Raw genomic sequence first — 72,089 nt, 5'->3', positions numbered from 1 at the left:
TAAATCCAGGCTTCTCCAAGAGCAATGTGCAAGACACCCAGGGTCTTTTTAAAGGGCAGGTTTTTCTTTGGTGGGTCGGGGTGGAGCCTAAGAGCCTGCATTTCTAACAAGCTCTCCGGGGATTCTGAGACTGCGGGTCTGAGGGCCACACTGTGAACAGCAAGGCATGAAACCCTAAGGCAACTTCCTATGCATCGTCCCATTGCAGCCCAAGGTTTGTCTAATACGAAAAGGTGGAAGGAAATTAGATCCTCCTTTCCAGGTGAGGAAACCAAGGCCCTGAGACTTTGCCATGTTAAGGCTTGCGCCCCAGGACTCAGAACCAGCCTCTGCCAGTTATCAAGAGATGCTGGCAGTGGGAACAAAGGCAAGGAGGCTCCCTGATTAACGGCTGCACTCATATCACAGAACCGCAGGGCTCTCCCTGCACTGGGCTTGATGTGCGGGAGACAGCTGCTGGTTCTCCCTCGTGTCCAGGACTTGGATAAGAAAACAGATGTGAATTTGCGATGCCTCCCAGTTAAAATGCATCCTTGGGCCAGCACTGAATGATAAGGAAGACACACTGCCCTGTCGCCGAGGGGAAAGAATAACACAGGATCCTCGCAGCCCCTCTCACTCCCCCACTTTTAAAAACAAAAGCCTCCCAATCTCCTTCCTACAGTGAAGGGAAAATGGGGCGCAGGCTTTTCTTGGCTTGCTCCCAGTCAGGGCAGCTGGAATCTATTGGATGCATTCAAACAGTCCCTCCTTCCTGAGACAGGCTTGCTGGGTAAATGCTACATTTCATTTAAGAACCTGTTTCCCCTCCTGGGGCCTCTCTCCTCTCTCCTCAGGGGAGAATGCCCCCACCAAGGGCCGCGCTTTATGTTTTTTTTTTTTTTTTGCCTCCACTGAGCTTTCCTAAGGTTTGGGAAGGTGGTAGGATTTTAAGGGATTTAAGGGATTCTTTCGTTTGGAGGCCCCACCCCCCACATCCCATCAAACCCTATTAGACGCCACATCTCATGGGGCCCACATTAGGCCAATTTGAACAAATTATTCTCTTGGCTATGAAAGGCATGATAGGACTTCATAATTTTCCTTTTGAAACCAGTAGCCTACAAGGAATATATCTAATTTACAACTGGTCATGACTTCTCAACAGTTATTATGCAATCTAGAAAATCTTTGCAAAGTCAGAAAAACAAGTCGTATGGTTTTTAAACATCATGGATTTTTTTTATGAATTCCAAATTAACTCTTCAAGAGGTTTAGCATGATGTTTTGGTAGGCATTTAACCAAACCTTCATTCATTTCAGTGATGCTACTTTCTTTTCCTACTTTGGAAGTCCCCTACGGTTTTACTTTTTATTTATTTATTTATTTTTTAGGGTCTCAAACCCTTGGCTCTTGAAAGTACTTAGTGGTTGAAATGGCCCAGGATGAGGAAGGGCAGACTGGTGGGAATTTGGGCACAGGGTGGATGCCGCCTCAGGGAACAATTTACCAGCCTGTGAATCTTCACAGTGGCTTGCTTAATTCCTGCATTTCCCTACCTCCAGGGATCCTGCTTCATCCAAGAATCTAGTTGCCATGGTGCCTGTTGTGGTGGGGACAAATCTCAAACTGTGTGAAGAAAACTAGAGAGATTCATCAGGTCCAGGGACTTGCTTCAAATTGACTAAATTTTAATTTTAGAAAGTGTGGAGAGCCATGGGCAGAGGGAGCATAGTCTGGAATGAAGAGGGGACCCAGAGAGAGGGGAGCAGTGGAATGGGGGCCTGGGGCCTGGGGCAGTCACTCAAGGCCCTCTGTGTGAGGTTTAGTCCTTTGGACTCAGGCATCAGATGGCTTTTCTGTAGTTCTGGTTCATCTTCCCCTTTGTTGTGTGACACTGAGCAAATCATTTCACTTCTGTGCCTTAGATTCATCTGTACAGAATAATCTGAGTTGTTGTTGGAAAGCTACTGTCCGTAGAGTGCTTGCTTTATCCTAGAATCTCGAATATTGTATGCATATATGTAAGTATTGGTGTGGAATTCTATAAAAATAGTGATTTATGTGATCTTAGTGTGGGTGTGGTCACACTCAGCGTCTCTGCCGTTAGATAGAACATGACTCTGGTCCTAAGGGAGAAGAAAAGACTTATTTTTCTGAAGGCTTCAGGGCATGCTGAGGTCCGTCAGACACCTCCGGCTCTTACTTGCTTGGGGGTAAATCCAACAGCAAACACTGGCTGAGGGAGAATTTTCTAAGAGAAACGTTAATGGAAGAAAATAACCGTTTGCCTTTGTAAGCAGCCCCTACCCACTTCCCTCCCACCCCCAAGAAACCTCAAGGGTAATGAGGTGGCGATGAAAACAAATGTGTTGGGCTAGTGATTCTCAAACCCTCAAACCCACAAGTACATTGGAATAGCCCCAGAGTCTGCCCCCAGATCCTGAGAGAGAGGAGGAAGGAGAGTTTTGAGGGAGGTTTTATGAGCCAGGCTAGGAGGTGACTGACGTTGTCCACCATTCCCTTGGCCAGACTCAGGCACACACCACCTCTGATCGTGAAGGGGACTGAAAATTGGGTCCCCCGCGTAGCCACGAGGAGAATTGGCCAGCTGCTGCCACAATGAGTGATTTTAATGCGCGGCTAAGTTCAAAAACTGCTTTCCTGCGGCAGAAGGCAAAACGGAAATATCAAAAATTGACGAGACCGAAGGAAACAATAATCCACAGTGGAAGAGAGGCTTATGGTTTAGAGCAATCTCACCTACACCCACTTCAGTGTTCCAGATAAGGTATCACAGGCTCCAACTCGCCCTTCAAAGTCCTACGGCCCCTCGTCCAGGCCTTCCCTTCCCGACTAGGCACACTGGTTAATTGTGTGCCTGTAGCTCTGTTATGCTGTCGGCAAGGATTTCTTCAACGTATTCATCCCCAAATCCAAGTGTCTGATGCAGTGCTTGGCACAGAGTAATAGATGGTGATTGGATGTAGTTGCACAGAAGATAGATGAGGGTTGGGGGCAGGGGAGGGGCGGGGCAGAATGAGGCCAAGAAGGAAAATCCCTGTGGTTAAGAACACAGGTTCTGTCTCTCACTCACTAGCTGGGTGACTGGGACAGGTTCCTTAACCTCTCAGTACCTCGGTTTCTTTGTTTGTAAAATAGGGTTCATGATTGTAAACACTGCAAATGCTTGTTGTGAGGCTTAAAAGAGCTAAGTATCCAAATGTGCTTAGGGTGTCTGACTCAGTAAGTCCTGGGTAAATATTGTCTCTATTTTTGTTAGTAAGACAATGAGAAACTCTACGCCTGAGAGAATGTGAGGGCAGAAACAGGCAATCACAAGAAGGGACTGTTTGCACACAGAACAGGGGGTAAGGAGGACTCTGGTGGAGAAAAGTTTCCCCACATACCCTGGCTAGGGAACTTCAAAGCAAGTAAACATCAGAGGGTGACATTTAACATTTCACAGAGCAAATGGAACATCACCATTCTCTCGCCCTGTTTAGGCTGGGGCAGGAAATGGGTCAGTCATTGCCGAGCACAGGTGACTTAAGAGTCCCACGGGTGCCGAGGCAAGGCTGATGTTTTGAAGAGGCAATGAGGGGGTGTGTGAGAGAAAGAGATACACGTGGGGTATCTGAGATCTACCAGATAGTACTTGACAGTCTTCAGGCTGCAGGTGGCTGCTTTATTGCATTAAAATTTCCATAATTCAGAAGCTATATTGCAGCAGCTGCATGATAAGAAGTCAAAGATTTGGAGGGATTTGAAGATCTATTGGGAAAAACCCTGCATGATAAGACTAAGAGGGAGATAATGCCATGAATTTCAGTTCAGCGACTCAAGGCTTATCTGTCATGAAAATGGAACACAGGTCACTTGTGAGGACACCAAGCCCAGATGTCTAGTTTGTGGATTACCTGGGCCCCACTGGCTCTTTCTCCATTCATTAGCCACTCCCCTCAGAAGGTGACAAAGAGACCGAAAGTATGAGAAGCCAATTACTCAAATCTGATTAAAATGAAGAAGGTGGTTTGTGCCTGCCCGGCAGAAGTGCCCAGGTGATGTGGGCTAAGTCTCAGAAGAACTTCAGGATCCCCTCCATGTTAAGACCCCAGGATTAGAATCCTGCCTTCTATGTACTGTGGTCCCTCCATCAGAAAAGGGAGCACCACATGCTTGCTTAACTTCCTTTAAGACTGGTCTGACCCTTTGTGAGGTGTGTGATCCCAGTTAGAAGAACAGTCCATGATCAAAGAATTTTTCACCAATTCTCTGCCTCCTGGCCAATGCCCACCATTTTGTAGTCTGATAATCTACCCTTCACTGAAAGCTTTGACTTCCGTTATAGTGCAAACTCCTGGGAACTTCTTCTGACATTTGCGTCTTGCTCCTGAAAGTTACGTTAGGAATTAAGGAATCTGAGGAGAGGGACTGAGACTCACGGGAGGTGGGTACAGGGAAATAAACACTTCGGAGAGGGGTGAGGGGAAGCCAGAGTTGCCAAAGCCCAACTTCATGTCTGGTTAAACTCTTTATACAGCATTCCGCCCAGAGCATGAAATCCACACTGTTTACCATGGCTTCAATTCCCTGTGAACTCCACCTCATTCTTTGCCACTTCCTGCTCCTTGCCCTGAAGCTTCATTGGTCTTCTTTCAGTTTCTTGAACATACTGAACTCCTTTCTACCTTTCCACATTCCTAGCTTCTACCTGGGAAACCCTTCTTGTACCTTATCAGAAAACAGACTCCTCAGAGATTTGCTCTTTTTTCTTGAGAAGAAGGGGCATTTCTGTCACCAGAAGGGATCTTACTATCTTGATTACTGTTGTACCCTTGGCACCTCGCTCATCTGTATAGTCTCAAGTCAAGTTAGTTGTTGAATGAATAAATCTGTTTCATGGTTTGGTTGGGCAAGCCCCAAAGCTTGGTTCCCGGTAGGATCAGGCTTGGTGAGTGGGCTGAGTTTCTATACTAGTCTTCCTACCAGGTTCCAGTTTTGGTGAAACCATCTTCGTGGGCACAGCTGAGTGTGCTTGACACTCCTGATGCATGCATGACCTGTGGATCATGGTGCTGGGTCCCCAGGAGGCCCCCTCATCCTCCAGTCACTTTTCATTGCCTTCAGCCATAGGAACGATGGAGTGCCACCGAGTTAGAAACCTTCAGAAAGAGAGCTCATAAAGATAGTCAGGATTTCAGGGTTACAGATGATTAAATATCCCGGCTCATGTCCTTGTTATACTGAGAGTTCTAAATTAAATTTTGAGCATCAGGACTGAAATGAGATTAAGAAGGCAAATAAACTTCTCACATAGAAAGCACTTCTCCTCTCCTGGGACCCAGAAACACTTTCTATCCTGTGTATCTCGAAGGTAGATAACAGGTGTGCCATCCCAGGGAAGAAAATGTGAGCAACACTCATGTAAGATGTGTTACATTCAGAGGAGTGAGCCTCATTAAGAGCATCTAGAAAGAGTATACAGCTCACCTGTTTTGGCCAACTCTGGTACCAGAATGTTTATAATTAAATTTTATTGAAAAAAATTCCATGTATATATGTGTATACATATATATATATATATATATATATGTGTGTGTGTGTGTAATCACTGTTAAATCCTCTTGTATATTCTTGTTCTTATACATAGTGTACATATGTGTATTATATATACATACATGTATTATATATACATACATTTAACAGTGGTTATTTCGAAGAGGTTGGGAGTATAGGTAGTTTAGGGTTTTTTTCAAATCTGGTTTCTAAAATGAACATGCTTTACTTTCAGAATAAGAAAATAATAAAAATAGCTTTTGACAAAACAATACATTCTCATTAAAGAGAAAATCGGAGGGCACCTGGGTGTCCCAGTCAGTTAAGTGGTGAACTTCGGCTCAGGTCATGCTCTCACAGCTCATGAGTTCTAGCCCCGCATTGGGCTCTGTGTTGACAGTTCAGAGGCTGGAACCTGCTTCAGATTCTGTGTCTCCATCTGTCTCTGCCTCAAGCTCTCTCTTCTTCTCTCAAAAATAAATAAACATTAAAAATTTTAAATAAAAAAATTGCAAACTATAGAAGAGTTACAAAGAAGGAAAAGTTAGTCAAATCAAATACTATTCACATGTTGGGTCTTAAAATTATCTTTTTTAAAAAGTAAGTTATTTTGTATAATTTAAATTATAATTCTACATATAAAAAATTTTTGCTTCTATTTTTAAACTCATTGTAAGCACTTTCCATGTTGTTACTTAGTCTGGGCAACATTATTTTAACTTGTGAATAATATTCTAACTATGGGGTTACTATAGTCTGACCTTGACTTGTTACCTCATTAGAGGACATGCATATTTCCAATGTTTGACCGTTACAAGCTGCCCTTAGCATGCCTGGCCATAGCATTTAGATTTCATTCTGAAGGCAATTTGCAAGTCCTGACAGACCGTAAGCAGCCGAGTGACATAATCAAGTTTTCATTTCAGAAAGATCTGCTCGGCTCACCTTCAGGGTGACGCTGAAGACAGGCAGACGGGGCTGGAGTGGATCCCTCCCTAGTCTCTTCTTTCACAGAAATCTGTACCTGCGCTTCAGACCTTGCCTTCACTTTACATGGGGCTATCAAATTCTCAAGCGCTCTGGAGACCTAGGAATCCAACTTCCCTATTTTACAAAAGGTCACTTAAGGGCTCAGAGTTTACATGGCTTCTCTAAGGTCACATAAAAACGTAGTGAAGAACTTCAACTCGATTTTAGCTTCCTGTCCTTCACTAGAGTAGACCATAGCAAATAAGGTGACTGAAATGTCCTTCCCATACTCGGAACTGTGTTAAGTTGAAGAGTTTATGTAGCAAAGCCGGGGATCCATGATGGTGGTGGTGATGACTTCACAGTGGCCAAATACTCACACACGTATGATCTCCTTTGACCTCAGGAAATAAATAATCTCAGGATCTACTTCCAAGTTGGGCAGCATGTAAGATATTTTAAATACATATTTCATTTAATTGACACTAGCACCCTACGAGATTGGTATGCTTCCCATTTTACAGATGGGGAAAACTGTGGCTCAGAGAAATGACTCACCCCAGTGAATGAGAAAGTTGGAATTAGAACTCCGTTCTTTTGTGTGAGTTTTACCAAGACTAACCATTCAGACAATACTTTCATCTGGCAGGTACTTTGAACTATTGACAGGCATGGCTGAAAAGAGGGGAGGCTGACTGGCTGTCCAGGCCAGGGGCATGCCTATTGAGAGGGGGCTGGCCACTCCTTCCAAAGAGGACCCCCTAGGACAGACAGGGCAGAAGTAGAGTTCCACGCAGCAATATGCTCCACAAATAACTGTGGCTGTGGCTATCGGCCACCAAACAGGTATGGGGCTGTTTGGTCAGAGCCATATTTGTGGACCTAATAATTAAGAGTACAAGATAGGACAGGGATATGAGCCATCAAAAGACCACTGTTTTTCAACCTTGAAATTCTTCTCACAGGCTCCTATCAACCTAAATCTAAACCCTTGTTGCCATAGGCAACAGAGTTTGTGGGCTAACAAAACTGCCCACTGCAGATACCCTCTGGAAATCTGATAACAAGCATTCGCTATTGGGTTATTCCAATGTGAACTTATTTGGAACAGCTGTACCTGGCTCAGGCACGTTACAACAGCCCATAATTAATTTACCACCCATGACTGGTTTACTGGGGAAAATGCAGGGCACCAAGAGAATAAATGTCATATTCATTTTTATTTCCTGCCGTATACAAACCATAAGTGTAATAGTTTGACACTACTGTGCTGGAGATATCCTCTGCTAGCTTAGTGAGATGGAACGGGGGTGGTTGCCAAAAGCACTGAAAGTAAGGAAAAGTAGCTCCTTGAAACAAACTCACCTTATTCAATGAAAGAGAAAACCAAGGGCCACCTTGAATGCTTGCCTGTATTTCAATTCGATCATTATTACAAACTGGGGTTTCTCAGTGTGATTGGTTTTGCTTACCATGTGGTAATGGGTTCTCTCCCCCACCCCACCCCATGCCCTGCTTTAGGGGACTCAAAAATCCCCTTCTCTGGGAGATCCTCCCTAGTGCTCTAAAATGACACAAAATCTTAATCTAAAATCCCCCCAACACTATTTATTCATCCTTCCTGTGTTTGAGCTTCTTAGCATTTACTACTATTCATATCCTCTATGTTTTACTTATTTTGGGTATGTTGATTTTCTAGCTGACATTTAGATTATTATGATGGTTTTCTCCCTCACTAAAATATGAGCTCCATGAGAGCAAGGATCTTCATCTTTTATGTTTTCTTCTGTTTCCCCAAATTTTGAGCACAGTGCCTAGCACACAGTGGCTCTCAATACATTTGCTGAACAGATGAGTGAAGGTATAAGGTCACTGAGAAACTACTAAGAGATGTGACTAAGGAGTGATAGACAAAAATATCACTTACTTTATCACTAAGATATCAGTCATCAGCCTCCATTAACGACCAGGCACTGGCTAAGAGCTTTCCATGTCTCAGGGAGAAAACCCCAAATGCTATTTTAAAAGATGGCTTCAAGTTGTACCTCTTGCTCTAGGGGATGGGGGCAGAATTCATCCTCAGGATAAAACTGCTGGGCTGTTGAGAAAACAATTCATGACACTTTGCACAAAAATGAGGGGATGATGAGTCTGAGGTTGATCTCCACAGATCAGGAATATGACTATAGATGGTGGCGAGGGTGTGGAGAGACTGGCACCCTCCTGCACTGTTGGTGGGAATGTAAACTGGTGCAGCCACTCTAGAAAACAGTGTAGAGGTTCCTCAAAAAACTATCAATCGTACTCCCCTATGACCCAGCAATAGCACTGCTAGGGATTTACCCAAGGGATACAGAAGTGCTGATGCATAGGGGTCCACGTACCCCAATGTCCATAGCAGCACTATCAACAATAGCCAAATCATGGAAAGAGCCTAAATGTCCATCACCTGATGAATGGATCAAGAAGATGTGGTATATATATACACAATGGAGTACTACATGGCAATGAGAAAGAATGAAATCTGGCCATTTGTAGCAAAGTGGATGGACCTTGAGGGTGTCATGCTAAGTGAAATAAGTCAGGTGGAGAAGGACAGACACCATATGTTTGCACTCATAGGTCTAACAGAAGAACAGGAGAAACCTAATGGAGGACCAGGGGGAGGGGAAGAAGGAAAGAGAGTTGGGGAGAGAGAGGGACGCAAAACTTGAGAGACTATTGAATACTGAAAACGAAATGAGGGTTGAAGGGGAAGGGGGAGGGGGAAAGAGGTGGTGGTGATGGAGGAGGGCACTTGTGGGGAAGAGCAATGGGTGTTGTATGGAAACCAATTTGATAAACTATTTTTAAAAAAGATCAGGACTATGACTTCTTAGGAGAGTGTTTTTGGTCATTTTGTGAAGGGATCTTCAGTTTCCCCTCACAAATGTTTGAACTAAATGAGGGAGGAATTCTGGACTTGAGAGTGAATGGAGATTTGAAAAGAAATTTGGTTGAATGAAGAGACCCCACAATCCTGATGGCCAGCCGGTTCCCAGGAAGGGAGCCCATAGGTGCAGGGCCCCTTTTAATGTGGCATGACTCGAAGGTTTGCAGCGATGTCTGAGACCTAGTTGCCTCAGCGATATGCCCATCCTTCAGCAAATCTTGCACAAGACTAGTGTACATACTGATAAATAGCCTCCTCTCCCAGGTCCCACCACCACTGCCTCGAGTGCCCTTGCCTCAAACCCATGACCCCCTTAACCTCCCCAAAGATCCAGACACTGAAGAGTTATGCCTGACATAGCGGGGACCCTTTAGAAACGATTGGCCACTCCACAGGCCACAGCAGATGTTATGTATTTTGACTCTCACTCCCGCCCCCACCCCACCAGCTCGGCTTGGGAGGTGAATGGGGAATAAAGGAGGAGGCTGTGTCCACAGCTGGGGTGAAGCTGAGCAGAGAGAATAGTATGAAAAGGAGCAGGGAGAGAGCAGAAAAACGGAAGGTGCCATGAGATGGGGGCAAGTGATAGGCAACATCCAGGGTACCCAAGCCCTTGCCACATCTCTTCAGAAACATCCAGAGGGGTCTCTTTTTTCCTGCCGTCAGAGAAAGGATTCAACCTGTAAAATCTGAGTAGTAAAAAAAGAGCTTATAGGAGTCTGGGAGATGGGGGGTGGGGGGAATCCTGAGATTACATATCAGACCGGAAGAATGGTCCTTCTCATGCTAATTCTGATAGTTTCGATTTTATATCAAAGAATAGTTTGTGTCAGCAGAGAATAGGCTGAAAGAAAAGAGCATAATTCCCCTTGTATTTAATCAGATGTTCAACCGTGCAGGGGGTGTGTGTGATGGTGGCCAGCTCCACAGTGCCCCTTGCAAATCAGACACCTTCCCCAGGCATGAGCATCCCGGGGAGGAACTTGGGTGCCCGCTGTGTTTATTAGACTCTGCTTAGCATCAGCGTTCACGTCTTTTCTCTTAATATCAGGAAAAGTAATGGGACACTATGAGGCAAAAATACAAGTAATCATTTTCCAGAGGCCCAAGCAAACATTGTTGGGAGAAGGGGATTATTCTATCATCCTACCCTTCTACACTTTCACAGGCTTTTGTCCTGAAGTTCTCTCTCCTCCTTTTGTCCTTCCTTGCTGGGTCTTTGCTTTTCTTGTCACATTTGCATCTTTCCCTTTTTCATTAAGACTCATCTCTCACACTCTGACAACACAGTTGGCCCCACGTCAGGCACCGAGGACAGATTCTGGGCTTGCAGAAGGCAGACACATGGCTCCTGTCTTCCTACAGAAAAGCCAATTAAGGCCCAGGAAGCTGGAGGGAAAAAATGGTGATCCACCCCAATAGCTAGGACTCAAAACAGAGCTGTCAAAGAGCCTTTGAGGAAGGAGCAGGTGGTCCCTACGTCCCCCTGGCCCTAAACTCTTGCCAGCAAACTCTTTCAAAAAAACATCTCCTTTGAGACCCGGGAGGTGTGTGGCCATGTCTTGCCATTCTCTTTCAGGATACTCAGAGCAAAATATCTTCTCTGCTCCTTCTTGAACCTTCTTGCCTGTAACTCTCTTCTGGTTTTACTCTGGACACACTGACCTCCTTGTGATTCCCAAGGGTCTGCCAAGCTAATTTCTACCTCTGAGCTCTGCACCCCCTGTTCTTTCTCTGGAACACTCTAGATGTCTGCATGACCCCTTCCCTCACTTTCCTCACGCCCCTGCTCATACATCACCTTCTAAGAGATCCTCCATGATGACTTTATCACAAATAAACTACATCTCTATTCATTGTCTCCAACCTTAGCCTTATTTTTCTTTCTAGCATTTTCCTCGCCAGACATACCTGACATTTGTTTCGTTGCTGCCTCTTTTCATTAGTATGCAAGGTCTAGATAGGAGTCATGTGTTTGTTTTGTTTGTGGCAGAGGGCTCAGTACCCAGCAAAGAACCAGGCACAAAGCAGGTACTGAATAAATACCGCTGAATGAATGACTCTCCCAACATTTTTACCACCAAATGTTGTTTTATTACTCCTTTAACTTGCAGAAATCTTAGAAATTCTTATTATAACACCGCAAGCCTGTCTGAGCCTCTAAGAAGCAGAAACTGGTGTATCCTCACCAACTCATTTTTTTATTTTTTTTAACGTTTTTATTTCTTTTTGAGAGAGAGAGAGAGAGAGAGAGAGCATGAGCAGGGGAGGGTCTGAGAGAGAGGGAAACACAGGATCTGAAGACAGCCTCCAGGCTCTGAGCTAGCTGTCAGCATAGAGTCTGATGCAGGGCTCGAACCCATGAACCACGAGATCATGACCTGAGCCAAAGTCAGACGCTTAACCGACTGAACCACCCAGGCGCCCCTCAGTTCGTTTTAATTCTAGCCACATGGGTCTTTGGTAGAATGTGTTAGCTTCATCCAAGGGACAAGTCAGATTTTTACCAGCTTTCCTGGCTTCTCCCATCCAGGGGATAGGAGTGCTCAGCCTGGGAACTGCGGTTTCACGCCTTCGGCAATGCCACTTCCTCCCACTAAAGGGACATTTGTCCACTCTTGGACACACTTATCGATGTACCTTTGAGACGGCACAGTACTGGACTAAAAAATCTCCTCTCTGACCATAGCAAATGTTTTCAGGCACCTAGTAGGTGCTAGAGGCACAGGATTAAACCGCAGAGCTGTGGAGTTTAGGTGGCAGAAATCCATGAAGGCCTGTTAACTTGAATTAAAAGGGACCTAGAAACCTAGGACATTGAAGGACATGAATTCAGGTTAAAATTTTATTCTCGAAGTTCTGGAAATGGATGATGGTGGTTCCACAGTATGGTGAAGGTTTTTCTTGCTGGTAGTTAATAGACTTAAAAATGGTTACAGTGGTACATTTTGTTTTCTAAATATTTTTACGACACACAAAAAAATTTTCTTTTCATTCTCTCCTTCCAGGATATATTCTTTAAACATGTTTGGTGGTTCACAAATCTGCACTCCTTTCACTTAAGTGTCTTTGATTAGGTAGAAAGGGAGTTTACCAGAAGGGTCCTGGGTAGTTTACAGAAGCCTCAGGAGGACCGGGGAAAACAGGCTTGGGGCTGGGTTGGGAGACATAGTCACAGCCTTGCTGCAGAACTACGCTGTCACGGGGCTACCAGGCACCAGTGTTACAATTTACAACGTAGCTCCTTAGAGCCAGAACTTCCTTTCCTGGGACTTCCACTGCCTTCCTCTGCAACAGTAGCACTTGGGCATGCCACCACAAAAAAAAAAAAAATTCCCCTCTACCAACTCCACCAAAAAATAGATTCTAATTGGTGCTGCCATTCTCACATTCCCCACATGGGAAGAGAAGTTTCCTGCGGGCCCTAGTGTCTGATTGGTGGAGCCCAGATCACATGTCTGAGCTGTAGCTGCAAGGGAGCCTGGGAAAAGATCCTGCTTTAGGGAACCAGGGCTCGTGAGGCAGTTATTTTCTTCACACACAGGAAGAATTTTCCATAGGTGCTGTGTGGCAAGGAAACGTGGTGAATGCCCCCTATAGATAGGCCCTTGTTCTGTCATTCTTTTGTCCTCCTTGCCACATTTTCACTTCTCTGTAGCTTCACTTTCACTGTCACTTCACTTCGGACCCTTAGGCAGTGGACACTAGCATAGTTTGAAGCCTTCCCCACATTTCTCCACTTACAGATAGATGCACGGGGAGTCTTGGGCTCACTGTGTGCTGGAAGAGTCAGAACTCAGCATGACTCCTCTGCAAGCCAAACTCTTGACATGCTTAGTTTCCAGACAAAGTTGAGAGATTTGGGACAGACTGCAGGATGGAGTCAACAGAGGGAGTCCACAACTTCTCCCTCTCCAGGTGAGATGACTATTCTTCCCTTGGAAAAATATTGTCAACCTGGCAGGTACTCATGGAGTATCTCCAACACATATTTATTAAGTGCCTGGAATGCTCAATGGGCCAGGCCCTGTTGTAGGTGCTAGGGATTCAGCCTTTAACAAAATGTACTGCCTTCGTGTGTATTCTGGTGTGGGGAGGTTGACCATAAGGAAATAAATACGTAATACATTAGAGAATGGTAAATGCTGTAAAGAAGACCAAAAAGGAAAGGGGGAGGTTTGCAAACCTGCCATAACAGACTGGATCACTTAAACTACAGAAGTTTATTTGTTCATGGTTCTGGAGACCATTGGTAAGTGGTTTCTTCCAAGTCCTCACTCCTTGGCTTGTAGATGGCCACCTTGGCCATCTGTCTTCACATGGTCTGCCCCCTTCCATTGCCTGCCTCCTAATCTCCCTTCCTGTAAGGACATATGGATTAGGTCCCCAAACTCATTTTACCTTAATTGTCTCTTTAAAGTCCCTACCTAAAATACAGTCACATTCTGAGGTACAAGGGGTTAGGACTTAAAATATAAATTTTAGGGGCACACAATTCAGTCTTTAGCAGGGGGAGAGGGAAAGCAAGAGGATTATAGACTGTCATTTTATTTGCTTTTTGTTTTGGTAATCGTTTGGGGTTTATTTTACAATTTTTATTAAAATTCCCAAGGCTACTCAAAAGTAGAAAATACACATACACATACATGCACAAAACCATCTACCAATCACCTGCTTCAACCAATACATTTTGCCATATTTATTTTATCTGTGCTTTCCCCCTGTTTATTTTTTATTACTGGATTATTTTTAAAAGATCCAGATATCATGTGATTTCATACTTTAAAACTTCAATGTGAATGCCACTAAAGGATATATACTTATATAACTATCTACCATCCTCCATCTACCAAAATTAATAGTCATTCCTCAATTTAATTTAAATTTTCTCAATTATCAATTATTTCTAAAGTGGTTTGCTCAAATCCGAATCCAAACAGTTCATTCATTTGGTTGGGTGGTTACATCTCTTAAGTATTCTTTAAGTCACTTTTAATATAGAAGAGTCCTCTCTGCCTTTTTCTTTACAAGTAACTGACTTGCTAAACAAAACTGAATCGGATTCTCTAGTGTCTTACGTCCTGGCTTATATTGCTTCCTTTTTCATGATGCCATTTAACATGTCCTTCTCCCCATTATATTTTCTATAATTAGGAGTTAGAATTTATGGCTGGATTTGCCTCAATCTTCTTTCTTCAAGAATACTTCACTGGTGATACTGTTTATTTCATTTCTTATATCCTATCTAGAGGTGCATACTGTCTGATGGCATTTAAAGTGTTGTAAAGAGGGGTAGCTGGGTGGCTCAGTTGGTTAAGGATCTGACTCTTGATTTCAGCTCAGGTCATGATCCCAGGGTGGTGAGATTGACCCCACATTGGGCTCCAAGATGAGGGTGGAGCCTACTTAAGATTCTCTCTTTCCTTCTTCCCCTGCTCAAGCTTGCTCGCTCATGCGCTCTCGCGCGCTCTCTCTCTCTCTCTCACTCTCTCTCTCTCTCTTTAAAAAAAAACAAACTGTGCTGCCAAGATGGATCAGTGATCTGGGCTGGTAATAGCTTGAGCTCTCTATTATAAAGTTCCTCATTAATCTATGTTCTACCTTCTATGGATAACCTCCACCTGTTTCAGTCTTTTATGAGGGGCTACAGAATAGCAATTTTCTGTGTCATTTCTTCCGAAATTCAATTCCTCTGTAATTTTGATACAGAAGAACTTTCCTTCAACCACTAAGATTGTTTGGTTACTCTGAAGTTGGAACTGTACTGAAAAGGCAGGACAGTTCTGGGGATGTTGTGGAACATTCTGCAAAAATCAGCATTTTAATTGAGGTACATTTAGAGTACACTAAAGAAACTGAATTTTGAAAGAAGTCTATATTGAATCTTAGTAGAAATAAGTAGATAATTTAGTATTCACTTAATCCCTGTAGTATCAGCATTAAAAAAATTTTTTAATGTTTATTCATTCTTGAGAGACAGAGCATGAGTGAGGGAGGAGCAGAGAGAAAGGAAGACACAGAATCTGAAGCAGGCTCCAGGCTCAGCACAGAGCCTGACGAGAGGCTTGAACCATGAATGGTGAGATCATGACCTGAGCTGAAGTCAGACGCTTAACCGACTGAGCCCCCCAGGCGCCCCATGAAGTATCAGCTTTGAAAATCTGGTTTTCCGTAAATGAAGCATTGAGTTTTCAAAGAGGAAATCCCTGGATAAATACTGACTGATTTACTGACAGAATAATCAATAGACCATCTAATGTAGTGGTTCCTCATCTTCTTTTTCCTGGTAGACACATGACCAACGACACCCAGTGCCTCCAGAGAAGTGACAATAGAGCAGCACTAGTTATGTGCCAGGTGCTGTGCTGGCACCCACCAATATTGATACTCTTATTATTCCCCATATTCCACAGATGAGGAAACTGAGGTAAAGAAGGTAAAGATAGTTGTTCAAGGTCACGTGGCTAGTAACTTGCAGAAGCCAGCAGTTGAGCCCAGGCAGCATGGCCTCCAGGTATGTGCACATACCTACCTAATACCACAGCAGAGCTGGCAAACACAAATGTAATGTGCAATTCCCAGAGACTTAGCTAGAACTAACTTTCTTTACTCTTCAGAGAGAAACTTCAAATCCATTCTCATTTAATTATTTTTCAAAGACATAAATCAGCAGAAACTATGTGCTCTTTGATCAAGGAGGAACTCATTGTGACAGCCATTATTACACTGATCATGACATATGGATAGAAACTCTGATTTACAGTTCAGGGAAGATGGTTACTTCTTACAGGTTGATGCCGTTCAATTCCAGATGAGTTTGGGGGTATCTCCCATGTGAATTTGATTACCTAATAATAATAGCTATTGTCTATATAAATTTGGATGCTGATACTCTTTAAACATATTAACTCCCTCATCTACTTACAGGGCTTTTTCCTCCCTAGCGTAGGCCTCAGGCCAAACCTATACCCTTGAGAATCTCCCCCGAAAGTTCTATGGGGTCCAGTCGAGGAAGTTGTGTTTATCCAGTTTCTTGAAGGATCTGTCTGCCCAGCCCTGCCTTATAGAAGTCAAGCCTAGAGTGAACAGTCTCAAGGACATCTTGGCGAGCGGAGGTGACCTCCGAGGGAAGGTCATTATCCCCTCCTGGAAGCAATGTGCCACCCCACTCCTGCTCAGAGAAGGGTGCTGTTTAATTAATGCTATGAAGCTTCTCAACAGCTATCTGCATACTGCATTAGTCAAAGAACACAAAGTCCTAGAGACAAAGCTGACAGGCATGCCTTATTCTGGCTTGACAGCTTTCATGTCTGTGTCAACCTGTCTTTCCCCATTTAGGAATCATCATGGCTTCAGCCTCCTTTCTAATAATATAACATCCATCAGTGACTCAAGCCAGATATCGGTTGCTACCCAAACTGCACCTTCCTTGATCAGGTTCTCTTGTGATCCCTGAGTCATCACCCACACCAAGCCTGGCCTCGGCTCCACCTGGCGAGGCCTCCCATTCGGTGGCTTCTTGCCAAGGCTGCTCTCAGCCTCAGCTAATTAGCACCCTCCCCTCCCCACCCCACCCCATCCTCTGCTGTCTCGCCCACTCAGGCGGGCAGGAATTGAGAGGGAGAGTTCAAGAGCTGTGAAAAATGAGCAAGGTTTGGAAAACAAGAGAAACTGCAGACTGGGAGCCCTTCGTGCCAATTTTAGGGCAGCTTCTGTTATGAGAGCAATAAAGAAATAGCAATTTATGCAATTTAGAAGTAAATGGCCCTTTCATCTGGAGTGGCTGTTTAATGCAAAGCACACTCTGCCGAGAGGAGGAACGGACTCTGGCCAGAAGTGCAGCCTTGATGCAGCGGAGAAAAGGCCGCCTTGCCGAGTCCTCGTAAAGCAGCTGGGGGTGGAGATGGAGCAGAAAATCATCTGGTGAATGCAAGATTTCATTTTATGCTTTTGTGTCTCGTGGATGTTCTCCTCTGGGGCCAGGGGGCCGACTCTAGGAGCGGTCCCAGGAGGCAGGACGGAATGGAGCATTTGTTATTGCCTGACTGTGTGATGGATGAAGAGGGACAGTAAGAGACCTTGATAACAGCACTCAATCACTGGGATCATTTCCAGGGATAAGAGGGGACATTTGCTGTCACCAGAAAACAAAGACAAAAACCACCGCTATCGATATAATGGCCACAGGAGGCAACTTGCCTCCTGCCTAGCACGTGGCTGAGTTTTGAACCAGCTGGGTCACTGCTGTCCCAGTGTGATTCAGAGACCGCATCAACATGAGAGCCACTTGCTGGCTTATTAGAAATGCAGATCGTTGGGTCCCACCCAGAGCTACTGAGTCAAAATCTGTATTTTAACCAGATCTGCGCACCTGTTGAGCAATACCCTGGAGGCCCTCCCCTCTCCCTGGTCTCTTGTGCAGAGACAGGTGGGGGTGGAGGGGAAGAGGTTAGCAGGGAAAGCACTTTCCTTTGCAGGAGAAAGGGGCCCTTGAGTAACACAGCCGCTCTCTCTGCCCGCAGGAGCCCTGCTGAAATCGTGACACCTCACCAGTGAGTCATGTCACTCTCTTCCTTCTAAATTCTGCTGGGTTCCTCCTCCCTCCGGCTAGGTAAAACACTGGAGTGTGGTGATCTAAGCCCTTTATTTATGCAAAACTATTTATTCTCTTTTGTCCATCGGAAACCATGTTCATAAGGCACGCATGGAGTTTCTGAGTGAATCAGAGTGAGGGGGCTCAGTGCTCACCACCACCCCCTTTCTGGGCCTCCTACCCTCAGCCATCTGAGACTAGCAGGCAGGTCGACCTTCGCCACCGAGGCTTCTGGCAAACTTCCATAGATGGCCCCCCAACTTTAATTTTTTCCACGTTGCCCCCACCAAATGCCGGGAGCAAAGAAAAGTTCTATTACAAAATGTATTTTAAAGGAAACTCTCCCAAGATTCTTTTTTAATCTTGCAAATATTTTGAAAATGTCTGTGCTGTCAAGACTGTGAAGAATGTCTGCTTCAGCATCCATCAGCAGCGGTTTAGAAAATCAATCTCTGATGTGGTGAATGTGAAAAGTAGAATGTTTCAAGGAGAAGGAGGGCTTTTCTTTTTGTAATAGAAACCGTTGGAGTACACGCGTTCATCTCTTCTCACATCAGAACATGCTTGCAGCACCGGGCCCTTCCCTTTTCTGTGCTTCAAAGAGGCACTCAAAATGGGAAAGCTTATTTATATGAGCAGAGACGCGTCAGAGTTGGATTTAAAAAAAAAAAATCCTTGCTGATGAGAAAGTTATATGAACACCATTGTTAAGCCAGCTGATAGCACAAAGTCAGTGGTCAGTTTTAAGTACCAGGTAGTTGACAGAAAATGGACACTCGTGTCCTAGTGGATGACATTGGCTGAGGAAGCTGTGCTCTGCCCTCAAGCCCAGCACGGCCCTGCCACGCTGCAGGCCCCTGGGGAAATGTCTGGCTGGCGGAGTAAAGAAATGAGAGAAATGGAAAGCTGATACCAGACGGTGCATCTCAGAGCGCCTCACCTCCTTTTCTCTGTGGGGCAAGATTTGGAGGATGAAAATCGAGAACAAAAATGGAACAGCTAAGATTTGGGGGAGAGTGAGCCGTAACAACCCTCAGTCCTGCTCCACTAAAGTAACTATCCTATTCCCTGGGGGCCTGCTGTAGGCCAGGCAGTGAGGCCTTAGGCCCTCAAATAGTAGAACTTGAGACAGGGATTCTTTTTAATTTTTTTAATGTTTTTTTTGGGGGGGAAGAGAAAGAGTATACGTGGGGGAGAGAGACTGAATCCGAAGCAGGCTCCAGGCTCTGACCTGTCAGCACAGAACCCGACACGGGGCTCGAACCCTCAAACCATGAGATCATGACTAGAGCTGAAGTCAGATGCTCAACCGAATCACCCAGGCGCCCTGAGACAGGGATTCTTGAGCAAGTGATTTGTAGAGAGTCTTCCTAGGACAGAGGGAGTGAGGAAGCAAGATAGGGCAGGGAAACAACTAGAAGGATGTGGCCTCCCTGAGAAAGCTCAGCGAGCACAGATTCTCCCACCAAGTCGACACCACCTGGAGGCAAGGGGCCGTCAAGAGTCACTGAGTCATTGACAGAGTAGTAGGAGTGGGAGAAGAGGAGGGGAGTTCGGGGTGTGGGGAGATGAACTGTATCTGCCCTAACGGGGATCTGGGTGGGGCACCAACAACCTCTACTACACTCAAGCCCAAGATGCGGTTCGCTTCCCTGTCAGGCCTTTGTAATATACAAGTTGATTTTTACATATAATTTAGAAGAAATTTTAATATCACTTCAGCTGCACCCCCCCCATCTTGCTCTGTTTCTCCCCACCACATTTGTCACCATTCAACATGCTATAAAAGTCATCTATTTTAAATTCTTTTTAATGTTTACTTATTTTTGAGAGAAAGCACATGCATATGGAATGGGCGGAGAGAGGGAGACAGGATTCGAAGCAGATTCCACACTGACATCAGAGTTGGATGTGAACCTGAGCCAAATAATATCATGACCTTAGCCGAAGTCAGACGCTTCACCGACTGAAACACCTGGTGCCCCTCACCTATTTTTGTATGTACTAGTAGTTTATTCTGTCTGCTTTCACTAGAACGTAGGCTCCATGCGTAAAGGCAGGCTTATGCCTTTTGACTGATGTATCCCAAGAATAGTGTCTGACACTTAGAAAGTGCCCGGTAAGAGTGTTTAATGAAAGAGTATTCTGAAGCACATATTCTGCCTGGTGTTGCTCATTTTGCGATATTTCTTTGGGTCCAAAGCAACCAAATTCTGACCAGCACGAATAAACAGGGAACTAAAGAAGGATCATAGAGCCCTGTGATTCCCAGATTCCAGAGTGTGGAAGAACCACATGAGGATCTTGTTAACAATGAGATTCTTGGTCCCCATACCCGGAGATTCTGATTCAGTAATTCTCAGAGGGGATCGAAGAATGTGCACTTGAAAAATGTAACCACTTATTCTGCTATAGGTGACCAGAGGCACATACTTTGAGAAACATGGATGAAGTGTGAAACACTGTGATAAATGGTTTTCCCAGACCGCCTTGCTGAGCAGCCAGAGTTGGGGTTAGACCTGGCTCTTCTTACTCTCCATGTAGCACGTTTTCTACTCACAGTCTCTTTGTATATGTTTATAAAATTTGCATCTGCATTAATTACCATGGGAACACGAAAGCTTGGTGAAATCCTACAACTGTAGCTGGGCTTTGAGGCATTGGTTAGTAGGCATCTTTAGAAAAATTTGCCGTCCCAATTTATTGTGGCCGGCATTGCCCCTGTGCTCCAGGGATTCTTCTAAAGTTGCGAAGGTGCTTTTGTGATGTGCTAATGCCACATTATCATTTGACAGGAGGGAACACAGAGCCAGGGCTCTTGCTCGAACAGATTTGGGCTGTGTACTGAAAAGGTAGTTTGTATGAAAAAACCGGAACAAAGCGGTATGATTTAATGCATGGTGAAGAGCTTCGGGGCAGTTCAAATGGAATATATTAACTGATTAGAAGGCAGCAAGCTAAAAATCAAGCTGTTGTGAGGAGGCATTTCAGTGAGCCTGAATGAATGAATACTGGCTGAAAGACATCTCAATTAAAAATTTTTAATTTAATGGAGCGCTTGGGTGGCTCACTTTGGTTAAACACCTGACTTCAGCTCAGGTATTGATCTCGTGGTTCACAGGTTCGAGCCCCACGTTGGGCTCTGTGCTGACAGCTCAGAGCCTGGAGCCTGCTTTGGATTCTGTGTTTCCCTCTCTCTTCCCCTGCCCCCTTCACACTCTGTCTCTATTTCTCCCTCAAAATTAATCATTAATTTTTTTTAATTTACCACATATCTTCTGGTTGAGAGCATTGACCATCCTCAGAGGGAATGCACTTGGGTTGGAGGTTAGATCCTGGAGGGACAATGGTGGTCCATAAGGTCTCTCTCAAGAAAAAATCCTTAAAGAACTATATTACTACATATGGTACTTACAGGGTGCCAGGTTCTCTTTTATGTATTATCACACTTGATCTTCATAACAAAGCTCTGTGATAGATACTATCATCCCCATTTTACAGATGAGGAAACAGAAAATAAGTTGCCTAAACAAAGTATCCCTTACAAAGTATCTGAGCTAGGACTTGATCCAGGCGATCTGGGTCCAGACCTATGCTTTGAAACAACCACTCCTCTCCGGTGTATCTGAAATACAACAAGCAGAACTTCTGTCTTCTGGAGCATCGCCCCAAGGGTTGATAAACCATTTAAAAATGGAAACTGGAACACGACTGAACTGCGTGTGTGCATGTGTGTGTTTGTTCCAGGGGGAGAGAAGGAGGAAGCACTGAGAAAGGACTCAGGAGAACAGAAATACCCAGGGTGGATTTCAAGCCTTTCACTCTGGAGTTGTAGGATCTAAATTCTCCTCTCCTCTTTGACGTAAACAGTTTACAGTGCTCATTACTGCGTTCGTCACATGGATTCTTTTCTGGGAGAGGAGCTGGAAGAAGGAGAGCTAGTTGCCATCTGGTTTCACAGAAGAGGGAAGGCACTGGGTTGAAGAGTGTAATTTCCCTTGATGGTCATCTTGCACTGTGAGCCCTGCCTGGAAAAGGAGCGCCAGGCGCGGGGAGGGGATGCAGTCTGGATCCCAAACCCCTGTGGGCTGTGGCCGGAAGCTTCGGGAATAGTGTTGCCTTGGCAATAGAGGCTGCCGAGAGGAGGAGAGCATGAGAGAGTGGCTTGGGGAAGGAGAGAGACTTTAGGTAGAAACTAAGACCGGAGCTGATGATAAAACCTTGGAGCAAACTCAGGCCAGAGAGCAAAGAACATTATTTTCAGATATTTGCCACCAGGTAGAGGCTGTATGAGTAGGGATTTTTCCAGAATTCATCTTCCATGGAGAGAGGCTAGAGGCAGAAGGAGAAGAGGAAAGCCAAGTGGTGTCACTCCTGTGGTGCTGCCCTGGTGTTTGGCACTGACCCTCTGCTCCGTGAGCCTCAGCGCCCAGCTGACCACGTTCAATGTGTGCGTTGCCGCTCCGTGCTTTCCACCGTCTGCCATTTAATGGTGAGCGGGCAACTACAGGTCTACACAACAGTTGTCCTTTAGGCCTAAATAACATGGTTTCTTGTTTGTTTTTTATTTTCAAGTTCTCTATTTTTGAAGAGTGAGGTTGATTTTTTTTTTTCCTGCAGCGCACCATTGAGGGCTTGGAAAGGTTTTTGGTCTGGGAAATGTTCAACTGACATGAGAGAATTTATCAAACCTGATAGTGTGTTTTGGCGATTGTGGGCTAGACTCCAAAAGGGAGGAGGGGGACACACCTGAGGCCTGGGGGACAGGTAAAGATATTCAGGAACCAGGGCTGGGGCTGGGGTGACTCTGGAGGGCAAGAGCCGTCAGGTGAAGGGGAGGGTCCCTGGACTCCCAGTAACTCTCTTAGAGGCAGACGCGGGTGTGACAGGGAAGACGACATGGGGTGGACACGGCGCTGCAAACACAGCTCGTGGCACAGCTCCTTGAACTTGCTTTACCTTATAATTTGATAACTGGCCTTCCTATCCCCCCCATGCCTCTTGTTCTATGACCTCTTATATCTTTCGGAGCCTGGTTTCTGCTTGCTTGCCTCGTTTATCACGTTCTAAATTGGTGTGACCTCTTACGTACAATAAGGGCTAAGGTCAGTGGTTCAGGGAAGAATTGCTCCCCCCCCCCGAGCCTGGGCTGGCGCTCGGCAGGAGCACACAGTGTAGAGGACCAGTTGTTAAGCACATCGACCATCATCCCCGTCCGAGCCGCGGCCCGTGAGGTAGATGGCCTGAGGAAGAAGAGGCCAGCCGGGGGACCAGACCACTTATGCCACCCCCTACATTGTCTTCGGGACTACCCCCACCAGCCACATTATTTCAGTTGTTGTTTTCTTCCTCTTTTTGTTCCTCTTTCCCTTTCTTGCCCATACTGTTGAGTACAAAGTGAATGAAATGTGGTTTTGATGTGCATTTCACCGTGATCTTTATTCCTGTGTGTGTCTGGGTCTGGGCTTTCCTGATAATGGCTAAATCCTTGGCTCAGCCCAGACCCTGTCTTCTTGCTACTAACCCAGACGCACAGCTCTGTCAGCACCCACACAGGCCACCCTGGTTTGGAAACCATGCTGGTCGCAACATCCTCAGACTTTGTCCTTCTGGAACATCTAGACCCGGAAGGGACTCCTATCTCCCACTCACCAAAGCAAGAGACATTTCAGACCTCCCCATGAACACTGTGTTTTACCACCCATCACTAATGCATTTTGGCTATAAATAGGGTCGCCAGATTTAGCAACTAAAAATATCGAGCATCCAGTTAAATGTCACTTTTAGATAAACAACAAATGTAGTATAAGGATGCCCTATGCCATATTCAGAACTCGTTTATAATAAAACACTGTCTTGTTTATTTGACTTCCAAGGTTAAGTGGGTGTCCTATATTTTATCTGGCAACCCTACTTACAAGTTCTACAACAATTGCAAACTGGACCTTATTGGCTTGGCTAACTGAGAAGGTAAGAGGCTGGTCTGGCTTCCATACAGCCTAACGCTGGGGCCTAACTGATGTCACCAAGAGCATGACTTGCTCTTGCTCCACCGTCCAGGTCAGTGTCCCCTCGCTTGCCTATATTCTCAGGTCATGGTCTGTCCTTGTGGCAGCAAGACAGCTGCGGTTTTCCAGCCTCATATTCTTAATATTCTCAGTCTGCAAAAAGAGAGAAGTTGTTTTCCCAAAGGCTCCCCCAAGCTTTGAAGATTCATTCCAATTAGGTCAGATGAGGTCATGTGTCCACTATGAAGCCATCTTTGTGGTCACAGACATGAGACACGCTGATTAGCTCAGGCTGGGGCCAGTTGCTCAGCCGGGTGTTAGAGCAGCTCATCCACCCAGGCCACGGGGCAGAGAGCTGTTACTGATGAAAAGGGAAAGGATACTGGGAAGGCAAACAATGCACAGCAGCCCCGCACATCAAATCAGAGCTATTCCGGACAGTGCTTGCAAAGGTCCGGAGAGAGGGAATGTGGGGGGAGCCTAGGGCAGTGCTAGCAGATGGCTCTCATCAGCTGCTCCCTCGAGTTGTACGGCATCACTCTCTTGTCCCCTCTTCCCTTTTCCCAACTGTTCCCCAATCTGCCTTGATTGAAGCAACATTGGGACGGTTTAAGAGTGTTCTGGACTGAGTGTGTCCTCCTCCCCCCCTCACCAAACTCCTATGTTAAAACCCTAACCCCCATGTGACTGCACGTGGAGATGGGTCTCTAAGGAAGTAACGAAAGTTAAATGAGATCATAGGATGGGACCCTAAACTGATAGGACTAGCATCCTTTTAAGAAGAGACACCAGGGGCACTTTGGTGGCTCAGTCTGTTAAAGCGACACACTCTTGATTTGGCTCAGGTCATGATCTCACAGTTTGTGGGTTCAAGCCCTGAGTCGGGCTCCACATTGATAGCACAGGGCCTGCTTGAGATTATCTCTCTCCCTCGCTCTCTGCCCCTCCCCCACTCTCTCTCACTCAAAATAAATAAATAAATGAACTTTTTTTTTTTTAAAGAAGAGACACCAGAGGGTCGTCTCCCGCGTATACTCACCCTGTCCCCAGCACGTAGCAAGAAGGCAACCATCTGTAATCCAGAAAGAGAGCTCTCACCAGAAACTGAATTTTCTGACACCTTGATCATGGACTAGCCTCTACAACTGGGGGATGGGGTGGGCCGGGAAAGTCTGCTGTTTGAAGCCACCCTGACTGTGGTATTTTGTCATGGTGGCCCAAGCACAAAACACAAGGACTGTGGCTGAAGGGCAACTTTATTTTCACATAATGGTACTAATGGAAAAGGCTTTTCAGGATGTCAAATGACCCAGAAAGGCACGATCTACCAGATGGCTTTTCTGTGTGTCTGTTTGCAAGGACAAATGGCTTAGAGTGCTGTTAATGTTTAACCTGACTTTCCATTTTAAGAGACTGCTTTGGGTTTGTTAAGTATTTTTTTAATGATACAATTTAAAGGACCGTTTCTTTTAAAAATCAAATATGGAAGACTAGGAATTACTACAATAAAGGTACTATGTGCAGAATGAAATGAAGAAATGAATCACTAGTGAGTGTATTAATTAGTATCTTTCTTTAAATAAAAAATGTTTAGAGACAAAAGGCCTAAGAAATAAGATAGAAGTTTATTTCTTTTTCATGTGAAAGAAGTCTAGAGGAGGTAGTCCAGAACTGATGTCTTCATGAAAGCATCAGGGATCTAGACCTCTTGCTGCTCTTCTATTCTTGTCCTAGTGTACCTCATGATTCAATGTGGCTGCTTGAGTGCCAGCCATCACATCTGCATTACAGCCAACAGAAAGGAGGAAGGGGCAAAGAGGATTTAAGGACACCTTCTTAAATTTATACATGACACTTTCACTTACATCCCACTGGCCAGAATTGAATCATATGTCCGCATCTATCAATAAAGGAGAAAGTAAATTCAGACTTTTTTCCAAGTGGCCTTTTCCCCAGCTGACAACGGGCAGTTTTATTAGTGAGAAAGAGAGAATGGCTATGAGGGGCAAATAGAAATCTGGGAGCCACAAACAATTGGAAAACGCTTCATATTAGCATGAAACATTTTAATGCTTTTACAAGAGACATTTTAAAATAAGACTTTGAACAAATATCCCAAACATATACCATTTGAAACACTCCAAGCTTTTTTCCTCCCTTTGCTAAATGTATCATTTTATATAGTTATGACTGATGTCTACTTGTTACTTGAATGGCTGCAATTAAATATTATTTCATATGAACATTGCCAACATGATCCTAATTCATGTATTTGTAGTTTTAATATCCATTTGATATCCTATCATGTTAATTTAACATAGTTTTAAAATGTGAATGTAGAATAGATGAAATGAAAGTAATAAAATGTTGGTCATTATTGAGGTTGCTTGATGATGCAGGATCTCTAGTATTCTGTTATTTCCACTTCTATGCATGCTTGAAATGTCCATCATAAAGAGTTTGCACATGTATCATAATTGCCCTAGATTTTATTTTTGTAGTCAAAATACTTAGAAGAAAGAGGAAAGTTAGTTGGAGAACCCTCTTGCAGTTTCTTCCATCTTCCCATGAAGCTTACACAGATTTCATTCAGAAGGTTGGTGTCCATCTAAAAAAGCAAACCACAGGACTGTTTTGCTTGATACCAGCAGTGCTATATTGTACTTTAAGAGAATTGGTTCCAACAGAGGATACAATTTTTCATAAGGTTTTCCTGGTCAGAAAAGATGTGTGCAGGGGGCCACTCTCCATGGTTCATCCTCCACCCCTAACATTCATCGAGAACCTATCCTGAGATGCAGAGATGAGTGAGACTGTCCTGGCCCTCAAGCAGCTCATGGTCAGCTGGGAAAAGCAAACATATTTATAGATGCCTATAAAATAATGTGGTTTGTGTACTGACAAAGCTGTATGCAGCCTATCATGACTATACAAAGCATATTCATAAAAGGTTCTTTGAAAATGTTGCCTTCATTGACAGAAACTTAATACAGAGCTGTTATTATATAGTTGACTCTATGCCAACTTTGACCCCACTAACATAAACTACAAAGATGCTTTTAAAATGAACGGAATTTGCAAATGTTAATATATTCCACATACTTGAAATGGTAATATGACTTTACCACAAATTCCTCAGTGCAATCAGAAGAAATGTGATATTTAATGAGGAAAGGCCTTTAACAAAGTCACTGCAAGCTAAGTTATTATGTAACCTGAGGCTCAAATTCACAGAAAATAATTTTTTCAAATAAATATGATATATTTAAGCTACTAAGAGATAGCAGTTAGTGTAATGGCTGGGACAGGAAATATTTGTAAATGGATGGATGGATGGATGGATGAATGGAGGCTTCAAAAAATCACTTGGGATCTAATTTTGGCTTTGTCACAAGTAACCAACTGTTCTACATAGGTCAACTACCCTCTCGGGGAATTTGTTTCTTAACCAGTAAAATCAGGGGATAAATTTACTGAAGGTTTCAAACTTTATTTAGCCACATCACCCTTTGTTCTAATGAAGTGTTGAGAGGCGGTTCTATGTGGAAGGGCATCTGTGCGTGTGTGTGTGTGTGTGTGTGTGTGTGTGTGTGTGTGTGTGGTATATCAGGGGTGTATTCTTGGTTCCTTCTCATGTTCCCTTCCCCTGGTAGTCCCAGAGTCACTTCCTGCAACAAGGAGAGTTTCTGGGAGCTGCTGGTCTGGGGAATCCCTGAGGTCATTTTCCGCTCGAACACCGGATGATCCTATTATTGTAAACAGTTTGGCCATACAATACTAGTTGTGGGAATGTCCAAGAGAACATAAGCCCATCTGCAGAGAAAGAAGGTGGTAAAGTGGTGCAATGTTGAACTGATCAGACTTAGTAGCATGCCTGAGAAGCCAGGAACAAAAGACAGGACAGCTTTGTATCCTGATTTCACTTTTAGATTATGTTCTTCAATGAAGAGCATATAAATTAGGCTAGGCTCAGAATAAGGCTTTCCAGATGAATCCAAGGGACAATATCACCAGCAGAGAGAGTTGGGTGTTCTCAGCCCTCTCTGTTTAATTCTTTCAGCCAAAGCACCACAGAGGAGAACTCCAGGCTCCTGAAAGCCGTGCCTATTAATACAAACACAGCCTGCCCTGCTGATAACAGATGTGGTTATAATAGGAGCTGAGTGAACAGAAACACATTTCCCCACCTCCAAACCTCAAGCACATTTTTCATCATCTGCAACAGACTGGAACGCTGGCTCAGAGCAGATGCTTTTCTTTGCTCTTTTGTGGACATTTCTTCAAGCCCTGGTTGGGAAAGGAGAATGTGAGGTCTCCACTAGCAAGGATCTGAGAGATGGTGGGACTGCAGCATATCTGTATCCCTCTCCCTTACTTAGAGGAACTGCTTTGGCCCTGGTGCTACAAAGGCATTTTTGTTTATACAAAGCATCCCTGAGATAACATTAAGTACACATTTCTCGGAGAAAGGTTCCAGGAAGCTGAGTATTGCTGAGCTGAGCCTTAACAGTCTTATGACTGATGCCTTGGCCAAAATCACCTCCATGATGCTCAGCCACGAACTTCGTCTTGTGTTAGTACAAAACCACATACCATCTGGAAACAGCCTTGAGGAACTCCTGCAATAAGAGACCGAACCCTAAAACTTTACACTCCCAGAGACGAGCCACCCACAGTTGATCACTTTGTCAACTTTGACATCTTTTCTGGAAAAGACATTGAGAAATGACTACATGGGGAGTGCACAGTAAGTCAGCAGAAGAGGCCTGATCTGAGCTTCTGGCTTCCAATCTTGCACCTAAGAATAAACTAGTCCAGCCACCTCTTTGTACAAAGTTACTTCTGTGGAACAAGGGGAGAAACCCTTTCAACAGCGTGCATTACATAGACAAGTTCCAAACCAGATGACATTTCATTTTTCTCACTACAGTTCTCTGAGCTGAAAGACTGGCTCTCTGAAGAGCATCATAGCCTTCATTTGAACATCTGTCAGGAAGAAATCTGATTTTCCAGCGGATCAGTACCTAAAATGTTGGTCATTATATATTCCTTGGAGTTTTCTGTACTTTTTTGGGTCAGCTCTTGGTCCTTTCTGGCCGTAGCCTCAGGTCATTATCAGGGAGCTTGAGTTACACCATTGCTGTGAAGTCACCCGGGGAAGGAATTGAGGCCCTTGACTCGATTACTTAAGCTTTCCCCTCCCTTTGTCCAAACTCCCAAGATTGTAGCTTGCCAGTTAGTACTGCACCACATCTGTGTCCTGTCTACTAAAGATGGGCTCTGGTCATCCAGAGCAACATCCTTTAAATCCTGTGTGGTCTGTCTAAAGTCAAAGTTTACAGTATCATCTATATCTGGTCATAATGTATATGCTAAAACTGGAAGGAAATTCCCCAATTGATAACAGTGTCTTCCTATGACGGTAAAAATCTGGATGATTATTTTTCTTCCTTCATTTTCTGTATTTTCCAAAATCTCTACACTGAACAGCTATTACTCTATAGAACTATTAGTATATTACTATATTACTCTTATAGTGTTATTAATATACATAATAGTAATTACATACATAGAACTATACTATATAGTATTGCTCATAGAGAAAAAAAGGGTGAGTGTGTGTGTGTTGAGTGTGTTGTGGCTATAATGCTATAACTGACGTAGACTTTGCTCTCTAGAGAGCTCAGTCTCCCAAACCTAAATGTTTATTGAATTTTCTAGAAGACATTCTTAGCCTCTATCTCTGGTTACTCAGAAAACCTTATCAAACTTCCACTTCGCATCAATTGTGGACACAACTTAGGAAACATTGGCAGAATTTTTGAGCACTCCCACTAATTAGGGTGGAACCAGCAGAAAATGTTGGGAGCCCTCCTCAATAACTTAATTTTTAATTGATTTTTATACATGCTTTAGCTTAGTTGATTATAAAACATGCTTATTATCAAAGAGGCTGGCACTTTGGTATATTTCTCTTCTTCCACTGAGCTGATGCTAAAAGTTGCCCAAGACATGACTCAGGAATGCAGGCCTCAGGATTCCTTTTACAGTTGTCTAGACAGGACCTTGAACGCCACTCTTTATCAGGACATCAGAGGGACAGCAATGGGGATCCATGATTTTGTCTTCCAGCCTGGTTCTCTTTAACCCAAAAGAAATTATTTGTATAAAGCTGTCCAAAGAACTCTGGTACTGTGCCCAGATTCTGGTTTTACAAAGATAAATAAAATGATTTTGAGACCAAGTATAAACAAATAATAAAAATATAACATGCAGAGTGCTTTGATAGATCTACATAGAGACTGCAACTAAGAGTATAGCACATGGAAAACCTGGGAAAATCTTTCACATGGCACTTCCAGATTCTCCACGTGTTGAGTTCCTAAGAGTTCTGACTCCTGGAATTATTCAGTGTAGATTTGAATCCAGTTCTGCCATTTATTTATTATGTGACAGTGGAAAAAAATTGCTATAGCTTTCTGGGCCGAGAGGGACTGATCCCACCTTCTTCATAGGGTTTGTAAGAAAGTTACTTGCAATCCATCAGTAAGCTGTGAGCCCAAGTGCAGCACACACAATGAGGACTCCAGAGGTTCTGTGGCTGGGCATCAGGCTCCTCTTCCTGCAGCTCTGTCCCACCAGCCCAGGCCTGGCTTTTGCCTCTTGTAAACTAATACTGCTGTTGAGTGACATAACAAATACTAGCATGGGCCTTAATAATGTCAATTTAACCCCTTTGTTAGCCGACATCATTCTACCTGGATTTCACATACACTATCACCTCATTTCTTCAGATGGAAGAGTATGGGGCGTGTCCTCTGGACGCTGTGTGAGACACCTTCACACAGTGTCTCATGGAATTGACACAGTCATCCTGTGAGGTTTGTAGGTGTAATAAAATCAACCCAACCATACAGAGGAGGACACTGAGCTTGCTGATGGGAAGGGACTTGCCTCAACCCACATAGTTAGCAATGTCTGAAACAGGGCTGAACTCTTATCTAACACCCAAAATTATCTTCCCAACACTTATGCAACAGTTTGAAAGATCCAGAACAGCTCCAAGAACCAGAGAGTCCTTTAAAAGGCAACTGAAGTACACAGCATTGATTTTATGTAAGGAGAGTATATTTTATTTATAGGCAATGTCTCAGGACCTTGTCAGAGAAATTTTTTTCCCTGCATAAAGCAAGAAAAATACTAAGTTTCTTCCAAGATGTAAGTAAATCTCATTAACTCCCAATGATTCTTTCGGATAAGAAATATTCCGTTCAAACATGCCTGTTGGACCACTTTTGTCTTAGTCTCCCCCTTACCCCATGTCATCAAGGGTTAAGATCTTAGAGAAAGGATAGTTTTTGAACTCTCAGGATACAAGAGAGAAGGTTCATCTTGATTCCCAACTGGGAAGAATTTCTTTTAAAAATGCACAAATGTGATTTAAAAGTAAAAATATATTCTTTTCCATTATGGTAATTCATTTTGGTATGATATCAATGACATATAATGGATTTTATTTTTTTTAATATTTTATTGTCAAATTGATTTCCATACAACACCCAGTGCTCTTCCCCACAAGTGCCCTCCTCCATCACCACCACCTCTTTTCCCCCTTTCCCTTCAACCCTCAGTTCATTTTCAGCATTCAATAGTCTCTCAAGTTTTGCATCCCTCTCTCTCCCCAATTCTGTTTCCCTCTTCCCCTCCCCCTGGTCCTCCATTAGATTTCTCCTGTTTTCCTGTTAGACCACTGTGCTTACTTTAGCTTCTTTCACAGAGCTTTGTGTTGCTCTTATTAACGTCTTGCTTATTGACCAAGAGTAAGACATGATCATTAAGAGTTCTGCTAGATCCAGCAAGGGAAATACTTTTTAAAGCATTTTGAAGCAATGGAGTCATTCCCCATAATATCCATTAAACCATTTCAGAGCAGATGGGTTTGGGCACTTAGAAAATCCAGTCTCATCAAAATGGTAAAAAGAAAGCATACCACAATACAGCTTCAAGAGCCAACAGGGCATTAGGACAAACGGTCACCACAGCCTAGAAAACTAAGATGTTGGACGAGACAAAAGGCCTCAAAAACAGTGATTGAGCGTCAGTGTTTGTTTTAAATGTCCTCATGTGAGCGTTTTTTCTAAAGCCAAAGGCTCATAGGTTAAGTTCAAGTTTCAATAATTTAAGCAGCTAGCAAAGGAACCTTATTAGACTCAAATTGGCATTAATCAGAACTTTCCATTAGAGACACTTGCTTTTTTCCATGCAGCACTCAACATGCTCAGACATTAACCAGTTGTTATGAGGACGGTGTGTTTGTTATTATTTTATGCTATTAAATTTGGGGCTGCGGGATTATTTTCACAATAAAATTTTAGAAGTTTATAGTTGCCCGATAAAGATCCAGCCTTGCCAAATTCTGGCATGCCTTGTTTCCGCTCCTTTCCCAGAGTGGATCTTTATTGGTATAATTTGCTATAATGACATTTTATGAGAGAATGAGTTTTTGTGAAACATAATTTTGGAAACAGGCAGGGATTGCCAGATGTTGTGCTTTATCATTTGAGTTCCTAATTCCTGTTTTAACTCTGCTTGATTCTAATAGTTATTAAGTAACCCTGAAATAAGTGCCAGAGTTTTCTTCAGTGTTTCATAAGTCATAGACGCAAATGCCAAATCCCCTAAACAAAAGTTATGATAGAAGGGCAGGCACAGGAAAAACAAAATAACCCAAGGGAAACGAAAGACGATGTGGGCAGAGCAGATTTTTCTGAAACTCTTTTTCATAAGCAGAGGGAGGATCAGGAAGGAGGCCCATTTTTTACTATAATGTATTCTTTGTCTCTAGCAATGACGAGTGAATGGATCTATCCACACATTCCAATCCAATATTTTTGGATATGTTTTTGCAAGATGGCTGCCTGAGACTGAGATGAAGGAGGGGGAAAGAAAGGCATAAAGTCTAAAGTCCCAGAACAGAAAAACAAGGGACACACATCTTCTTGACCTTGACCCTTCGACTTAATGAGATACACAATGACCAGAATGACTCTATTCCTTCATGCCCTGGTGAGATATTATTCAGTTTATAGATAGTGTGAGAGAAAGGCCATGATGTCTGAGCAAACATATGTTTTTGTGTCCTGAAAGGGTCTGAAAATTTGCACTTTGTAGTTACATAGGAATGGATGAGAGGTAGAAAGAAAATATGTATTAAAAGCATAAGTGGTTAAGAGTACAAAGTCTTGGGCCAGATGGCATGGGTTCAAGCTCTGACCACCACCGAGCGCTGATTACCACCCTGCACAAAAAATTTTAGCTTCTTTGTGCCTTAGTTTTCTCATCTGTAAAATGGGGATCTTAACACTATCTGCCTCACAAAGTTCTTGGGAAGATTAAAAAAAGTGATATGTGTAGACTGCTGTCCATAGGTGGCCTTATGCATGAGTTACTATTTACTGACTACCCAACAGGAGTCAGACACTGAGTTAGATACTTTTGTGTAATGTTTTATTTAATTTTTATAACAAACTTAGAAGGCAAGTAATATTATGTGCATTTTTCAGATACAGATATCGAGGCTCAGAAAAATCAAGAAAATCACTCATGTGATGGCACCTAGGTGGCTCACTTGGTTAAATGTTCAACTTTAGCTCAGGCCACGATCTCACAGTTTGTGGATTCAAGCCCTGTGTTCGATTCTGTGCTGACAGCTTAGAGCCTGGAGCCTACTTTCAATTCTGTGTCTTCCTCTCTCTCTCTCTCTCTGCTCCTCCCCGCTCACACTCTGTGTTTCTCTCTCAAAAATAAAATAAACAAACAAAAAACAGAAAATCACCCACATGCACACAGGTAAGTGGCCCAACTAAAAGGCATCAAATCCAAATATTTCTTCTCCAGCATCATATCAAATACTGTTGGTTCTCCCACCTCACTTTAGCTAATATTTGATAAATACCTACTTTATAGTCTAGACTATTACATTAAAAAAATTTTTTTTAATGTAGGTTTATTTTTGAGAGAGAGTGTGAGCCACCCAGGTGCTCCCTGGAGTATTACGTTTTTAATCAATTTATTGATTAGAGAATTATGTGTCTCTCCATCATCATCTGTCTCATTAAAATTAATAGACAGTCTTAGATAAATGTGTTTGCCACCTGAAATTGAGTCATTCTGGGAGAAAGCCCTGCGTGTTGCAGGTTTGGGTTCAGCTGGAGGGAAAGAGAACAGTTGTTCCTTCCTTCCTTCCCTCCCTCACCAGACAGGAAGGGCCAGCAAACATACAGCTGCCTCTTAACAAAGTGACAAAGCCCAGGGCAGCCTTTTTTCCTGAGCTGGGGAGCATCTGCTAGCTCAATTACCAGGCAGTCATTCTCATACGGGCCATCCTTTGTGGACTCAAAAGCATCCAGAAATTTTGGAACAAGACTTTCCTCACCAAGAACACTCAAGCAGGAAGCAGGCCTTCCTGACAGGCTGTCCTGCTCAACTTCCTGGTATAGAAGAAAGATGGGGAAGAAAAGGCAACAGAAAAACACTAAGCAGAAACAAAACAATAAGTAACAGGGTTAAAATGGCACAATCATTTAAAATTTTAGTTTATAAGGAATGTTGTACACTTAGTGGTCATTTATCCTTTGTATCTGCCTAAAGTTGACACAGTCCTTTGGAAGTTTCTCTAGATTCCTTCTGCTCGTCAAAGGGTAGGAGTGGGGAGCAGCAGATTTAGGGGTGTGGAAGAGAAGAGCATGTGTATTGCTGGAGCCCATAAAAGTGATATCTAGAAAACCCAGCAGTCAAGACACCATGATGCCACCATCAAAGAGAGGCTTGCCAGGGGTTGGTGTCTGTAGAACATTTAGACTAGGCATGGCCAGAGAAACAACATAGCTCATTGCTGCATCCAGAGATAAGCTTGTGACCTTAATTTCATAGGCTACTGTAACCTGACCAAAGATACTAACTAGAGCATTACTTTAACACATCCAAACTGGTGTTTAAGATGAAAACAACCGATAAGTGGGGTGCCGAGGTGTCTTAGTTGGTTAAGCGTATGACTCTTGGTTTCAGATCATGATCTCACAGTTTGTGAGATCACATCAGTGCAGAGTCTGCTTGGGACTCTCTCTCCCTCCCTCTCTCTCTATCAATAAGTAAACTTAAAAAAAATATAAAAGAATGGATAGACAGAAATGACTAACTTACATTGTTGGAGAAATGATCCTAGAAAATTTCTTTTTACATGTGCCCTCTTTGAAGCAAATACGGTGTGTACTTACCTGGATGAATAGAACTTATTAGCTAATTATTCATGTTACAAAGATTTCTTCTTTTCATGAAAATTATGTTCCTGCCTTTTCTTAAATAGCAAGGTCTTTAAAAAAAAAAACATGTGCATCTTTCTTGGTATACAACTACCAATTGTATAAGACAGCAGGAAACATATCTACCTTATTCATTCACCATTGTATTTTCAGCATCTAGTACAGTTTCTTGCATGTAGTAGGTGCTATCTAATTGATTAACTATCCATTGAATGAATGAGTAAGAAGATGCCCATCCCAAATGACTTACACTAAAATGCCCACTTATAAAACAATGATAATAAAATACAGTAAATGCATTTTTTAATGTTCTACTTGGGAAAACTCAACAGATTCCAGAGTTCTAGAGTAGTTATAAACTATTGCTAGTTTGTTGAGTGCCTTTATCATGAAGGGTGCTGAATTTTGCCAAATATTTTTTCTGCATCAATTGAGATGACCATGTGGGGTTTTTTCTTCATTTTGTTGATGTAAAATATCACATTGATTGATCTCTAGATGTTGAACCAGCCTTGCTTTCCAACAAACTAGGGATCAAGGAAACTACCTCAACACAATAAGAGCCAAATATGAAAAACCCACAAATGAACATGATACTCATTGGTGAAAGACTTAAAGCTTTTCCTCTAAAATCGGGAACAGAGCAAGGATGTCTCTTTTCACCACTTCTATTCAACACTATAATGGAAATTCTAGCCAGAGCTATTAGGCAATAAAAAATAATAAAAGGAATCCAAATTGGGAAAGAAAATTATCTCTATTCACAGATGACATCATCTAATATGTGTAAAACCCTAAAGATTCCGCAAAAAAACCTATTAAAATTAATGAATTTAATTAAAATGAATTTAACAAAGTAGCAGGATACAAAGTCAACACACAAAAATCAGTTGCATTTCTATATGTGAACAATGAACAATCCAAAAAGGAAATTATAAAAATAATTCCATTTACAATAGCATTAAAAAGAATAAAATCTCAGGAATTTAACCAAGAAGGTGAAAGACTTGTGCAGTAAAAACTGCAAAATATTGCTAAAAGAAATTTTAAGAAACATAATTAAGTGGAGACACATCCACAATAATGAATTGAAAGACTTAATATTGTTAAAATACTACCCAAAACAGTCGATACATTCAATGTAAATTCTATCAAAATACCAATGTTTTTTGCAAAAATAGAAAAACCCATTCTAAAGTTCATACAGAACCTCAAGAGACCCTGAATAGTGAAAAAAATTCTTGAAAAAGAATAAAACTGGGGAATACACATTTCCTGATTTCAAAATTTACTACAAAGCTACAGTAATCAAAACATAATACTGGCATAAAGAGACACATATAGACCAATGGGATAAAATAGAGACCCAGACATAAACTCTCAGATTGCATGGTCAAATTATTTTTGACAAAGGTACCAAGACCATTCAATGGGGAAAAGACCATCTTTTCAACAAATGGTTCTTGGAAAACTGTATATCCACATGCAAAAGAATGAGGTTGAACCCTTACCTTGTAACACATGTAAAAATTAATTCAAAATGGATCAAGGACTTACATGTAAGATCTAAAAAGATAAAACTCTTAGAAAAAAGGATAGGACAAAAACTTCACCACATTAGATTTGGCAACAATTTATTGGATATGACAATAAAAGCACAGGTAAGAAAGGAAAAAATAGATTGGACTTCACGAAAATTAAAATTTTTGTGCATCAAAAGATATTGTCAAGAGAGTAAAAAGGCAATCCACACAATAGGAGAAAATCTTTGTAAATCATATACCTGACAAGGGATTAATATCCAGAATATATAGGGAACTGAAACTCAACAACAAAACAACAAACAATCCAATTCAGAAATGGGCCAAGGACTCAAATAAACATTTCTTCATAGAAGATATTACAAACGGCCAATAAGATCATGAAGAGATGCTCAATATCACTCATAATTAGAGAAGTGCAAATCAAAACTACAATGAGATACTACCTCACACCCATTCGGATGGATATTATTTTATTTGCCAAAAGTCTTGGCAAGGATGTGGAGAAATTAGAACACATGTGCATTGCTGGTGGGAATGTAAAATGGTAGTGCTATTATGGAAAAAAATATGGTGGTTCCTCAAAAAAATAGAACTACCATATGAGCTAGCAACTCCTCTTCTGGTATGCCCCCAAAATTGAAAACAAGGTCTTGAAGAGGTATTTGCATGCCCACGTTTATAGCAGTGTTATTCACAATAGCTAAGATGTAGAAGGAACTCAAGTATCTATTTTTTAAATTAATGTTAAATTTAATTTAATTAATGTTAAATTTAATAAATTTAACATTTATTTATTTTTGAGAGACAGAGAGAGACAGATCATGAGCAGGGGAGGGGCAGAGAAAGAAGGACACACAGAATCAGAAGTAAGCTCCAGGGTCTGAGCTAGCTGTCAGCACAGAGCCTGATGTGGGACTTTGAACCCACGAACTGTGAGATCGTGACCAGGGCCAAAGTCGAAGGCTCAACTGACTGAGCCATCCAGGTGCCCCTCAAGTGTCTATTAACAAAGAAATGGATATGCAAAATGTGGTACATACATACAATGAAATATTATTCAGCCTTAAAAAGGAAGAAAATTCTGCAGCATGCTACAATATGGATAAACTTTGAGGACATTATGTTAAGTGAAATAAGCAGTCCCCAAAATACAAATACTGTATGATTCCACTTATATGAGGTAGAGTAGTCAAAATCATAAAGACAGAAAGTATAATGGGGGTTTCCAGGGGCTGGGGGGGGAGGGAGAATGGTAAATTATTGGTTAATGGGTATAGAAGTTTCAGGCTTACAAGATGAAGAGTTATGGGTGATGGCGATGTTTGCCCAACAATGTGGATGTATTTAATATTACTGAAATTAAAAATGGTCAAGATGGTAAATCTTATGCTGTATGTGTTTTACCATAATAAAAACAAATTTTAATCAATTGACTGTAAACATGAGAATGTATTTCCAGACCCTCAGTTCTATCCCGATGATCAGTATGCCCGTCCTATGCTGTGATGAGGACTATAGCTCTGTAGTAAGTTTTGAAATCAGGACATGTGAATCCTCCAAATATTGTCTTTTTCAAGACTGTTTTGGCTCTTCTGCATCCCTTGAATTTCTGTATGACTTTTACAATCAGCTTATCAATCAATATTTATAAAAAGGCAGCTGGGATTTTGAAAAGGGATTGCTTTGAATCTGTAGATCAGTTTAAGAGTATTGAAAAAATACTTTGAACTTAGCAAACTAAGAAAGTTAGCATTTCCCCCACCTCCAAGCTCTACTGCTGGAAGTCAGCATGGCTTTGGGCATCTCTGAGTTGACTCTTACTTCCATCTACTAACAGAAAAATAGTGCCTAGCAGAGATTGCCAAAATAAAATGAAACAATCTACAGGAAAGCACTGTGAGAATTATAAAGTATTGTGAAAAGTAGGTGTCATTAAATCTACTTCTGTAGGAAGTAATGAATTCAGTCTTTCAATTGAAATTTTTAATGGAATTTAGAAACTGTATTTCTAAACTTACAAGTGACTTAAAACTTGACTCAACACATTAAAACAAGCTGTCCCTTACAATCTGGTCATCTTGAGAGGCTGTACGTTTATTCTGACATTGGTACATTTGCTTGAAATCTCTCTTTCAGTTTTTGTTCACATTTCTCCTTTTTTAATTTAGTAACTTTTTACTTAATTGAACACAAATATTTAAAAATTAATGCTTTTATCAAAGTACATATATACCTGTTTAGAAAACAAGAAATTCTATGTAGTAACTATATCATTCTTACACGAATACAAATGCTTTCCTGATGTAACCAATCTCAGTGAATCAAAGCTGTAATTTTATATGCTAATTCTTAAAATCCCTTTGAAGTTGAAGATTTCAGGGGCACTTGGGTGACTCAGTTGGTGGAGTGTTTGACTTCTGCTCAGGTCATGATCTCACGGTTCATGGGTTTGAGCCTGGCGTCAGGCTCTGTGCTGACACTTCTCTCTCTGTCCCTCCCCTGCTTGTACTCTGTCTCTTATGCTCTTAAAAATAAACATTTTTTTAAAAAGTTGAAGATTTCATTACAATATATATCACCTTACTTTGCTTATTCTCTGTGATGGCAAATCATTACAAATCACTATTTTTGAAAGCAAATTTGACATCCTAAAGTGATCAGCAGTTATTAGGAGCCAAGTCTGATGGCTCAGTAAAGGTAATGGTCAGTCTGAGTAATGCTTTTCTTTTTTCAAAACTAAAACATTACTCTAAGTAATAATTTTTTCTTTAATATGTCAAAATGTGTGTGTTTATTTTTTTTAATTTTATGTTTTTTATTTATTTTTGAGAGACAGAGACAGCATGAGCAGGGGAGGGTCAGAGAGAGAGGGAGACGCAGAATCTGAAGCAGGCTCCAGGGTCTGAGCTAGCTGTCAGCACAGAGCCCGATGTGGGGCCTAAACCTATGAACCATGAGATCATGACCTGAGCTGAAGCTGGACGCCCAACCAACTGAGCCACTCAGGTGCCCCGAAATGTGTGTGTTTACATGTGAGTTACTCTACAAAGAAGTCCCTGGCCTGAGCAGCTCATTTACTTATGACCTGATAACTGATTGAGATAATAATAAGGTCTTGTTTACCAGCTATAACTAAGAAGCATTTTTTGCTCCCTCTTTCTTACCCCAACCCACTCCCTAGAACATGGTTTTTCAACTTTGTCACTATTGACACTCAGAGCCAGGTAATGCTTTGTTGTCAGGGCTATTCTGTGCACTCTGGGATAGTTAGCACGCTCTTTGACTACTACCCACTAGATGTCAGCGCCAAATGTACTCTGGAGGGCAAAGTCACCCCTGGTTGAGAACTACTGTCCCAGAGGGTAGCCAGAGCTTTGTGTCCTACAGGTTTGGGCTTCCCTTACTCCAAGATATAGATCAAAAGTCTAAGCCAAAAATCTCAAATACAAATGCCTCCAGGGGCAGAAAGATCATTTGTATTAGTGAGGTGGACCAGATGTAAAAAAAAAAAAAAAAAAAAAAAAAAGTTGCTGATATAAGTACAGTTGATATAATTGCAGATATAAGAACAAGAAATGTTTCACTTTCCTCTTTACCATAAGATAAAGAGTAAAACAAGTATGATTAATAATGCCAATGAATGGTCAACCCCAGTACTAAGAAGCGATCGGGATTGGTGAAGACAACTGAACCCAAAGAGCTTGTGCCCCATCTAAATGGAGGCAGGCAGGGTTTAGTTCTAGCTAGTCACGGTCATGTAGGCATGTGGTCTAATGTTGAAGAGCTTTCAATGGTGGGGGGGACAGAAATTAAGATTTTCTTTTTGATTATAGTATCTTCCAAATTTTCTCACATCATCAAAGAATTCAAAACATTTAAAAACTTGCATGTGAATCTTGTGCCTGACCACTGGCCTCAGATTTGCTATACGAGTCAGAAGCATAGAACTGGATGGAAGCTATGAGAGAAAGGAAACGGTCTGGTGCCCAGAAGCACGGGACTCGTGACTCTGGGGAGGCGGGGTCAAGCCCCTCTCATAAAGGTGGTAGGACCTTTGCCAGCGTTGTCTACATGATGCCTGGGGTCCAGGTGCTTCTGTGTGGCCCAGTTTGGTGCAGATGCTATGATGCCATGAGCACTGGGCTTCAAATGGGGGAAGTCAGTTTGGCTAATGAGTATCTCAATGTCAGTGATGACCAGGATGGACTTAAGACCCTTTGTCCACTTTCCTGGGTCCCAGGAGCCTCAGTGTTCTAGTGACATCTTAACAGAGAGATAAGGATCCCTCCCTCTGCAATCCCCATCCCTCACGTCCACCACATGACTGAGCTTGGATTTCCCATGTGACCTGCTGTCATGTTGTCTATAAATTGCTTTGAGACAACTTAGCAGAGACAGTGTACATTAGTTTTATTCCAAACCCTAGGGGCAGTTAGCTGGCATTTGAAGTATCTGAACCAGAATATAAACTCTAAGATCGTTCGCTGGCATTTAAAAGACTCTAATTAGAAACCCACATTCACATGGTCTTTGTCTCGGAACACTAGAGGCTTGTTAACTGGCAAAATGGATGTTGGAAGGAATTGTTCATTAGAGAAGTGAATGGTGAACAGGATGTGTGAACCAGCTAGAAATCTATATGTGCACACCTGCCCTTGCACAAACAAGGACTGAGGAGCAAGTGAGCCCAAGTAGTCTGTGCCTATATCCTTCAATATGGCACTGGCCCTATCATGCTTATTGGAGACCATGCAGAAGGGTAGCTGACTCTGGCCATAAAATACTGTCACATCCACTTTTGGTGAAACTTTCAAACATCTTGAAAATCAGAAATCTGGGATTTCACCCTGCAAAATAACTTCATGACTATTTTTGTACCTGCTTGGTAATAAACGTATGTGTTGCAGAATCCACCCAGAAACTCCTATTAATTGTAAGGAGAGGGTGTGGTTACAGCCATCACCAACATGAACTGTTAAAGACTGTGATACCTACCAGTAGGTACCAGTAACTGTCAATATCCCAAATTGGCTTGGGTTAGTTCAGTAACCGGCCACCCCTGGTGGATGGGTGATGAATCCGATTTCATTTGATCTTGAAAATTAAAAGAGCATGACTCTTCCTTCTACAGTGCCAGAGAACAATGCATAACTGTTACATGCTTATCCCATCAGCCCTGCCAATGCAAACATTTGGAGGTTCCCTTTCATAGTCACTGTTAGTGAAAGTCAGTCTTTGTAACTGTTACACCTGGCATGTTAGAACCCCACTTTGTTGGAATTGTATGTCTGTGGTCTCAGCAAAAAGCAGCTGAGACTCCCCTACTCAGAAGGGATGGGAGAGAAATCCTAAAGAGCTTCTACTGCATTTCATGTGGCTTCTGTGTATTGCCTTGGGGTATCATCCATTTATTTCTATTCAATCAGCAGATGTGGAGCAGCTATTATGGGTTAGCCCTCAATTCAGCCATGTAAAGATTACCAATATGAATTTAATGTAAATCCTGAAACAACCGATTTTATAATTTGACGAGAAAGAAATCAATAGGTAAAAACATCAATAAATAATACAAGCCAGAATATGACAATTTAAAACTAGAGGGATAAATAGCAATCTAGGGACTCAGACTGCAGGATAATCAGGCTTCAGTGGATGAGGTGAGTTTTGAAGAATGAGAAGGTATCTGATAGAGAATAAGGAAGTTTGTTCATGTCTGAGGAAAGTCCCAGAGACAGGCAAGTCCTAAAATGTATAAGGAAGAGTAGGTAAAAGGACACAGCAGGAAGCAAGATCAAAAAGGAATGGGGAACCAAATCTTAACCATACCTGGTTGTGCGGTTGGTACCTGGCACTGAGGAATTCTGCCATGTGGGCTGCAGGGAATGAAATCCCGCCCTTTGCCAGCTCATCGGCTAAGCTGCAACCACTCAAAGGAAGGCCTGTGTTTTCTTTCTGTTGTTTTTGTTTTATTATTATTATTTTATACATATACAGAGTATGAAGTATTTTACCATGCAGGGCACCTGGGTGGCTCAGTTCATCAAAGCATCTGATTCTTGATCTTGCCTCAGGTCATGATCTCACATTTCATGGGATCAAGACCCACAATAGGCTCAGAGATGAAGTGCTCTGAGCTAACATTTGGGAGCATGCCTGGGATTCTCTCTCTCTCTCTCTCTGCCTCTTTCCTGCACATGTGCACACATGCTCTCTCTCTCTCAAAATAAATAAATATTCTTTTTAAAAAAGCACAACAAACAGCATTTCTGGAGGCAACATAGTAATATAGATCAAAAGTCTTCAAAATAGCTATTGGGGATATCTTTTCTAATTTGCACAAAGTCCCCGTATGTGTTAGCGGAGCCTCCACTCTTGGCAGTCTTGAATGTCACCACCCCTATAAGGAGTCTGGGCTTTGTTCTGTTGACATTGGGAAGCCCTTGAGGACTTTTGAGAAGGGCTTGAAGGGTCCTTGAAAAACAATGTGAAGAAGGAGAATAGTAACCAGATGGATATTAAGCATACTTTGTGTTGGGGCTCACTCTGCTTCAGGCATATTCTTGCATATTCACAAAGGACTCTGAAAAAGTACATTTTTCTAATGTATGAGTAAATGAATCACACGAAACATGAATTTTTTAAAAGCCCATGTCAGGTACAAATCTAGACCCTGACTCTAGACACTCAGCCTAGAACCATATCTCCCTGGTTTTTATTTTGTTGAATCCCTATAAGGATCACTATTGTGGTATCCAATGGAGTGTTTGAATGAAAGTGTAAAATAAAACAGAAAAAAACCACATACGTATATAATCCAAGAGTGAAAATTTTATGTTTCGGGATTCCTGGGTGGCTCAGTCAGTTAAGCATCCAAATCCTGATTTCAACTCAGGTCATAATCTCACAGTTCAACATGGGCTCGAGCCCCATGTTGGGCTCCATGCCAAGTGGGCAAGCCTGTTTGGGATTCTCTTTCTTCTCCCCTCTCTCTCTGCCCCTTTCCCGCTCATGTTCACTCATGCATGCTCTCTCTCAAAATAAGTAAATTTTTAAAAATTCGTGTTTCTCCTAATAGTGCAGAGACTGCTTGGGATTCTCTTCCTCTCTCTCTGCCCCTTTCCTGCATTCTTCATTTTAGACATTCTCCATTCTTCTATTTGTAAATAAATTCTCCTTAGACCTTCTAATAAGATAAAGCTAAAACTATAAGGCATTGGTAGGGAGTTTACCCAAATCCATTCAGGATTATGAGCAAAAACATCAACTTTCCCCTCGCAAACTCTGAATATTTTTCTACGCGTCTCTGTGTTAAATAACACAGCATTGATCCAGCACTCACTGGATCATTAGTCATTAGCAGATCCAGCCTAGAGGCTGTAAGCCCCCAGGAAGCAAGAGTGTCTTTTGCCTTCCTGGGTACAGGCCAAAGTTCCACTCCAGGGAACAGAAAAAGGAATGCAAATTCCAACTTGGGACCTTTTCCTGGAGAAGGCTTCCCCCGCTTCCTGGTGTGCTGCCTCCCCACCTGGTTTTACCGGCTTGCAGCAGAGATGAAGATCAGGCCTCCAAGTGCACGTACAGTCGACAGAGCATGGGGACGGGGTTGGGGAGGCACCAAAAGGAACTACTGGAATCGTCCTATAGGGTTTCCCTAAACCACAAACCTCTTATTTACAGAAAAGAAAACTGAGGTCCAGAAAGGTCAGGAGACTTTCAGGTTACTAGGTTCCTGGTTTCCAGTCCATTGCTTTTGCTACCATACTATTCAGCCTCACTAAGTAGGGATTGTCCTATCTGGCTTGTGCAATAGTATAGTCATGTTTATTTTTTCAATTATCATCCTCTTCTATGTAGGTGTTTTTTTGTTGGCAGTTTAATAATTGAAATATATGTCACATAACATACAGTACACCATTTTGAGATGTATATACTTCAGTGGTTTTTAGCATATTCACTAGATCGTATAGTTACCACAACTTTCTAATTCCAGAACATTTTCATCTCCCAAAAAAATAACCCCTGTACCACTTAGCGATTACTCCCCATTCTCCCCTTTCCCCAGGCCCGGCAACAACTAATCTACTTTTCTCTACGAGTTTGCCTATTCTGGATGTTTCATATCAATGGAAGCATGTGATATGCAGCCTTTTGTGACTAGCTTCTTTCACTTAGCACAATGTTTTCAAGGTTCATCTATACCATGGCATGCATCAGTATTCCATTCTTTTTTATGGCTGCATGTATGGACTTTACTTTATTTACAAAGATAAATAAGAGTCTTTCCCTTTGAAGACTTTTCTTGGAGTTAGCACTGGCGCATCTGACCTGGGGAACACGCAGGCCTTTTCTAGAAGGCAAATTTCATTGTGCACAACTCACCATGCAGACCCAATATATACTCCCTCTGTCTACACACTTGCTTTCCTCTATCCAGCTTCAGAGGCTCCATAACAGGGGACATGCTCTCAGACTCAGCCAGGATATTCTCACCACCTTATCCAGCCTTTAGCAATTATATAACTCAGGGGAGGCAATCGGGCAAGTGGCTGTCTCATAATTAAGTCCTTTGCTTAAATATAAGCTATCACAGAGGAGAGATTCTGCTAGACATTTTACTAATCGCAACTGAATATAGCCCAGGATACTTAAGCCCAGTCTTCTTCAGGACAGTTCACTTGTTCACTTAGCAGAATACCCTGCTGCATGCTCAGCTCAGAATCAAAGCTGAACTAGACCCATTTAAGCTACAGCTAAATATAATTCACTGCGTTGTTTCAGAGCTTGGCAGGGGAGTCGTGAGGGGGGCGGTGAGGTGGAAAGGATGGGCTGCCATTGCTCTTTTTTAAGCAGGAAGTTGTTGAGCTTTCCTGTATTATAAAGTATCTCCCAAACGTGAAGTTTCTATAACTAGGAGAACAGTGGTCTCTTTGGATCCATCAAGATGTATTTCTTATCCATCACGGTCTGCAAGGGGGAGATGACTTTATTTTTTAAAGCTCAAATCTCTTTTAACAGGTTATATTGGACATCCAAATGTTTGCATTTTGTGATTTTCTTTTTTTATGTTTGTTGGTTTCTAAAAATTCCTTCACTAGCTGATGTTCAAAGTTCTTCCTTGGAATACATTAAATGCTCAGAAACGAGGAGGTTTTTCCTCATCCAAGTTCAAGGATAATTTGGCATGTTTTTCTTAGAGAGTTTAGATAGAATTAAATTGTGAGTGTTTGAACGTTTTGAGATAGGGAAGGAGGTGGTCACTCATGATAGCAAGACACAATGACAGGGAAAGTTCAGCATCATCTTTGTCTAAAACATGAAGCTCTACTGTTGATTCTTATATAAACAAGGACTGGGAAAAACATGTCATGTGGCATTATTTGGCTTCAAGAATTCATTTTCAGATCACCAAGACATGAACACTATAAGCCACCCACCTGACGGCACATGTTTGGTCCACACTTCAGGGTGCCTTTCCTATCTCTCTTACCTATCTCCAATCATTAACCAATTTCTCAGCTTCCTTTGTGTGCACATGAGTGGGGGAAGGGCAGAAAGAAAGGAAGAGAGAGAATCCCAAGCAGGCTCTGTGCTGCCAGCTCAAAGCCTGTCAAGGGACTCATTTCAGGGTCTCCTCCCTAGTGGGGGCTCCACATGAGGACTTGATGTGGGGGTGCTGGACACAGGGGCTGGACACAGGGGCTCAAATTCATGACCTGAGCTAAAACCAAGAGTCAGATACTTAACCAACTGAGCCACCTAGATGCCCCAAGGAGCTTTTGCTTTTCTGATGAAAGGAGTAAATATTACCACTGTGACCATCTTCTTCTTCCTTCCTTTGAAAGTGGTGTGATACCTGGGGCTACAGCAGCCTTTTTTGGGCAGTCATCTTTCTTTGATAAAGAAAGGTCAAGAGAATTGCTCAGATGTTAGCACTGACGTCACATCATTGAGCTGATGAGTCAACACTGCCTACTTCTAGCCTTCAACTTGTTTCAGAACTATAAACCCATATTTGTTGAGGTCATTTTTAGTATGATTTTCACTGCTTGAATGTAATCCTAACATAAACAATTTACGGAAAGAATTTTATTACATACCTATCTTCTGCTTTAATAATGTTTAAGAGTAAACATTACATCTATCTTAATATTAACCATTTCCCTTTTTCTCTGTCCTGTGTGGCCTAAGGTATGTTTTTATTACTTTATTCCATTCTATTTATTTCCACAGAAACTTAATAGAGGTGTAAGCTTTAAATTTGGGGTGAGGGAAAGGGAAGATTTACAAAATACATTTTGAAAGAAATAGATTCATGAGAAGTTTCATCTTCACAATCAAACGTGTGTTGATCCATTGAGAGACAAATGTTTTCTGAGGCAGTTACAACTACGCATGGTAGAACTGGTTGGCGTAGGAGAAGGGGAAAGGGAAGCTGATGGTGGCTGTCAGTACAAAGCTGTCTGACCAGAGTCTGTGTATGAAGACTATTCTTTTAGAAACCCATAACCTTTTGCAACTTCAAATGCCAAAAGCAGAGTGTGAAATAACCAATGTAGACAAAAAAAGGGGGCTTATGGTTGATCTTCATTACAGTAATAGGTTTAAAAATTTTAAAGAAATTTTTATTTTTTAGAAGAAAAATCTCTACTTTTAATCATTTTCAAATTAATCCCTTGAACATATGCCTGTGGTCTGTTTAGGAGAGTATGCGTGGCTGACGTATTGTTTTGTCTGTTAAGAATACTGTCCATTGAATCGTCTGGTTTCCTGTGTATAAGGACGCTTAGGAAAGAATTTCCGTCTGATCACAGAACCAAGAATACTTAGAGCTAAGCAATGGGTTTGCTTTTATCCCATGAAGATTATAGCTGATTTAATTGTCTACAAGATGCTGGTTTTTTTTTTTATTGGATTTTTTTAAGTGGGGAATACAGAAAGGTATACAAGTCTTACAACATTAGTTCCTTTTAGAATAGAATGAGTACATTAGGTCAGATTTTCCATTAATGGCCAAGAAAGACTCTAGCCAGTAATGTCCCTGATGATGCCTCGGCTTCATGTCTCTCAGCACTGACCTGGGATACGCAGTGTTAACTAACATTATGTGAATTTTCAGCATTTTATTTATTGCTATCACCAACTTAAAGAATTCTCATTATGATCACAATAAATAGAGATTAGTGGATGTTTTAATTAACAATTCCCAAAACATATCATTGCTTTAACATCACAGGTGAAGTCCAGTTCTCACTCAGGTTGAGTTCAAAATGCATATTCCTGATAAGCATCAAGTTCTCTACCCCAGACCCCTTCAAACTTCTAACTCTACCGTCTTGACCATGTAGCCTCCAAGATTGCCCTGCTGTTCTGCATCAAGCCTGTGGAAGAGTAAAGATCATGAGGAAGGTTTATGACCAGGCCACTCTTATTTCATTGACCAAACTTCAGCCACATGGCCAGGTCTAAGTGCCAGGGAAGCTATGAAATGCAGTCTAGCTCTGTGCCCAGAAAGAAAAGCAGACAGGTTTGATGAAGACCTAGCCAGTCTCTGCCACAATGAAAATGATGAGGAAGCAAAAGGCATTGAGAGTTTTATAACCTGAGAGGGATGGAAAATCCAATTAACTCTGATCCCTTGGTGGGAAGATAGGCTATGCCCCAAGGGGAATTGTAGAATCCTCTCTATCCAAATCATGTGTTAAAAAGTGAAAGAGGCTCTGATAAAAATAAGATAAGGGTGAACTTGGAAAGACACTCTGGGGACACATGGCACATTCCTCCTCTGGTGACACAGCAGCTCAGCATGTTAACCTGTTGCTCAGGAAGAAGTCTCCAGGAAAAATTCCCAGTTTCATGTATCTTGCTGATCATCGGTACTGCAGTTCCAAATAACTCCGGCCTGCCTGGAGTGCTTTCCTGCTCCCTGTGGCCGGTTAGAGTAACTTTGCTTCTGCCCGGAAGATGTAGAACAAGTATGCAGATGGTGAAGCCACTCATACTCAGTACTATTACTCTTGGGTTAAGTGCAAGGAGTTTTGTAGCCATTACAATCATTAGTTTGTGTTTTTTATTTAAAGAGTTTAAGAGACTCTTAACAAATTAGCCTTGTGATTTCATTTTCAAATGATAAATTGGTCCTCAATTTGTGATTTTTTTCATTTGAAAATTATAAAATAATGGAATATGTCGGTGAAAAGTATTTTGGTGTTTAAGGGAACCCAAGTTACTTCATGTACAAATTAGTTTTATTAGATTCATAAAAGTTAATTGACCTGTAGGAAGATTTTACTTTGTAGGCTTGTGTTGCCCTCAGGCATATGAAATGTCTCAGAAGATCAAATATAGTAAGTTTATAAGGGTAGTTGAAAATATTTTAGGAAACTTAATTACATGGCCAATTGTTTGAGGCAGCTTAGTCTTTTTAAAAGAATTTATAAGCTCATTGAATACTAATCAACAAAAAAACAATTGTTTTTACATAAAAATGTCTATACATACTAATAGAGGACATTTATAAATGTGTAGACTAGAGTTATAAGCTAAGTTTGAAGACTCAAAGTAAAACAAAATGTTCGACTTTAACTGAACACTAATTAGAGTAGCTATAAGTAGTTCATTTTGCTCACATATTTCTCACAAATACTCAACTGATAGGAGTAAAGAAGAGGAAAGAGAGAATGGTGGGCATTTGATAAAATGCAGGTCCAAAAAACGCTTAAACAAATTAATTCCTTTTGAAGTGTGCTATGAGGCTAGAAATTGGTCTTTGGAGTCTTCTGCAAAAACAAAGCAAACAAACCAAAAAATCATCTCTGCACATCACATTATCGCAACTCAAAAATCAAAAGGTACAATGGGTTGCTATACTATATGTGCATTAAATTTCACAAAGTTAGCTAATAAATAAGCTTGGTTGTGACAAAAGAAGTTGATTTGGTCAATCTTGTAAGGTCTCCTAAACTTTAGGAGAGTCTTCAAGAGCATTGTTGCCTTACAGATTCACTTTCGACTCTAGAGAAGTCAGGCATGATGCTGCCCAAATGATCTCCTGACCTGAGTCTCCCCGTTGGTACTGCCTTTATCCACACAAGGGAGGTGGTTCAGCTGAGCCTCCTTGGGGAGCACTGAAGAGGCCGAGGTCAGGGGAACAGGGAGGAACCTGGGAGGGTCTAGAGAACAGAAGGCTGAGCTGTATTGAGGCTTAGGTGGGGAGCCAGTGGGATTGACAGGCAGAGTGGGGGCAATTCTAGGAATTCTGTCTAGAGCAGGGCAAGAGAGAGTGAGGGCCAGTCCTGGCCCCAGAAAAAGGGTCTGACCAGGGCTCAAGATGGGTACCAGGGCCCTGGACTGACAGAGTAACTCTGGGAGAAAGTAAGAGGACAAGAGAAGGTCTTGTGGCACTGGCTACAATAATGGAAATATCTTGGTGGCCACTTGGTGCTGAGATACAGGGCAGAATAAAGACTAAAGATAACCAATACCCCCACCAGCCAAGGGGCAGGAGAAGAAATAGGAGAGCCCTGTGGGGAAGTGGAGGCTCTTAAAGAACAGATGGAATTGACGCTTGGTGTCCTGATGCCTTAACATCTATGCTAATAATTATCATCTTAAATGAGCCAGGTGTGGAAGGAAGGGCACTGTGTACATGAAGTTCTTGGGCTTGAGGGTGAGAGTGTAGAGCTGTGCTGCAGGTAGATGGTGTGGAAAGGGAAGAGGCAAGAAATGGGGCGGCATTAGCAGCATCCTGGGTCTCTGACCTCTGTATGACAGCAACACCCCCTAAACTATGGCGCGAAAAATATCATCAGACATTGCCAAACGCCCCCTGGGGAACAAAATCACCTGTATGTAAGAACCATTGTTCTAGGATTTAAGCTCCATGAAAACTGGAACTTTTTTCTCTCTGCACCCACAAATGGCACTGGTAAGAATTTGCTGAATGAATGAATGCCTTAGAGTACTGTAGCAGTGGAAAAGTAGTGATGACATGACAATAAAATTCCCACACCTTCCTGGATTAAAAACTGATTGATATCAGAGAGAAGCAAAAGAGATTTATCACAGTAAAGGAAGAGCAATGGTTATACATAAAATGGGATATTATTCAGCCTTAAAAAAGAAAGCAAGCCCGTCCTATATGACAACATAGACGGACCTTGAGGACATCATGCTAAGTGAAATGAACCAGTCACAGAAGGACAAATAGTGCATGATTCCACTTACGTGAAATGACTAAAATGCTCAGAAGCAGAGAGTAGAATGGCGGCAAATGCTGGGGGAGGGGAAAAAGGGAGTTGCTCTCGCACAGTTATAAAGTTGTGTTTACACCAACAAACATTTTTTAACGCTAGTTATGCTAGATTGATAAATTCTACAGATCTCCTGTCCAACATAGTGTCTAGTTAACAATACTGTGTTGTACACTTAAAAGTTTGTTAGGACTAAGGGTAGGGGCGCTTGGGTGACTCTGACAGTTGAACATCTAACTTTGGCTCAGGTCATGGTCTTATGGTTCATGAGTTTGAACCCCACATGGGGCTTCATGCTGACAGTGCAGAGCCTGCTTGGAATTCCCTCTCTCTCTCTCTCTCTCTCTCTCTCTCTCTCTCTCTCTCACCTCCCCCCCTCACCACTCACCCTCCAAAATAAATATACTTTAAAAAAGTTAGTTAGGAGGGTAGACCTCATGTTAAGTGTTCTTACCATTATGAAATTTGAAAGAGAGAATGGTTTATTATACTTAAATTTAAACATTTTTTCTAGCTGATACATAGGTTTATTCATTCATGTTAATAAAGAATATATGTTCACCATTTTAAATATATTTTTAATAAATTTAAACACAGGTATGTTACTCTCTGGAATTCTTAACATTCCCTTTGGAAACTCACTTCTATTTAAATCAGAGTCCATTAGGGGCACCTGGGTGGCTCAGTTGGTTAAGCATCTGACTTTGGGTCAGCTCATGATCTCATGGTTTGTGAGTTCAAGCCTCACATTGGGCTCTGTGCTGACAGCTCAAAGCCTGGAGCCTGCTTTGGATTCTGTGTCTCCGGCTCTCTCTGTCCCTCCCCTGCTCACACTCTGTCTCTCAAAAATGAATAAATGTTTAAAAAAGTTTTTAATAAAAAACAAATCAGAGTCCATTATATTATCTAGGTGAGCAGACCACTAATCATCTAGTGATAGTAACAAGTGACAGAGGTCATAGGGTGAAAGAGGAGAGTATGAAGCACTTTTCACATTTTCCCCAAAATACCAGAAAGCAATAGCTGTATCTTAAAGGAAAATCTGGTTGAGCCTGTGGAGTAGGTAAGGTTTGGACAAATCCTGGGAGGCCAGCCCACGAGGTGTTTTAAGGTCTGGAGCATTGGAGAGCCACGAGTTGCATGCTCAGCGCAGTTACATGCTCTCTCCAATGCCGTCGGAGGATTCTTCAGGCATTGGCAGGCAGGGTGGACATGAGAGGGGTCAGATGCCCCAGGATGGGCTAGGATGCCGAGTGAACGAAGGGAGCTGACCGTTGGAGCTCAGACTCCAAGGAATGCAGTATGAAATGGCCGCAAAGCTGTGCTTCTGTCAAGCTAGAGTTGAGTTTTTCTATGGCTCACATTGTTGGCTTATAATTCGCTGAATTTAACACTGTAATGTTGATCGTGGATTTATTTTTCTTTTTCAAAGAACTCTGGGGGCACCTGGGTGGTCAGTCAGGTAAGCAACCAGCTCCAGATTTCGGTTTAGGTCATGATCTCATGGTTCGTGAGCTCAAACCCTGCATTTGGCTTGTGCTTACAGTGCAGAGCTTGCTTGGGATTCTCTCTCACTCCCTCTGTCTCTGCTCCTTGTCTGCTTGTGCTTTCTCAAAATAAATAAATAAACTTAAAAAATTCTTTTCATTAAGATCTGGAGAATAATTGTTAGCTATTACGAAATTATAACAAGTTGATATAACAAAGAGTAAGATTAACCTTACTTTTTTAAATGACATTATGGCAGGAAAAGCCAGTGAAGCCCTAATACCCTTTCTTATCTCCTTCGGTAACAGAATCCCTAGTTTTTCATCTGGGCTTATGGATAACTAGACAGCCCACCTTATTTCTTAGTTTCCCTTGCTAGACGTCACCCTGTTGATAAGTTCTGACTAATGAGATGTGGGGGAGGGTAGCATCATGTGGAATCATCCAGGAATTTTCCTTAAAACACATCTGCTCTTTGCCCTCTCTTTCCTTTGACCCAAACCTCCTCTTGCTGCTAGGACCCAGATGTGGCCAGCCTGGGCAATGAGGAGACTGGCAACTTCTAGAGCTGGTACAGCAGGGAGCCAGAGGGGCCTGGGGCCCTGAGGACTTCGCAGGCCTGTCATACTAGCCCAGCCTGGCTATCTGGACCTTCACATGAGACAGAAATAATCTCATATTTTGTGTGAGTCTTTCTTTGGAGAATTTTCTGTTACTTGCAATCACAATACTAATCCTCAGCAATAGAAAAAATAAAATTATGTTCTACTAACTCCTCATTCACCTATTAAAAAAATTAAAAAAAATTTTTTTTAATGTTTATTTATTTTTGAGAAAGAGAACGACAAAGCATGAGCAGGGGAGGGGCAAAGAGAGGAGGAGAGACAGAATTCAAAGCAGGCCCCAGCTCTCAGCTGTCAGCACAGAGCCTGACTTGGGGCTCAAACTCACAAATCATGAGAATATAACGTAGCCAAAGTCAGACACTTAACTGACTAAGCCACCTGAGCACCTCTTAAAAATATTAAAAAGTTTTTCTTATCATTCTCTTTTTTCTTACCTACATTTTGTCCCCCAGGTAGCTGATGAATGTTCTCTTAAAGAGATCTCCATCCTTCCCTTCCACCACTCCCTCTTCTTGCCTTGAATGGCCCCTGTTCTGAAATGTTTATCCCTGTTTCTGCCTGTCAGTGTTCCCTGTTTCTCTCAAGGCCCAGCTCAAATATTACCTTTCCCAAGCAGATTTTCCTCCTTTCCTTCAACAGAGGATGATATCCCTCTCTCCATGCAGCATCCATATAGCACTGTATATCTCTCACCTGACAATTCTGTCCTAGGATGCCTTTTCATTGTTGCTGCCTTCTTTTATCCCCATCCTAGATAGTAAGTATTGTGGAAACAGAAACTATGTGTATTCATCTGGGTAATCACTATACCTTCAGCACAACTCTCGTTTAGTATGGATGCTTGATAGTTTCTGTGGAATTGAATGGCCAAGGCTCCTTGGCCATACGATTCAATGTTGATCAGTTTACTGTAGATTTTATCGTTTAGTCTCTCCTGTCTTCTAGTTCTTCTTGAAACAGAGCCCTTTGCAGTGGCAAAAATAATTAGATACAGTCTTGCGTCACTAGTTGTCATCACCTAGTAAATTGTAGCCGCTTGGTATCAAGGAAGATGTTTTAGACATATTTTCTGTTTCCTTTCTTGTCATCTCCCCACCCCACCTCTAATAGTGCTTAGCTCAGGGTCACACTCACTGAATTATTTAAAATACTTGTTGAAGGAATGAATAAACGAAGTCAAGTTACTTCTTCCTTGACACGGGTCTCATTTTCTTTTCCCAAACTTTATTTTCTCTTTTCCGTTTTCAGGGCCTGCCACCTGCTCTGACGTTCCCCGCTTTCTTATCAGTTGCCCAAGTTTCATTCTTCAGGGATTATTCCTAGCTCTTCCCAGAGCTCCCAGACATCCACTAACCAAAGAGAGCAGTTCACACAGCCTTTCTTTAGTCTCCATATAATGAAAATATGGTGCAGTACCAAAGGGCTCTAAGTGCCAAATATTTTTTAAAGGGCATGATCATAACACAGACAGGGCTTTAGATATCTACATAGATATGTTTAAATAAAAAACTGCTATGAGGCCAACAAGTATGATGCTATGTGGTCAACATTCCAAGATAAATAACGTTTTTATAGCCAATCAAGATCTGTTCTTATTTGGTTTTGTATGAGTACATCGTACCACTTCCCAAATTGGAATTAAAGTAGATTAAGATCTATTCATTTTCTGATCTCAGGCTTGCAGGGTATCCCCAGGGAACATGGGGTTGGGAATTATGCCCAGGGTAGCACCATCAACAGAAGGGTCTATAGCAAATAGATTCCCCACGGGTACTGCCAATAGAAAGATTTCTTTTTTAAAGACCATGCTGTTTTCTAACATACTTGCTCCATCTACTCTCCCTGGGATCTCCTTGGGTGGTGTCCTATCTGATTAACACATACTCAGTGGGTGAGTAGCCCCAGCAGTACATAATCTCATTACTTACACTACTTTGTTTTTGTTTTGTTTTGTTTTGTTTTGTTTTAAGAGAGAGAGAGTGGGGAGGGGGAGGGGGGAGCAGAAAGAGAGAGGGAGAGAATCCCAAGCAGGCTCTATGCTCTCATCACAGAGCCCAATACAGGGCTCAGTCCCACAACCATGAGATCAAACCTGAGCCAAAATCAAGAGTCAGACACTTAAGTGACTGAGCCACCCACATGTGCCTACTTAAACTACTTTGCTAGAGCGTTTTAAAGTTTTATAGCTGATACTAGATTTACCTCTTAATTCCATTCTTCCAGATCAACCAAGAGTTCTTTGCCTCATGGATCTGTCTAAACAGAAGAGGAAAAGTAGTTTAGAGAAGCTGACTGGAGGCCTGTGTTCACAAAAGGGGGAAGTGAATTTTTGGAAATTTATGTGAGCAGGATACTAGGGAGAAGATCACCACTTCAAATACTTAAAACCATATAGAGTGTTGTCTGGCCTGAATGTGTAGACTCGATGTATGACCATAAGGTCCTCAGTGACAGGATCCTTATCTTTGACCTGGAGGAAGTATCTGCAACTCTTCTCTGGAGAGGGAATTCCACCCAGAAGCGCATGTTACTATTTCTCTAGGTAGGCTGTCTCCACATGAGGTTCCCAACCCCGCCTCCTCTGGTGGCTCTCACTAAAGATATCATCTTTCTGATTAATCTTCTGCCCTTTGCACCCACTAGCTCATATGTCTTCCCTGTTAACTTAATTTTTGGATTTTATTATACTATAAAAATGTGTGTCTTCTTTCTGATTTTGAGTTACATTACAAAACTTTCTTCTATGAGCTTAAACTTGAGTGGTGCCATGACGGATCCCTTCTTCCTTGCCATCCCCCATCAACTACGTAAGCATGTGGGTTGGGGCGGGAATAGTCAGGACAGTCCCCTCAAATGAGAACTGACGGGAAATGGTCAAAGTCAGGGAAACTTACTATTGGAGATTTTTGAGATTTCTCGAAGCTTTGTTACCTCTCCAGTGTGTGTGTGTGTGTGTGTGTGTGTGTGTGTGTGTGTGTGTGTGTGTGTGAGTGACTTTATTTCCACTAAGCAATCAAAAACTCTTAAAAACCAAAGGTAGTTTGTATGCTTGTCTGAGGGAACACTAGGGGCTGAAACAGGGGTGGGATGCAGAGCTCCTGGGCTACATCCAATCAGTCTAGGCCAAGAGAGGGGCTCAAGCTATAGAGTCACTGGGAGCCTGGAAAGAAGAGAGAAGCAGGAGAAATTCTTGGGACATGTGTTATCAGTAAGAATGGAAGGACGGAAGACGGACCCTGCCTGAGACTGAGAAATAGGAGTTTTCACTTGAAAAAAAGCCCAGCTCCCCAGTATTTCTGTGGCTTCTTCATCACTCTTTGACACTTGTAGAGGAGAAAAATGAGAGTTCAGGAACCCTCAACAAAGACTTCATGTGGGGTTTTTTTCATGGAAGTAACACTCTGTTTCTTGTCAGAAGTCCAAGATTCAAGTCCTGGCTCCTGAGACCCCTGTCTGTGTGATCATAAATCTCTTGGTTTCCTCATCTGTGAGAAGGATAATAATTTTTACCCGCCTACCTCTCAGCAGAATTCCATTGCACTCCAGGTACCGAGCTAGCCGCTGGGAGCCAGTGGAAGAGTCAGATGGGGTTCCTGCTCTCTGGTACCTTACATTATACGTGGACATTGGTGGTAAACAAGTAACTACAAGTGCCACACTTGTAAATAAAGCACCTGAACTGACGGGTGCATTCACCAGGGCACCTAACCCACACCAGGAGGTTAGGGAAAACTTCCTTGGTAAAGCAACATTTGAGCTGAAATGCAAAGGATGAGTAGAATTTAGACCAGATGAAGTGGGAGAGTGAGAGCTGGTCATGACAAAGGAACAGTGGTGGAAAGATGAGGTGGGGAGAAAGTGGCATACTTAACCAAGAAAAGGGCAAAGCGATCAGGAGTGCAAAACCACTTGGGGAAGGTGAATAGACCGTGCTCAGCCTCATGGGCTGCAATAGATTAATTCTAAGAGAGATAAAATGAATAATAAAGTGTTAACATTTCTTGGGCCAGATGCCGCGGTCGCCACTTGACATGTATCATCCCATTGATTTCTCCCAATAGCCACAAGGTCACATAATTATTAACTAGGAGAGCCAGAACCCAAACTCAGGCAGCCTGCCCCACCCGCCTTGTGCTATAAATGTGCTTTATATAAAATTTCTGTGCAGACCCAAAGGCAGCTTGCCACTGTCACATATGGACACTTAAGGCACAGAAGGAATCATTCCTCCCCAAATCTCTTTTGGATATTTCTATTTCTGTAGGAGGTGTTTCCCAAGGCCACAGAGAATGTGAAAAATGAAATCAGCTTCTTTTTAAAGAAACTCATGAGGAACAAATGACTCTTGGTCAGGCTGTTCCTCTCTCTGGTCAACATCCTGGCAGGAAACTTCCAATGTTGCCTGCAACCAGCACAAGAGACTTGAGAAGGAAGGAGTGTTTTTCCCTTGCCTATAATTTGCTTTCCTGTTTTGCTTTCCAAAATTTGCATAGAAATTTTTTTTAATGCTTTTAGGAAAAGCGCAGTGTTGTAAATGTTATCCATGAGAGGGGCTTCCATTGATGAGTGATCAGCCACAGGAATTGCACAGGAATTGAGTTACCTGGATATAGACTCAGCTGCCTCCTCTCTGGAGCTGGTTCTGTGCCCCTTCTCCCATTCACCTAGAAATACCCACTCCTTCCTTGGTTCTCTCACTCCGGCCCCACATCTTTCCGTGGCAGTTTGGCAAGCTTGTTTGCTTCTGTGCCTGTCACTCTACGAGACCATCAGCTCCTTCGAGGCAGGAACTGTCTGACTCATGTTTATCCCCATGCTTACAGGGTGCCGGGCACATAATGGCCATTTAATAGATGTTTATAGACTAAATGAGCCAACAGTGATATCAGCATCAATTGAGTGCCTACTTCGTGATAGGCACTATGTAGTGGCTTGTATTTATCATCTCATTAAATTCTTACAAGGCTGGTAGGCAATTAGTTACTCTCTTATTCCTCATTTTTCAGATCAGGACACTGGGGCTCAGGGCGCTAAGTAAATCACACAGAGAGTAAACAACGGAGCCAGGGGTCAATATCAAGTGTTCCTTCCCATTGTACTCATTGCCTGCTTCCTTAAAGTGGCAGGTGGAAGAAGTCAGCAGCTCAGAGGGGTTGCTGATCCTTTATAGGTATTGGCTAGTTTTTAAAAGCTGTCTCTTGGGGCACCTGGGTGGCTCAGTCAGTTAAGCATCCGAGTTTGGCTCAGGTCATGATCTCACCACTCATGGGTTTGAGCCCTGCTAACAGCACAGAGCCCAGAGTCTGCTTTGCATTCTGTGTCTTCCTCGCTCTCTGCCCCTCCCCCACCTACACTCTCTCTCAAAAATGAATAAATGTTGGGTTCAAGCCCTGCTTCAGGCTCTGTGCTCACATTCTGTGTGTCTCTCTCTCCCTCTCTGCCCCTCCCCCACTCACAGGCTATCTCTTACTCAAAACTAAACAAATGTTAAAAAAAATTTTTTTAAAGCTGTCTCTTATTTCACATGGTAAGACTCGCTTTGGGGCAGCTCTAGCAGGATGAGGTTACGAGGACAATCACTGCCCTCATTTTCTGCACTCTTTCCTAGAAGAGCCAGAATAGACTGGGGGAAGGAAGGAAGTCATGAGTCAGTCAGGCCACAGTTCAAATCCTGGTTTTGTCGCAATCTGGCTGTGTGACTCTGGCAAGGTGTTCATCAGCTCTGTATCTCTGACCAGGGGACAATCACACCTACTGCACAGGAGAGTGAAGACCGCGTCAGACATTTCAAGTGGAGTGTCTGGCACATGGGAATCTTTTATAAAGGGGATGATGTTTGTAGTGGGAAGATACCTGGGAGTGACCACTGTTCCCGCATCAGCGGCTCTACCGGACCCCGTCCTCTAGCTTAGCAGGCACAACACACCATGCAAAGCTCTGTCCCTCTTCCTGGAACCGCCCCCCCCATCCACCTGGATGACACAGTCCTCCCCAGAACACCTTCTTTTCTTTCCTTTACCCCTGCCCTATGGTTTGTTGCTATTTGTTATTTGATTGTTGGTTGGTTGGCTGATAATAAGGGAGATCTTGGCACGGCCAGGGGTCAACAAACTGGAACCTGCAGGCTAAATTCATCTCTCTCCTTTTTATATGGCCCCCAAAATAAGGAAGGTTTCTACATTTTTACTTAGTTGAAAAAAATTTAAAAAAGAATACAATTTCATGACAAATGAAAATCATATAAAATTCAAACTTTAGTGTCCATAAATAGTTTTATTGGAAGACAGCCATGCTCACTCATTTGCATATTATCTACAGCTGCTTTGCTGTTACCAGACAGAGCTAAGGAGTCACAACAAAGGCTGTATGGTCTGCACAGTCTAAAATAGTTCCTATCGGGCCCTTTCCAGGTAAAGTTTGCCAATCCCTGTCATAAGCAAATAATAGCAGAAGATTCCTCACTCAGAAATACCCAACCAAACCTCTTCCACTTTGCCTTTCCCTACCTGCACCCCATCCCCAGAGACAGCTTCAGGTCAGAAATTCTACTGGATGAACAAACTGCAAATACTCCCTGAGAACTTTCCAAGTGCACACCATGCTTCATGCTGTTATTTTGTTTGACTTAATCATAACTTAGCATGAAGGAAGGAGGAAGGAGAAGGTGGAAGTAGATGAGGAGGAGAGAAAAAAGAACAAGAGAAGAGAAGGAAGGAGGCAGTAAGAAGGATAAGTGAAGTCGTAAGTAGAATTGTTCCAAGCAAGCAAATCCATTAAAAGTCAGAAAAAGATTTAACAGAAATGTATAAAGCACCTGCTTTCCCCACATGTGACACAGTCCCCTGTGTCTTCTTTAAGAAAGCATAAGTTTTGACAAGATGGAAATAAGAGCTAATGACACCTGTTAGAGAAGGTGATTATTAATCAGGCAACTGTTGTTGACACAGTTTAGTATTTACTCAACTTAGGAACTGACCAGTTGATAGAGATGAACTCAAAACTCTTGGCAAAATTGGGTTGTCCCAGCAAACAAACTGAGGAGTCAGTGCTATCGAAAAGAGGTTACTGAATCCCTGAAAAAGAAAGAAAGGGCAAATTCATCTCTAAAACCTTAATGTTGAAAGAATGTAATAATTAACAAGGAAAGTGCTGGGGAGAAAGAGATGCAGACATTGTTTTTAAAACTTAAAAAGTTAGCACATTCACTGGCCTGGCATAAGTCTTATTTTATTGATAGAAAAGTCCTAGCGATGGTCAATACCAGAGAAGACCTGGTTTTATCCATGATGCCCAGAGAACTCATAGCAAGATTTCTGAGCATAGGAATAGGGATTGTTAAGATACCAGAAAAAGCCTAGCAAAGCACTTCTCCATCTTAACACAAAGACCAGAGATGAAGACCACAAGAAGCAAGTGTTTGCCAAAGTCAAGTCCCGGGAGGCTTTGTTTTTTCTGAATGTGCACTTGATACAGAGGGAGAGATATAATCTAAACAGGACTCACAGAGGGTTGTGAAAAGCTGAAAAATCTAATTTCCTCACCTCCACGTCACTTACTAGTAACAAAAGAAGATAAGAGATAGAGAGAGAGAGAGAGAGTGAGAGAGCGAGCGCAGGAAAGCACAAAGCAAAGCAGTCCAAGCAAAATGTCTAGTAAAACACTTGCAATGTTGTCTGCACTCTGGCACATTTAAGCATTTGCTTTGCTCCTGGCTCACCCAACTCGTGTTCCATGTTCCCAGTTTGGGGGAGTTTGCACACAAGTTTATGCAAAGCTGTAGACGTTGCCCCACAATTCATTGCCATAAATGAGATAGCAAGAGGTATAAGGGGGAAATGAAGCAATTCCAGTTAGTACATCTTCAAGGTCATGAACAGTAAGGCTGGTTTGAGAAAAATGACAGCCAAGAGGAGCCTAAGGAGATGTGATGACAAAATGTAATGTGGTTCCTGGATGGGATCCTAGAACAGAAAAAGGATATTAGGGTTTATATATATATATATATATAAACTTGAATAGAATATGGACTTTGGTTAATAATGTGTCGATATTGGTTTCTTAACTGTGAAAAACCCACTGTACTTTTGCATCTCCCCAAATTCCCAATGATCTCACTATGAGAAGGGCTTAGGGAGTAAACTGTCCTCTTGATTTTGCAATGACCAAAGTCAGTATTTTACACCACAGTACTTGGGTGTTACTTAAAAAGAGAGGGAGAGAAAGAAAAAAGGGTGGCTTTGGTGACATTACAGAAAAACTAGATTATATACATTTCTTTACTATGGGACCTCTCCGAGCCTTTTTTTTTTTTTTTTTTTTGGCTTATGCACATTATAGCTATCCAAAAAGGAGCTGTAGAATGCAGCATTTCCCAAATTTTGTTGATTATGAAACTCTTTTATTACAGAAGACCTCTTGGGACTAGCTTCCTCCTGAAGGTACTTTGGAAACCACTAAAGAAGACTAAAACAGCTAAAAACTGCTAAAGGAAGGGCCTGATAAAGCAAGGTTAGAAGAAACACAATGGAAACTATCCAATTAGCCATTGCTGGTTTTTAACTGGTTGCTTCAGGGATCTCAAAAGCCAAAAATTCTGCCAAACTAATTGCTGAAAAATTCTCATCTTAGGCCCGAGGCCTCAAACAAGAGCTTAATGGACTATGTATCTTGTTAAAAGTAACTGGATGAGGAAACTATTAACATTAGGTCCAGTTGATTGCCTTTGTTGCTAAACAAAAGGCATTTGTGTCTCAGCCTTTTGAAGAGTGACACAAATTTGAGTGAACAATGAATATTTGGTCGAGATTAGTTAATGCAGAGATGAATAAATCCTCCCTTTTCTGGGGAACAAAGACAATTCACTTGGCAAATAACTGCAGACACGCAAATGTATCTTGGACAGCTGGAATATTTAGAAGTCATATATGAAAAATAGTACATTTTATTCCTTTAGACGTGCAAGTTTGTCAAGTCTAAATCGCATTCTAATTTAATCATGTTGGACTGTTGTATCTCATCAACTGAGATTAAAATAATAACAGGCTCAAACTATGCAGGGTTTTATTGCAAATTTGTTTCAAAATGTAACAGAGGATAAGGGAGAAGAGTTGAATCTTGACAACACAGCTTTGTTACAGCATACATTAGTAGCATTTTTATCAACCTCTGACTGTTTTTAGCACAATCCTTGAGGAATTGGAAAAATCTTGCTTGAGATGCATTTAAAGCAGCAGGAAAACAGTTGTTGAGGAAAGAGAAGACCTAAGACAGCACAACAGAGTAAGGAATCAGAACTGAGTAGAAAGAGCACAGGTAACCAACGTGGGTTTGAATCCTGGATCGGTCAAAGTGGAGTAATAGGCAAATCACGTTTGAAATCCCAGCTTCCTTATCAATAAAATGCGAACAAGAACATGACCTTTGAGAGGTTGCTGTCACAGAAATCGTGTTCACAAAGTGTCTTTCACAGTACTAGACACTTACTGTGCTCTCAGCAAATGATTATTCTAGTAAGAAAGTACCGCCATTCATCTCAAACAAAGAGTTTAGCAAGGATGTGAGCAAACGCTAGAATATCAGTGCAAAACAACTGGAAGCCAGGTTTATAGGAAACAGAGGAAGGAAAAAATGTTCGGCCAGCTAAAAGCAAATACTATATGGAAAGAACTTTATTTGCATCAGCAGAGTTTTTTGGAAGGCAGGCAAGACTAATAAACTTTTAGCCTGTTGGCATAACTGAACTCAGTTACAGTCATTCTGCTTAAGTCAAGTCCATAAAACAGGCTACCCTGTACTTCTCAGATCAAAGTCTTCTAAAACGAGGGCCTTCCTAAACTCAAACAAGAGAAGCTATTCCATGCTCAAGAATGATACAATGAAAGTGAACCCAAGAAATGTTTTTCAAATTACATTCTGGATGTTATTCAGAGGAAAAGAAATTGTGGAATTATGTATTTTAGGAGCTGCTGGGTTGAACAAAGTTAAACTAATTCCTAGGCTTCTTTTAAAAGGAATGCATATACATGGATAAGCATTCAGACAGTAGAAAGAGCATAGAATGAATTTCTTCTCACTTCACCTTTTGTCCCCCAATTCCTCACAGAATCAAGAATGGTTACCAGTTTCTAGTGTATCTTTCCAGAGCCATTGTATATATTTATAAGCCTCTTATTTAATCAAGCTATAGGTAGCTATAGGTAAGTAGCTTACACAAATGATAGCATACTCTAGATACTTCTGTATCCTCCTTTGTTCACTTACTATATCTTGGGGGAAATATTAGTTCATTTAGATCAGTAGCGGTCAATAGGGATGACATCTATAGACATTTTGCTGTGGGTGCTACTGGCAACTAGACGTCCTACTATGCACAAGACTGCCTCCCACAGTAATGGATTACCTAGCCCAAAACAGCAGCAGTGCCACCGTTGAGAAACTCTGGTTTAGATCTATGTCATTTTTTAATGGTTACATATTCTTCCACTATACAGATGAATCATAGTTTATACAACCAGTGCAATACTGGTGGTCATTTAGGTTACTTCAAGTCTTTGGCTAGGAAAAAAAAAGCGGAAACGAATGTGCAAATGTAAAAACGCATCTATAACATAACATTCTATAAGTAGGACAGAGGGGTCAAAGTGTGTATGCATTTTAAAAAATATTTTATTTTATTAAGTAATCTCTACACCCAATGTGGGGCTCGAACTCTCAACTCCAAGATCGAGAGTCACATGCTCCACTGACTGAGCCAGCCAGATGCCCCTGTCAATTTTTGTCTATTATTGTCAGTTGTCCTCCAAAGATGATACAGCAATTTATACAGTCAGCCACCATGCACGCAACTTCTGGTTTCTTCATATCCTAATTCCAAAGCAGTGTAGTAACATAATTTTTTATATTTGCCAGTCTAATTGGTTAAAATAGAATGTTTAAATTTGTGTTTACTTATTATAAGTGAAGATGAACTTTTTTCAATGTTTTATTTATTTTTGGCGGGGGGGAAGGGAACATGAGTGGAGGAAGGGCAGAGAGAAAGAGAGAGAGACAGAGGATGTGAAGCAGCTCCAGGCTCTGAGCTGTCAGCACAGAGCCCAATGCGGGGCTCGAACTCACTGAATCATGGATCATGACCTGAGCTGAAGTCGGACACCTAATAGACTGAGCCACCTCGGCGCCACAGAACTTTTTTTCATACATCTAAATTCCATTAATTATTTTTGTAAATTATCTGACTAAAGTTTTTACTCAATGCAAGACTTCTTAGAGCCTTTAATATGTTTATCTATATTATTATGAGCCTCCAAGAGATAATATTCAGCATTTCCCAGGGTTTTAAAAATCCTTATTACTTTGTTTCCTTGGTAGATCATTTTTAGTAAATACGGGTCTGTAAAACACTCTTTGGGCAGCACTAACCACAAGACACCAGAGTGACATTGACACATGAAAGGGTTTTGTGCACATTCTAAGCAATATGTAACAGTGACTTATCAATTATCTGATGGCTTTTTTAGCACTGGGGGACCCCTGACCCATAGTTAGAAGGAAGATCAGACTAACTTGAGTTTCCTGGACTCTATCACTCCTCCACAAAGTATTCTATGGGGATCCTCTCCCTTCAGACAGAAGCCTAGTTGAGTAAAACCCAACCAACTCAAACTAAGTTAAGCAAAACAAAACAAGACCAAAAAAACCTTATTTCCTCACATAAGAACTAAGGGTGCCAAGAACTTAAACTCTGAGAATGTTTCCTCTCCTTGCACTCTTCCTGCTTCTCTTTGATTGTATTTTCTCAGTTAAGCCCCTTGCTGCTCCTTTACCCAATATTCCCACCAGAGAGACTGAAACACTAGCTCTTGGGCCCTAGGTTAAAAAGTGCCAGGGACAGGTGCCTGGGTCACTCAGCCAGTTAAGTGTCTGACTCCTGGTTTCTGATTGGGTCATGATCTCACAGTTCGTGAGTTTGATCCCTGCATCAGGCTCTGCACTGCCAGTTTGGAACCTGCTTGGGATTCTCTCTTTCTGCACTCTCTCTGCCCCTACCCTGCTTTCTCTCTCTCCCAAAATAAATAAATGAAAACTTAAAAAAAAAATTTTCCAGGGACGACCTGGATTACTGCCCACTCCTGAGCCGAACAATGATGCCAGGTCCAGTAATTGTGAGGAGACCACCCTCTGGTACCGCATGATAGCAGCAGGGGAAGGATCTTTGCCCAGAAAAAGGACAAAGGAAGTTTCTCTTTCACCTGTATATCACAGAACATCCTCCATGTTAACAAAAGAGACCAAGAAACATCCTTGGAGAGTAAGTGGTTAAGAATTTAACATTTGGTGGCCTTGTGCAGCTTATATGGATTTGTCAATGTGGAAAACAGCATGAGATGCTAGAAAAGGGCTCTTCCTTGACTGGATTGGGACAGGTGAAGAAACAAATATCAAAGGATTGCCAGCTGTGACCCTGGGGCAGAAGGTAGGTTCATAAGCCTTGCAAGATATAAAAAAGCCAATTTTCTTCTTCACGTTTGAAAGGCTAGAGTGGTACCCAACAGGAAAAAAACTGGACTATTCAGTACTAATTGAAATGTACTGAACACTTAGAGATTCTGTTTGTTTTCTATTTGATGTTAAAAAACTGGGAAATGCTGAACGCTATCTCTCGGAGAGTCATCCCATCGATGTACATGTTAAAGGCTCACACGAACTCAGTGGTTTAAATAATGCAGATGCATTATCTTCCATTCCTGGAGGTCAGGTCAGCAGTCCAAAATGGGCCTCGCCGGCTAAGACCAAGGCGTTGGCAAGGCTGCGTTCCCCTTTTGGAAGCTCCAGAGGGAGAATCCATTTTCCTGACTTTTCCAGATTCTAAAGACTGACGACATTCCTTGCTCTGGTCCCCTTCCTCTCTGCAAAACCAGCAACGCAGGCCTGGACTTTCTCAAATCACATCACACTGACTTGTTTCTGTTGTCACAATTCTATCTCTGACTCTCTCCTCTCCTCTCTCCCTCTTCCACTTTTAAGGACCCTTGTGATAACATTGGGCCCACGTGGATAATCCAGGATAATTTTTCTATACTGAGGATGACTGATTAGCAATCTTAATTTCTTAATTATGCAATCTATTTTCCCTTTGTCATGTAAAGTACCACATTCCATAGTTCCCAGGGCCCGGAAGTAGACGTATTTGAGGAGGCATGATTCTGCCTACTGCACAAATTATGACCTTAAAAACAATATATTCTCCTGAGTCACCAGAAGGACAATGAGCATCTGAAATACTGATTATCAATGACATTAGGCACTCCAAATGTATAAAGCGATGTCTAAAGTTTAAATATTTCAAACATCCAGAGGACAGTTTATATGGATATGGAAAGGTAGGTCTCCCTATAGGCTAACCCCTAACTTAGAAGCAAGATATTTCATGAAAAAAAATTAGGTGACCATTTTTCAAACTGGCTATTTTGGAATCATTCAGGAAACTGTTCCCATTGCTTAACCCACACTTCATCCTCCCAGCAATGGGATAAATCACATACAGTATAACCACAAAGCCCCCTAGAACCTGTATATTCAATATCCACAAAGGGCAAAATTTTGCCACAGAGAGCAAAAATTCTTTTTTTTTTTTGTAAATGTGCATTTATTTTGGAGAAAGAGAAAGAAAGTGCAAGTGGGGGAGGGGCAGAGAGTGAGGGAGAGAGAGAGAAAATCCCAAGCAGGCTCTGCATTGTCAGTGCAGAGCCTGACTGGGGGCTTAATCTCACGAACCATGAGATCATGACCGGAGCTGAAATCAAGAATCAGACACTTACCCAACTGAGCCACCCAGGTGCCCCTAGAGGGCAAAAATGCTTATAAAGCATACTAAAAATAGCACAGCATTATCCTTTTCTTAACTGATGAGGAAACCTTCACAGCACTGCTGAGATTAGCCCCTCCTTCCTCCAAGACAATGGTTAGGTTTAAAGTTATCCAAAGAGATAGACAGTAATGACAGAGTTTCCTGCAGATATACCAGGCAATGAGAAAAAGGGTGAATTTTATGTTATGTGAATTGTGGTATTGAATTGTATCTTAGTAACGATGTTACTAAAAGAAAACCTTTCAAAGAATCATAAATGGTGGGTCTGTCACAATTAAATAAAACCAAACCCTTCAATAATAGTTTATAATAATTGAATACTTATTAAGGACCAGACTTTTCTAAGTATTTCATATGTATTAACTCATTTGATCCTTACTATAACCCTATAAGAAAAGTATTATTATTCACACAGATGAAGAAACCGATTTATCCTAGTACCCCACTAGTGAGCAGCAGAATTGGGATCTGAACTCAGGCCATCTAATTCCAGAACCTGTATTTCCTAACCCCTCAGTCTTCATCCCTTTAACCTCCACACTACACCCTAGTGAGTCCTTGAATATATGGAGTCCATTTATCTGGAAACCCAATTTACACACTGCTAGACATTCTAAGCAAAGAGCTACGGTGGGAAGGTAATTAATATTTTTAAATAGCTGTATGTTTTGGCAGAACTAAACAATATAATGAAGAAGAGTCAGCCTGCAGTCAAAGCCTGGTTTGACAAAATATGAGAGGTTATAAAATATTACAAGTGATCACAGATTAAAACCCCCTCCTACCCAAGTTCAGAACACATTTGTTATTCTGTTGTATGCTCCTTTAAATTTTTACCAATAAGAAAAACAATGCAATCAGAGAAGACCGTATATTACACATCCCATAAACATTTCCTTGAGTCATATAAACAAAGAAACTTGATATTAAGAGGAAATATAAGTATCTTCAATATCTACTTTGATATGTAATTGCCAGTAGAATTTTTATGTCATGTAAAAAAAGTACCTTTTTCTTTTGTTACTATTTCCATTAAGCTACTTTGGTGGGGGAAATCAAAATATATATATGATTAGGTAAGATTTCAATAGCATTTATTTTTGTCACCACAAAGTAAAAGGCAATATATATCTGTTACACTGGACACAAAAAGATAAGGTAGTAATAGTTCATACTTTATAATAAGCTGATATTTCTTTGCTCTTTTGCTAACGTTCAAAAACTGTTTTATGACTTATTAACTGCCTAAAGTACTATCTTTTAAAAATTGATGGTTTCATTTACTCTGAAAGTTTCCTATGTGAAAGGACTTAGCCTCATCTGTCTCCCTCTGTGCCAAGGTTTTTGTAGGACAGCAGGACAAGGAAATAGGGTAAGAGCTACGTCAGAAGAGCCAGGCTAATTGGCTTGGAGGTGTGCTGGGATTAAAATTCCAACTGCAAACAATAGTGGTTACAGCCTCCACCCTGAACAAGGTGTGTGCCCCTGAGCTTCCCTCATAGATGTGACAGAGAAGAAAATGTGTCAACTAGCTAGTTACGCCTCTCAAATTCCATGGCTCACTTATCCAAGACCTCAGGCTTCATCTCCACCAAGCTGCCCACATCCTGGAGAAGACCTCCCCATCACTGCCCCACAATGCACCCGCACATTCACATTCTACTCTTTCTCCTTGACCTCTCTGCTGAACTCATTTCATCTGAGAACATTTTTATTAGCTATCATTCAATCACTTGGTAATTTTGTTCAACTGACATCCATTCAATTTGGGACATAAACGATGTGCCAAACGTTGCCAAGACAACCTTTAAATGACTATTTCTTTGGGCCAATTTTGCGATTATAGTAGTAATTATGTATACTTAGATGATAACTCTCTGTCTGTTACTTGATGGGGACTTGCCTGTCCTTTGTACCCTTAAGCACTCTGGACTCTGGCGTTCTTGGTACTTGTTGGTACTCAGTAAGTTCTAGTAAGCCTCCTGAGAGTCTAAGGCTGCCCAGAGCAGCTATTCTCTCTATGCTCTATGGTAAGAGAAAGTATATGAACTTTATCTCACATATCTGAGCCACACTAACTTAGCTGACTTTTGCACCATCCTCCACCCATCTTCACCCTCTTCACCAAAACAAACATGAAATAATTATCTCCAAGAAGTAACCACATGTCCCAATCAACCCTGGCCAAAAACAGGAACGCTGAAGCCCAGAATCATAGTCCTTTACCTAAAAGCCTCTAAGTGTGCATTGAAATGAAACCTCAGAACACAGAGAACAAGGAGACAGGACTTTAATCCCAGTGCTGCCACAGACCATCTGTGACATCTTGGGCAAGCTGCACCTTTGGGGAAGTTCAATGTCCTCGTCTGTTATATGGAAATGCTCGTGCCTGCCTTCTGAGGCTTCTTGGCAGGATGATATAAGGGACTGTGTAAGAGGATGTTGTGAAAACCTGCAAAGGCTTACAAAAAACATTGACAAGCCTCTCCTGCCTCTCTCCAGCTCACTTACTGCTTTCCAGAAAGCCCCCAGTGACTGTCTTCCTAATAAACCCAATTTTGCCTCAATGACTCAGACCTTTAATCTTTGCCTTTTGGTACTAGAATTTTCAATCAAACCTCACAAAAGAAAATTCTCACTAACTTTCTCCACAATCAGTCATGCTTCAACCCCCTGCAATCTGGCTTCCATTCTCAGAAATATAATGAAGCTGTAGCCTTAAAGGTCACCTATGAGTTCAGTTTGCCAAGTCTAAGAACTGTTTTCCTTGTCAGTTGACTGGTCACTTGATGTGATTGATCATTTTCCTTTCTCCATTCCTGTGGTTTTCCTCTCGTCTCTCAGTCTCCTTCTGAGCACTCTTTATCTACCCTTCTCTCTCCTACCTGCTAATGGCAGCTGTCTCTGCTGTCCTGATCCCCATTCTCCTCTCTGGCTCCCCGCTCTAATCGCAGGGACTTACCCACTCTCATGACGTCAGCGACCACTTTCTAAGCAAATCCCCCCCCATTTGTAGCTTCAGTCCCTGTCTCCCTCCAGGCTTGCTGGATGCTCCTACCAAAAGCTTGACCATGTCAGGTTTACAACAAAATTCATTATTTCTCCCCCAAACTGGCTCTTCTTTCTGTTTTCTCTCTCCCTCACCCCACATATGTGGTTAATCACCCAGTTCTGGTAGTTCTTCTCTCGAAGTCCCAATCACTTCATGGAGAGTTACGGTAATCTTTCTGTTTCCATTTTTCATCCCTGGTGGGCTCTCCTCATTTACCAAAAGGGGGTCACCAAAAGTGGTTTAATTACACAAGAGCTTTTAAATTTTGGAAATTTTTCTAAGTAACAAATTTCTGCTAAGCATTTTTTATACATTGTCTGAGGAGGAAGATTTGAGTATATTATTCCCATTTGGTAGTAAAAAGATATAGTAAAAGATTACATACTAGATGTTTCTCAGATCAACAGATTGGGGACAATATGGTTTCTCCCAAAATGTTAGTGGCCCAGTTTTCCAATCTTGTAAACCTATGTTTCAATTAAACCAATCAGTTCCTAAAAGTGAGGCTTTACACATCCAGGTCTTCAAGATGGAATCTGTTTAACTCTTGGGTGTATAGGGACCCTGTACCTCCTCAACAATTCCTGCCAGCCCTCTACCCTACCCCATGTACCCCTGTATTCCTGCCTAGTGAACATGCCAACTCTGGTGAAGCCTTTCTTTTTTTTCTTGCCATGAGCAAACTGCTCGTTTTCTCTGCTTCATTGACAGAACACTTTCCAGATGCCTTTGCTACCAAACCTCCGCTTCCTGCCCCGGTGAGAATATTCCACTTGGGAACTAGAGCTCCCAACGAGTACATGAGATTTCACTATGGTTATTTTGCTTGTGTCTTTTAATGGTCTCCATGTTTTAACATTTGCCTCTCTTTTTTAGCCCTAGATCATATGACTTTCAGCCCCTTTTTGTTACTAAATAATGTGTCCAACAGATGGTATAAAGCCATCTCTATGCCCCCATCTGTGACACTCAGGATGCCACCCCAATGTTCATGTGAAGTCCAGGCCCACCCCTCACCACCCTGCCTGAACTGGGGTGAGGCTTCTCACAGCCATGTTATCTTGTCCCTGGCACCTGCCTCACTCTTCTTGAAGGAGATAATTTGGTCCCCAAATCAACTCCAATACTCTACCATGTGCTGCTCACCTCTCTCCTTCCAGCTGCTTCCTCTGCTCTTCCAGAGGATCTTCTCAGACTCACAGGACAAGTCAGCCCCATGGCATTTACCCTCTATTTAAGAGTCTCTCATTACACTTAAACTTTACCTAAACTTACACAAAAAATCATGGCAAGAGAGATTTCACTGTACTCTAATTCATTTGCTCCCAGGAGCTGATGCAGTTGAATTAACTGAACATGTGTGTGGTGTATATTCTTAGACTATTTGTCCATCATAGTTGACAACTTTGTGGTAGTTTTTTATTAAACATTGAGGCATAGGGGCGCCTGGGTGGCTCAGTTGGTTAAGTGTCCGACTTTGGCTCAGGTAATTTCAGTTCACGGGTTCAATCCCCACTTCAGGCTCTGTGCTGACAACTCAGAGCTTAGGGCCTGCTTCATATTCTGTGCCTTCCTCTCTCTTTTCTCCTCCCCTGGTCTCACTCTGTCTCTCTCTCTCAAAAATAAATAAACATAACTTTAAAAAAAAATCGCAGGCATAGCTGCTAGAAGACTAACAACAACAAGACATAATTTACCAGCCAGCAACAAAGGGTTTGATAGGCAAGGAAGACAAAACTATCAGGAAAGAAAGAGGCCTGTGGATACACATGCCCCCACTTACGGAATAGTCTGAGTCGGAATAGATGATCACGAGGGCTCGGACGGGACCGAGTTCCTTCCGTGCTAAGTCACAAAGATGTTTATGACCCAGTCACCATTTGAAACATTTACTCATTTCT

Source organism: Suricata suricatta, chromosome 15, assembly GCF_006229205.1.
Source record: "Suricata suricatta isolate VVHF042 chromosome 15, meerkat_22Aug2017_6uvM2_HiC, whole genome shotgun sequence".
NCBI lineage: Eukaryota > Metazoa > Chordata > Mammalia > Carnivora > Herpestidae > Suricata > Suricata suricatta.
Note: the sequence above shows the minus strand (reverse complement) of the source record.